This window comes from Triticum aestivum, chromosome 6B (genome assembly GCF_018294505.1).
Source record: "Triticum aestivum cultivar Chinese Spring chromosome 6B, IWGSC CS RefSeq v2.1, whole genome shotgun sequence".
Lineage (NCBI taxonomy): Eukaryota > Viridiplantae > Streptophyta > Magnoliopsida > Poales > Poaceae > Triticum > Triticum aestivum.
In genome coordinates, this window is record NC_057810.1 from 430,195,779 (window position 1) to 430,267,867 (window position 72,089).

Below are 72,089 nucleotides of genomic sequence, written 5' to 3' on the forward strand. Positions count from 1 at the left end.
TGCATAATCCAGATGCAACAAGAAGGATCATGGAATGGGCCCTGGAGCTGTCAAGTTTTGGTCTAAAATTTGAAAGTACCTCGACGGTTCAGAGAAGAGTCTTGGCGGAGTTTGTTGCGGAATGGACCTCGACGCCCGATGAAGAGGTACAGGAGACTGCTCTCCTCAGTGAGGAAACAAGTGGCAACCAGATCATATACTTTGATGGGGCTTTTTCGCTGCAAGGCGCCGGTGCTGGTGTGCTGCTTGTCGCAACCACCGGAGAGCACCTCAAGTATGTCATCCAAATGCACTTTCCCCGAGAGATGTCAACCAATAACATTGCCGAGTACGAGGGTTTGCTTGCCGGTCTCGGGATCGCGGCGGACCTCGGAGTTAAGCAGCTCATCGTCAGGGGCGACTCGCAACTCATCGTCAGGCAGGTCAAGAAAGACTATCAAAGCCCGTTGATGAAAGCTTACGTAGATGAGGTGAGGAAACTGGAGGAGCGCTTTGACGGTATACAAGCGGAGCGTGTCCCTCCGACGGAGAACGACATTGCTGACTACCTGTCAAAGCACGCTGCCCTCAAGCTACCAGTGGAACCAGGTACTTTTGTGCTTCAGTTAACTCAATCATCCGTTGAGCCATCGACCGGGCAGAACAAGCGGGGGAAGCTAGGCCCCGGCAAGTACTTCCCCACCGAGCTCCCTGGAGCCACTGGTGAAGATGTTGCCATGGATGCTGGTCCTGCCGCGGGGCAACCGAGTCCGACAGGACCTCAGGTCATGGCCGTGGAGGCGGCCGCTCCCATGGCAGAAGAGATGCCTTTGGTCCTTGTCATCGAGCCACAGGCTCCGGCATGGGCGCAACACACCATCCGATTCCTTCAAAAAGGAGAGCTTCCTGAGGAGCAGGAAGAGGCAGAAAGAGTAGCCCGCCGGTCTGCTGTGTACCAATTCGTTGATAACATATTGTACAGAAAAAGACCGAATGGGGTGAAATTGAAGTGCATCTCTCGGGAGGAAGGACTAGAGCTGTTGGCAGAGATACATGGAGGCATATGTGGCTCCCACATAGGGTCGAGGGCCCTTGCCGGCAAGGCTTTCCGGCAATGTTTCTTCTGGCCCACCGCCCTCCAAGATGCGACGACACTAGTAACCAAGTGTGAAGCGTGCAAGTTCCATTCGAAGAAGCTCCATCAACCAACTCAAGCCCTTCAAACTATCCCTCTCTCCTGGCCTTCTCGGTCTGGGGGCTCGACATGTTGGGCCCTTTCCCCCATGCTATCGGGGGCTTTGAGTACTTGTACATCGCAATCGACAAGTTCACAAAGTGGCCAGAGGTGGAAGCAGTTAGGAAGGCGACAGCGCAGTCAGCCATCAAGTTCTTCAAGGGACTAGTGTGCCGTTTTGGAGCACCCAACAAGATCATCACCGACAACGGCACACAGTTCACAAGCCATGCCTTCATGCAATACATTGAGGATCTCGGCAGCAGGGTCTGTTTTGCTTCCGTGGCACATCCACGGAGCAACGGCCAAGCGGAGAGAGCAAATGCTGAAGTCCTGCGAGGCTTAAGAATGAAGACTTTTGACAGGCTGCGCAAGAGTGGAAGGCGCTGGATTGATGAGTTGCTGGTGGTTCTTTGGTCGATCGGAACAACGCCAAATCGAGCCACCGGCCAGATGCCCTTTGGCTTGGTTTACGGGGCAGAAGCAGTTCTCCCCACAGAACTCATATACGGGTCACCTCGAGTGCTCGCTTATGATGAGCTTGAGCAAGAGTGATTGCGGCAAGATGAGGCGACGCTCCTTGAGGAAGATCATCTCTGGGTGGATGTGAGAGCAGCACGCTACCAGCAAGCCTTGCGCCGCTACGATAGCTGCATGGTCCGTTGTGGGTGTCAAAACCGGCGAATCTCGGGTAGGGGGTCCCGATATGTGCGTCTAAGGCTAATGGTAACAGGAGTCAAGGGACACGATGTTTTACCCAGGTTCGGGTCCTCTCGATGGAGGTAAAACCCTACTTCCTGCTTGATTGATATTGATGATATGAGTAGTACAAGAGTTGATCTACCACGAGATCGTAGAGGCTAAACCCTAGAAGCTAGCCTATGATGATTATGATTTTGTTTCTAAGGACTAAACCCTCCGGTTTATATAGACACCGGAGGGGGCTAGGGTTTACACAGAGTCGGTTACAAAGAAGGAAATCTATTATCCGGATCGCCAAGCTTGTCTTCCACGCAAAGGAGAGTCCCATCCGGACATGGGACGGAGTCTTGAGTCTTGCATCTTCATGCTCCAATAGTCTGGAAAAGTGTATAGTCCGGCTGTCCGGATACCCCCTAATCCAGGACTCCCTCAGTAGCCCCTGAACCAGGCTTCAATTACGATGAGTCCGATGCGCAGTTTGTCTACGACATTTCAACGCGGGGTCCATCTCCGAATACTCCAAAGTACCCGTCGCAACAAACAGTGTCCGTCTTCCCATCAATGTTATACTCCTCGGCTTGTGTGCTTCAATAAAGGCCATTTCCATGTGCCGAGCGAATACAACAAGACGGGGCATTTTTGCAGTTGCCACCCCGGCCCTGCAAGCAACCCGTCTATTTGAAGGGACAGGGATCCTCAGATCCAAACCTCACCTTCTTCCTCTGAGCAAGCATCCAACATAGCGCTCCGGAAAAAATCATTCCAACATGGCCGCTCGCCGCAGCTCTTCTCCTTGTTCCCTTTGCTCCAAGCCAGGCGACTGTGACGAGTGTTCAGTTCCTCAAAGCCGTTTGATAGATTTATAGAAGCAAGGGTTTCTTCCACCGGCATTCATGGTTCCCGTCCGAGCCGTACTAGCCACCTATAATGGCGGGGAGCAAGCGGAGAGATCTCCTAATCCATCCCCTGGGGAGCAAATATGCCTCATCCAGCATCTGTTAAGAGGCGTCGGGTTTCCAATCCACCCATTCCTTCGCGGGCTCCTGGAGTTCTACGGCCTCCAGCTGCACAACGTCACCCCTGCCTCCGTGCTGCACATAGCGGGATACGTCGCCCTTTGTGAACTATTTCTGGGCTGCGAAGCTCACTTCGGGTTATGGAAGAAGTTTTTCTGCCTTGTAGCTCGCAACTAGGGGGAATCCATATGTCAAATGGGCGGAGCCGAAGTATGAGGCGACGCCGAGACTGGATACATGTCCGATACTCCCAAGAAGGCACCTGAAAACTGGCCCTTGGAGTGGTTTTATGTTGATGACGTCCCCCTTCCGGATCCAGTCCAGACGGGTCTCCCTGAGTTCAGTAATGCTCCACCGAAGGCACGCCAAAGTTGGCGCCCTCAGGGCCCCCAAGAGGAGGATACAAGAGAAATACATTTCCTGATGAGCAGGATAAAGATACTGGCCAAATCAGGGCTGACAATAGTCGAGGTTATAGCAATATGCATAATCCGGGGAGTGCATCCACTTCAATATCGGGGGAAGCCCATGTGGCATTACAACAGGGAAGATGATGCCACCCGCTGCGGTCGTAAAGGTCCGGACTCTGCCACTGCTCCGGCGAGGATATTGTCCGATTTGTATAAAGGAGAAGAAGAAGAATTTCTTCATATTAACCCGCGGGATGGGTTTTCTATGTACAACCCCCCAAGCTGGGTAAGTCGTCACTCTTTCCCCCGCTCCATTTATTTTGGCGTCCTTCATCACGATTATTTACCTCGATATTTCTAAGCAGGAACTGAGGAGGGCCGTAGAGGGATTCAACAGCCCTTCCCTGCAGCCAGAAGGCCCTGAAAGGGCCTTCAATCTAGGACTTGAAGAAGATCCGAATATTACTGTGAAGCTCGTCAACGGGACATTTTATCAGGCCAGCTGCGATGGCGTCTCGGTGGCTATTGTCACCGACTATCCAGGACTGCTACCTGCATCGCGTGTAAGCAAAGCTGAAACCTTGTCCTGTCAGGACCCCGACTCGATGTCACATCGATCTAGCTGGTAACACCTCATATCACTTTGCGGCCTCACGCACGGTATCCCCACGGGTGTCGTCTTACCTTTTCCCGGGACCGTTTGCGCCTTTTGGCTCACGTATATGATAGTGTCGCTAGCATCCATATGATAAAGAGCCCGGGCTGACATGACTAGTCGTAAACCCAAAGTGGCACAGACTTACAGGGACAGGCATCCATGACCCAGCTTCGAACGTGTCGGTCATCAGCAAGTGGGTCCGGGCTGTAGCACTGGGCTAGCAGGACTCCGGTAAACCGGGCTGTAGCGGGCTAACAGGACTCCGGTACTCAAAGCGTGACATTTCCCCGAAGGGACAGACACAGGAACGAAGAAGGACACATGCCGGCCAGCCTAAGTGTTCCAGAGCAGTAGCAAGCTACCATGGCTCAGCGGTAACACTAGGAGACATTTCCCGGTAAGAGAGGCTACTAAAGATAAACAACTAGATAGTCAGATCCCACACATACCAAGCATTTCAATCATACACACAATATGCTCGATATGTGCAAATACAACGAAGCATCACAACATGACTCTACGACACAAGTACTTTATTTAAGGCTCAGTGAGCCATACATAACATACACACAAAGGTACGGGTCTCACGACCCAACATACAAGTCATACAATCATACAAGCCAACAGCGGAAGTAACTTGTCTGAGTACAGACAACTAGTAAAATAAAAGAGGCTTGGAAAGCCTGGCTATACTATGTGGTCCTTCACAAGCTCAGGGTCACCACCTGGGTCTTTAGCCTACTCGTTGATGTCAACGTCTACATAGAACCCATCAGAAGGGGTTGCAGCGTCTTCTGTAAAAATGTAGATTATAGCAACATGAGTACAAAGGTACTCAGCAAGACTTACATCAGATCCTACATACATGCATAGTATCAAGAAGGGTTGGTGGAGTTATTGCAGCAAGCCAGCTTTGACTCTTGGCTAGACTATCCTACGATACTCCATTTTGAGATAGTTTTGCGCACACGAGTCCACTACTCACCACTTCAATACACTACCGAGGATCCACCTCCGTCTTCCTACGGAAGAGCCATCCTCGGCACTCACACTTATCTTGAGGCTTTTAGTAGTTTCCATTTACTTGTCTATGAACTGTATAGGCAACCAAGTAGTCCTTTACCGCGGACGCGGCTATTCGAATAGATCATGTTAACCCTGCAGGGGTGTACTTCTTCATACACGCTCTCACCACTTACCGTCGTTTACACGACATGTACTCGGCAACCTTCAAGCGGAAGCCCAACGTGGGTGTCGGCCACGACCTACCTAATCACCTAAGCCTCCAGTCCAGGTTTATCGCCTATTCAGGTTCCATCCGCAGGGAGTCCGGCCGAGGTTTCCCATACGGCCCCGAACGATGTGAACAGGGTTCCCGAGATACCTAACGGGTATTCGGTACACCGTGCCACGTACCTACCGCATCACAGCCCACCCCTACGGTCAGCGCTGTCCACGGCCTCCAGTAGGCTACAAACACCAGAAACTACTTGCAACTCCTGGACGGAGAACTAGGGTGAATAAGAAGTCGAGAGGGTCCATTGGTTTCGGGCCCAATGCATGGTAGTAGCTGATTCTTAAATCACACATACAGATCTCAGTGCTTAAGGTCGGCTTCAATGAAACAACCCACCATGTACTCCTACATGGCCTCTCATCGATACCTTTACCAAATCGTGTTCACCACACCACTCTCATTACCGACATAATCATTTCACTCTAGCCCATCACCCAGATGAACCAGACCTGACACAACTCTAAGCATAGCAGGCATAGCAAGGTAGGAACAACACATACATATGGCTCAATCAACTCCTACACATGCTAGTGGGTTTCATCTAGTTACTGTGGCAATGACAGGTCATGCAGAGGAAATGGGTTCAACTACCGCAGCACACAACAGTTTGAATCGCGTTGTCTTAATGCAGTAAAAGAGAGCAGGAGCGAGAACATGGGATTGTATCGATATGATCAAATGGTTGGTTGCTTGCCTGATGGTTCGTTGCACGGATACGGTTCTTCGTTAGGGTAATCCCGGTACTCCTCGGGGACAGATCCTGTCGCAAGGGATAACGATACACAGGCATCACCAAACAATGTGCAACAATATGATGCATGCATGAAACATGGCAATATGAGTGTGTTGGGCTAATGCAACTAAAGCCAGAAGTGTTTGAGCAAATTTGAATCAAAGATTCAAATTCCAAATTCAAATATGGCCTTTTAAAGTGCCTTTTCTTGTTCTGATTAAAACATCAATTTAACTTGTTTGATCATGCATGAAAATAGTACAGATGGATAGATTGGATTTTTCTGATCATTTTTCATATATAATTTGTCCAATTTGGAGTTACAGAATAAAAGTTATGAATTTTTTAAGTTTAAATAATATTCTGGAATTTCCTGATTTAATTTAAATCCAGAAATATCATTTACTGCGTCAGCCTGACATCACAGGGACGTCAGCAGGTCAACAGGGCTGGCTCGGGTCAAACCTGACGTGTGGGGTCCACACGTCAGTGACCAGGGGCTAATCCCGCGTTGACCCGGGGCTGGTTAGCTTTGACTAAGCCCTGGGGCCCACTGTCAGCGTCAGTAGGTGGTGGGTTAGTGGCTAATTGACTAGGCCACGTCAGCTCGCCGGAGTTCTGGCCGGCGGCGACCATCAGTGCGGCGGCGATAGTGGTTTTGGTCGTTTCGGCCACCAAATGGAACGTGGCGACCACCGGAGTGAAGCTGAGGACGACCCGCGGCTCTTGGCGGAGTCCGTTGGGGTCGGGGTGGCCGGAGTTGGCGCCGGCGACGACTCTGGCGGCCACCGGGGTTCGGCCGAAGACGAACTCGACGCTGGAGGGTTCGGTGAGGCTCGGGGAGTGGCTGGTTAGGTGCTGTGGGACTCGGTGAGCATGATGGACTCCAGGTTGTGGCCGGAGGGTGACCGGGAGCACGTCGGCGACGAGCTCCACGGCGGTGGGTGCGGTTGAGCTTCGGGAGGTTGCTACACGGCTCGGGAGCAAGAACGGAAGGGAGGGGAAGATGGCTAAGCTCACAGTGAGTGCGGCGGAGTCCTTGGTGCGGCCGGAGATGGACCGGAGCGACGACGGCGTTGAAGGGGATCTCCGGCGACGGCGAGCTCGGGCGAGGTCGTTGCGGTGGTCTCGGGCGTTGCGAGCGCTCGGGGCTCGGCTGCTCGATGAAGTGGACGGCGGCGAAGCTCGTGGACACGGTGGCACGGCGTGGGGTGGTCGGAGGGCGTGGCTACGACGAGGGGGTGGCGGCGATGGCGTCGGCCATGGCTGGGGCGTGCGAAGGGGAGGAGCTGGAGAGGAGAGGGGGTGTCTGGGGGGTTCAGAGGAGAGAGGGAGGCCGATCCACGGCGTTAGCCGGGCGAGGGAGGCGGCGGGGCGGCGAGCAGCTGCGTGGCGAGCTGCGGTGCCGCCGCCGAGCACCTTGGCTGCCTGCCTGGCGAGCCAAGCAGCTCGCTGGAGCGGTAGCCGGGCTGGGCCGGCCAGGTGGGCTGGCTGGTGGGCCTGCGGTGGCGCCAGGTAGGTTTTTCCCTTTTTTTCTGTTTTCTGTTTTATTTAATAAATCTGCAACTTTGTTGAATTAATTAAAATACCTAGGCAACTCCAAAATTCACCAAACTACTCCTGGTTCATAGTTAGATTATTTCCAACATGAAACATTTTAGTTTGGAGATATTTGAGCATTTAAATATTTTATATTATTTTAAATGCCCAAATTCAAATATCTATGATTTAACTCAAAGACCCTATGATGGCCTAGAAAAATGTGCACCACTTTTGTCAGAGGTTCTGAACCAAGGCTAAAATGATGGACATTTTAGAAGGGCATTTCAGGTTCATTGAAAAATTATTTCAGTAACCCTAGTTGGTTTCAGAGGGGACTGGGGGTTCTGTCATCCCCATTTCAAGTTTCTGATGAAAGAGTAAACATGATGCAACACTCTAATGCATGACTAGCTAGGGTGTGACAACTCACCCCCACTCAAAAGAATCTCGTCCCGAGATTTGGGTTCCTCCGAGAAGAAGGCGGGGTACTCGAGTCGAAGACGATCCTCCCTTTCCCAAGTTGCTTCATCTTCAGAATGATGCGACCATTGAACCTTGAGAAACTTGATATTATGACGTCGCGTGGTACGTTCGGCTTGATCGAGGATACGAATGGGGTACTCTCGATATGTAAGATTATCTTGGAGATCAAGCGTTTCGTGGTCCACTTCACGGATAGGATCCGAGAAGCAACGCCTGAGTTGAGAAACGTGGAAGACATCGTGAACTCTGGAGAGGTGCGGAGGTAGTTCCAACTGGTAGGCAACTTCTCCTCGTTTGGCAAGAATGCGAAAAGGTCCAATGTAACGAGGAGCCAATTTGCCTTTGATACCGAAACGATGGGTTCCCTTCAGAGGGGTGACCCGAAGGTAAGCCTTCTCGTCAACCTCGAAAGTCATAGCCTTATGTTTTCGGTCATATTGACTCTTTTGACGGGATTGGGCTGTTTTCAACTTTTCACGAACGATACGAACTTGTTCTTCTGCTTCCTGAATCATATCCGGGCCAAAGAATTGTCTTTCCCCGGTCTCTGACCAGTTAAGGGGTGTTCGACATCGTCGTCCATAGAGAACTTCAAAAGGGGCTTTACCCAAGCTAGATTGATAGCTGTTGTTGTAAGCGAATTCGGCAAATGGAAGGCACTTCTCCCAATCCATTCCGAAAGAGATAACGGAGGCTCGAAGCATGTCTTCTAGAATCTGATTGACGCGTTCCACTTGACCACTTGACTGAGGGTGGAAAGCGGTGCTAAAGGAGAGACGAGTTCCCATAGCATTTTGGAAACTTTCCCAAAATCGAGAGGTGAAAAGACTTCCTCGATCCGAATTGATTTCCAAAGGAACACCATGGAGGGACACTATTCGGGAGATGTACAAATCTGCCAGCTGACTAGCGGTAATACTCTCACGAACAGGTAGGAAATGAGCTACTTTGGAAAGACGATCGACCACGACGAAAATAGCATTATTCCCCCTCTTGGTCCTGGGAAAACCGGTAATGAAATCCATACCAATTTTATCCCATTTCCATTCAGGAATAGCTAAGGGTTGAAGGGTGCCAGCAGGCCGTTGATGCTCTGCTTTTACACGACGGCAGACGTCGCAATTGGCAATATACTGAGCAATTTCTCTCTTCATCCTAGTCCACCAGAACCTCTGGCGTAGATCCTGATACATTTTAGTACTACCGGGATGAATGGTGAGAGGAGATTCATGAGCTTCCTTAAGGATCAAACGCCTCAGGTTTCGCACTTTGGGAACCACTAGTCGATTCCCGAAGTATACGACTCCTTGATCATCAATGGAGAAACAACCCGCAATTCCTTTCTGAATGTTCCTCTTGATGCGGGAGATTCCCGGATCTACCTTCTGTGCTTTGATAATTTGATCCGTAAGGGTAGGTTTTGCCACCAAGGTGGAGAGAAAACCTTGAGGTACAATGTGAAGGTTAAGCTTTCGAAATTCCTCATGGAGAAGCGGTTGACTTTGTTGTAACATCAGGTTGTTACAATAAGATTTACGACTTAGCGCATCAGCCATGACGTTGGCTTTCCCTGGGGTATAGGTTATTCCTAAGTCGAAGTCAGTGATCAATTCAACCCAACGTCTTTGCCTGAGATTCAGATCCGGTTGGGTGAAAATGTACTTCAGACTTTGGTGATCAGTGAATATTTCGCAACGATTACCGAGGAGGTAATGTCGCCAGGTCTTAAGTGCATAGACTACGGCTGCAAGCTCTAGATCATGAGTAGGATAATTCTCCTCATGTGGGTGCAATTGCCGTGAAGCGTAAGCAATTACGTGTCGATCTTGCATGAGAATGCAACCTAGTCCTTGTCGCGAGGCGTCACAGTAGATAACAAAGTCCTTGGAGAAATCTGGCGGTACCAGCACGGGAGCAGAAGTCAGGCGTCTTTTCAGTTCCTGAAAACTGTGCTCACATTGTGGAGTCCATTCGAACTTCTTATCTTTCTTGAGGAGTTCGGTTAGGGGTTTAGCAACTTTGGAGAAGTTCTCGACAAAGCGACGGCAATAGCTCGCTAAGCCTAGAAAACTCCGAACTTGCTTGACCGATTCGGGTGGAGTCCAATCAAGGACGGCTTGAACTCGCTCAGGGTTAACAGCAATACCTTTACCAGATATTACATGACCCAGATAGGTCACTTCTGACAACCAGAATTCACATTTAGAAAATTTGGCATAAAGGCGATGCTCTCGAAGTTTCTGCAACACTAGTCTTAGATGTTCGGCATGTTCTTCCTCGTTCTTGGAGTAGATGAGTATATCATCGAGATAAACTACGACGAATTTATCCAAATACTCCATGAAGATTGAGTTCATTAACCGAGAAAAGGTGGCTGGAGCGTTGGTTAAACCGAAGGACATGACGGTGTACTCGTATTGGCCATAACGAGTAACAAAGGCCGTTTTAGGAATGTCCCCGTTTCTGATTTTGATTTGATGGTATCCCAACCTCAAATCCATCTTGGAGAAGACTGAGGATCCAGCGAGCTGATCATACAGATCGTTGATCCTGGGAAGTGGATATTTGTTCTTGATTGTGACCAGGTTGACAGGTCGGTAATCTACAACCATCCGGTCCGTACCATCCTTCTTCTTGACGAATAGGACGGGACAAGCCCACGGAGATGAACTAGGTCGGATGAAACCCTTTTTCAAGGACTCATCTAGTTGTTTCTTAAGCTCGGCTAGTTCTAGGGGTGCCATCTTATAGGGTCTTCTAGCAATCGGAACGGTACCTGGAATGAGGTCTATTACAAACTCAACATCCCTGTCAGGTGGAACCCCTGGCAATTCTTCTGGAAAGACATCCGGGAAGTCACGGACTACCGGAACGTCCTCAAGGTCTGGCAAAGGGCTGGCGTTAAGAGAAAATAATTGTCGCTTGGCTATTCGAGTCAAAACATTGACTATCTTCCCCGAAGGATGGGTGAGTTGAACAGTCCTAGAGAAGCAATCAATTTGGGCATGATGAGCTGACATCCAGTCCATACCCAAAATGATATTAATATCTGAAGATTTAAGGGCTATCAAAGATGCGAGAAAAACAAGTCTGTCGACTTGGATTTCATTTCCATGGCTTACTCTAGAAGTTTGCCATTTGGATCCCGGAGTTTGAATTACCATAGAGGATGGCAAGTCACAGAATGCAACGTTATGCAAACGAGCATAATTTTCAGATATAAAAGAATGAGAGGCTCCTGTATCGAAAAGAACAGATGCCGGGTGGCAATTAACAAGAAGCGTACCGAGAACGACGTTGGGATCCTCTTGAGCTTCTTCGGCGGAGAGACACAATTGACATGGCCACGTGAAGCGGTGACCGGTTTGGCGTGGAACACTTTCCCTGTCGGCTTGCCACGGCCAACAGCTTTAGCAGATTGATTGGGGTTGGTCTGGGGACACTCACGCATATAGTGACCAGATTCCCCACACTTGAAACAAGTCACGGAACTGGTACGTGGAGGAGCATTATTGGTTGGACCCCCATAGGGCTTAGCTGGAGCAGACTGTTGAGCGGGGCGAGGCGCCTGGAAAGATGGCCTCGGTGTGAACCTGGGTGGCAGGGCGGTGTTGGGTACCCACACGCGGCGCTTCTGAGGACCAGCACCGGATGAGGAACCCATGTCACGTCCATGCTTGCGTGTTGCGTCATAGTCAGTCTGACCAGTTTCAGCACTGATGGCTTTGTTGACAAGTTTCGAAAAGGATGTGCACTCATGCAGACGAAGGTCGCGGCGAAGCTCAGGACTAAGGCCCTTACGGAACCTTGCTTGCTTCTTGGCGTCAGTAGAAACTTCCTCGGTTGCATATCGTGCAAGATTACCAAACTCCCTGCTATAGACATCCACAGAAAGTCGGCCTTGGGTGAAATTGCAAAATTCTTCACGCTTACGGTCCATGAGACCCTCCGGAATGTGATGTTCACGGAATGCCTCACTGAACTCAGCCCAAGTTGTGACATGGCCTGCTGGGCGCATAGCTCCATAATTCTCCCACCATAAACTGGCGGGGCCTTCAAGATGATATGCAGCAAAGGTGACCTTGTCAGCCTCAGCTACCAGCGCGGAACGCAGTTTGTGAGAGATACTGCGAAGCCAGTCATCAGCGTCGAGAGGCTCGACGGAGTGGTGGAACGTGGGTGGATGCAATTTGATAAAATCACTGAGTGACACCACGTTAGCCCTCTGATGGTGTGCTGTATTCTGTTCAATACGCTCCAACAAACGGTTTGTCTCCCGCTTGTTTCTCTCAGCTTCCATCATAACCTCGGCTAGTGAAGGAGGTTGAGGCAGATGTTCATTTCTGGCTTCACTGCCTTCGGCCTGCTCTTGGGAAGCAGGGTTAGCGCGCGTGTTGACCATCCTAGGTAAACAAGACAATGATTTAGTCAGAATGATAAAATTCCGACATAGGATATAGAATGTAAGGAATAACTCGAAATGCAAGATGATCATCCGTATGACATGGTAGATACAGAAACTGCTTCTTTATTCCATCGTCATACACACCATACAGGTTTAGTACAAGACCAAGCAAAGTACTAAAACGGTGAAAAGAGGATTACATCTCATCGGAGGCATCTCAAGCTCCTATACATTATTTTTCTACATCTCCGGAAAGAGTACAAACTAGGTCATATCCCACGAGTCACGCGGGACGATAGACGACACAGCTAGTGCGAACTAGTGATACTACTACTAACTCAGACCGATCCGTAGTAGTCCTCGTAGAAGTCACCTCCATAGCCTGGAAGTTCAACATGATCATCCGGAAACAGACGGTCTCGCGGAGCTTGTGGACCATAGGGGCTAGGATGAGGCCTTGGACCAGCAAACGGTGGCCTGCGGGGACCGCGAGGTGGGGTGATGCCTCCTACATCACGCCAAACCATCACGTCTGGCAGAGCAGATCTCACAGGATAGAGATCGCGCATATCTGAATATCCAGCTTGCACCGCCGGTGCGAACCGAGTCAAAGTGGCCCAGTGGTCAGCACGGGTATTGAAGAGCTCTAACCTTAAGGCCCGATTTTCACGGTCCTTATCCTCGAGCATCTCAGCAGTGGTGCGAGTCCGTGAATCCTCCTGAGTGGAGTCAGCATAGATAGCCTGGAAATACCCTTGTGCTCCCGGAAGTGATCCTGGCATATACCGGAAGTCAGAGTCCCGAAATAACCCAGATCTGACTCGCATAATGGTCATCATAGAGTAGGCGGCATCCTGCACAGCCATCTCGATAGTAACCCCGAGTCCATAGGAGCAGTGAAGAGGCTCAGTGGATCCAGGATAAGATGGAAATATCCTGACAGTGCAGAGATACTGGCTTTGATTAAAGTCTCGGAATTGCTCTTCGACTGTGTACTCAGGATACCAGCGGTATCCAGCCTCAGTCATTACCCTGACCAACTTAGCAGTATGGCCGGGTACATCTAGGCATCGAGTCAGGCGAACCACTTGATTGAGGTCGCGAGTGGCCATCTGAAAGCATAATCATAATGCAGAGGCATTAGAATTTCTAGCAAAATTTCGGCAGCATAACAGCTGTAAATGCTCAAAAAGGATATTGAGACATTTGACAAAGGATTTCGTACACACTCAACATCATCATATCAAGTTCTGAAACCATTCCAACAACATAATGTGGTAGTAGAACTGAACTAGGCTGATAACCATCAAGCTTATAAGGTACTACTGATTAGTAACACGTGATCCTGATAGAGAGAACAGATCCTAATTCCTTAACCCCCGGTGGAAGAATGGACTGACTCAGATCAGAATGTCATAAGGTATAAGGAGTAAAAAGAGCCTTACGTTCCAACCCACAAACAATTCCCCTACATATAACTAAAGAATTTCTAGACTCAACATCGACCAGTTTGGCTTGGAGAACCTACAGGCAGTCCGGCTCTGATGCCAACGCTGTCAGGACCCCGACTCGATGTCACATCGATCTAGCTGGTAACACCTCATATCACTTTGCGGCCTCACGCACGGTATCCCCACGGGTGTCGTCTTACCTTTTTCCCGGGACCGTTTGCGCCTTTTGGCTCACGTATATGATAGTGTCGCTAGCATCCATATGATAAAGAGCCCGGGCTGACATGACTAGTCGTAAACCCAAAGTGGCACAGACTTACAGGGACAGGCATCCATGACCCAGCTTCGAACGTGTCGGTCATCAGCAAGTGGGTCCGGGCTGTAGCACTGGGCTAGCAGGACTCCGGTAAACCGGGCTGTAGCGGGCTAACAGGACTCCGGTACTCAAAGCGTGACATTTCCCCGAAGGGACAGACACAGGAACGAAGAAGGACACATGCCGGCCAGCCTAAGTGTTCCAGAGCAGTAGCAAGCTACCATGGCTCAGCGGTAACACTAGGAGACATTTCCCGGTAAGAGAGGCTACTAAAGATAAACAACTAGATAGTCAGATCCCACACATACCAAGCATTTCAATCATACACACAATATGCTCGATATGTGCAAATACAACGAAGCATCACAACATGACTCTACGACACAAGTACTTTATTTAAGGCTCAGTGAGCCATACATAACATACACACAAAGGTACGGGTCTCACGACCCAACATACAAGTCATACAATCATACAAGCCAACAGCGGAAGTAACTTGTCTGAGTACAGACAACTAGTAAAATAAAAGAGGCTTGGAAAGCCTGGCTATACTATGTGGTCCTTCACAAGCTCAGGGTCACCACCTGGGTCTTTAGCCTACTCGTTGATGTCAACGTCTACATAGAACCCATCAGAAGGGGTTGCAGCGTCTTCTGTAAAAATGTTTAGATTATAGCAACATGAGTACAAAGGTACTCAGCAAGACTTACATCAGATCCTACATACATGCATAGTATCAAGAAGGGTTGGTGGAGTTATTGCAGCAAGCCAGCTTTGACTCTTGGCTAGACTATCCTACGATACTCCATTTGAGATAGTTTTGCGCACACGAGTCCACTACTCACCACTTCAATACACTACCGAGGATCCACCTCCGTCTTCCTACGGAAGAGCCATCCTCGGCACTCACACTTATCTTGAGGCTTTTAGTAGTTTCCATTTACTTGTCTATGAACTGTATAGGCAACCAAGTAGTCCTTTACCGCGGACGCGGCTATTCGAATAGATCATGTTAACCCTGCAGGGGTGTACTTCTTCATACACGCTCTCACCACTTACCGTCGTTTACACGACATGTACTCGGCAACCTTCAAGCGGAAGCCCAACGTGGGTGTCGGCCACGACCTACCTAATCACCTAAGCCTCCAGTCCAGGTTTATCGCCTATTCAGGTTCCATCCGCAGGGAGTCCGGCCGAGGTTTCCCATACGGCCCCGAACGATGTGAACAGGGTTCCCGAGATACCTAACGGGTATTCGGTACACCGTGCCACGTACCTACCGCATCACAGCCCACCCCTACGGTCAGCGCTGTCCACGGCCTCCAGTAGGCTACAAACACCAGAAACTACTTGCAACTCCTGGACGGAGAACTAGGGTGAATAAGAAGTCGAGAGGGTCCATTGGTTTCGGGCCCAATGCATGGTAGTAGCTGATTCTTAAATCACACATACAGATCTCAGTGCTTAAGGTCGGCTTCAATGAAACAACCCACCATGTACTCCTACATGGCCTCTCATCGATACCTTTACCAAATCGTGTTCACCACACCACTCTCATTACCGACATAATCATTTCACTCTAGCCCATCACCCAGATGAACCAGACCTGACACAACTCTAAGCATAGCAGGCATAGCAAGGTAGGAACAACACATACATATGGCTCAATCAACTCCTACACATGCTAGTGGGTTTCATCTAGTTACTGTGGCAATGACAGGTCATGCAGAGGAAATGGGTTCAACTACCGCAGCACACAACAGTTTGAATCGCGTTGTCTTAATGCAGTAAAAGAGAGCAGGAGCGAGAACATGGGATTGTATCGATATGATCAAATGGTTGGTTGCTTGCCTGATGGTTCGTTGCACGGATACGGTTCTTCGTTAGGGTAATCCCGGTACTCCTCGGGGACAGATCCTGTCGCAAGGGATAACGATACACAGGCATCACCAAACAATGTGCAACAATATGATGCATGCATGAAACATGGCAATATGAGTGTGTTGGGCTAATGCAACTAAAGCCAGAAGTGTTTGAGCAAATTTGAATCAAAGATTCAAATTCCAAATTCAAATATGGCCTTTTAAAGTGCCTTTTCTTGTTCTGATTAAAACATCAATTTAACTTGTTTGATCATGCATGAAAATAGTACAGATGGATAGATTGGATTTTTCTGATCATTTTTCATATATAATTTGTCCAATTTGGAGTTACAGAATAAAAGTTATGAATTTTTTAAGTTTAAATAATATTCTGGAATTTCCTGATTTAATTTAAATCCAGAAATATCATTTACTGCGTCAGCCTGACATCACAGGGACGTCAGCAGGTCAACAGGGCTGGCTCGGGTCAAACCTGACGTGTGGGGTCCACACGTCAGTGACCAGGGGCTAATCCCGCGTTGACCCGGGGCTGGTTAGCTTTGACTAAGCCCTGGGGCCCACTGTCAGCGTCAGTAGGTGGTGGGTTAGTGGCTAATTGACTAGGCCACGTCAGCTCGCCGGAGTTCTGGCCGGCGGCGACCATCAGTGCGGCGGCGATAGTGGTTTTGGTCGTTTCGGCCACCAAATGGAACGTGGCGACCACCGGAGTGAAGCTGAGGACGACCCGCGGCTCTTGGCGGAGTCCGTTGGGGTCGGGGTGGCCGGAGTTGGCGCCGGCGACGACTCTGGCGGCCACCGGGGTTCGGCCGAAGACGAACTCGACGCTGGAGGGTTCGGTGAGGCTCGGGGAGTGGCTGGTTAGGTGCTGTGGGACTCGGTGAGCATGATGGACTCCAGGTTGTGGCCGGAGGGTGACCGGGAGCACGTCGGCGACGAGCTCCACGGCGGTGGGTGCGGTTGAGCTTCGGGAGGTTGCTACACGGCTCGGGAGCAAGAACGGAAGGGAGGGGAAGATGGCTAAGCTCACAGTGAGTGCGGCGGAGTCCTTGGTGCGGCCGGAGATGGACCGGAGCGACGACGGCGTTGAAGGGGATCTCCGGCGACGGCGAGCTCGGGCGAGGTCGTTGCGGTGGTCTCGGGCGTTGCGAGCGCTCGGGGCTCGGCTGCTCGATGAAGTGGACGGCGGCGAAGCTCGTGGACACGGTGGCACGGCGTGGGGTGGTCGGAGGGCGTGGCTACGACGAGGGGGTGGCGGCGATGGCGTCGGCCATGGCTGGGGCGTGCGAAGGGGAGGAGCTGGAGAGGAGAGGGGGTGTCTGGGGGGTTCAGAGGAGAGAGGGAGGCCGATCCACGGCGTTAGCCGGGCGAGGGAGGCGGCGGGGCGGCGAGCAGCTGCGTGGCGAGCTGCGGTGCCGCCGCCGAGCACCTTGGCTGCCTGCCTGGCGAGCCAAGCAGCTCGCTGGAGCGGTAGCCGGGCTGGGCCGGCCAGGTGGGCTGGCTGGTGGGCCTGCGGTGGCGCCAGGTAGGTTTTTCCCTTTTTTTCTGTTTTCTGTTTTATTTAATAAATCTGCAACTTTGTTGAATTAATTAAAATACCTAGGCAACTCCAAAATTCACCAAACTACTCCTGGTTCATAGTTAGATTATTTCCAACATGAAACATTTTAGTTTGGAGATATTTGAGCATTTAAATATTTTATATTATTTTAAATGCCCAAATTCAAATATCTATGATTTAACTCAAAGACCCTATGATGGCCTAGAAAAATGTGCACCACTTTTGTCAGAGGTTCTGAACCAAGGCTAAAATGATGGACATTTTAGAAGGGCATTTCAGGTTCATTGAAAAATTATTTCAGTAACCCTAGTTGGTTTCAGAGGGGACTGGGGGTTCTGTCATCCCCATTTCAAGTTTCTGATGAAAGAGTAAACATGATGCAACACTCTAATGCATGACTAGCTAGGGTGTGACATGTCCTCTAAAGAGGACTCCTGTCTGATACCATGCCTTATGCCTAAAGTATCATATTTGTAGAGACGACCATCGGAACGTGGCGCCGAGCCCCTGGGTCTCGTCGGCAAAGGGCGTCCGGATCGGGCAGGCTTAAGAGGAATGCGGTTAGGGCCGAAGCGTCGTTACAGAGGTATGGTAAACCTGCTCTGTGGTTTATCGTGTTTGAAATGTAATAGCATCCTTTGTGTTCTGGCAGAAAGAGGAGTTGCCGGACTATATCTGGAGATCCTGCTGATCACGCCTCTACCAGCCGGGTTCCAGAACCGGCTTCTAGAGAGGAAGCCAATGCGGGGCCGATGCCGGATTGTCCTCCGACAGAGGATGCGGATATGCTTTCCGCCACGAATTCGGAAGTAGAGAGTGCCATGAATCATCGGCGCCGACGGGCCGTACTTTGAATGACATCTTTTCCGAAGAGGCATTTAATGCTTTCAATTCGGCAGAGGCATACATCCGAGCTGCTCAAGGCGGGCTCGCCCTGGCGACGGACCAGTATGCCAAAGATATATGGGTAAGAAAATTTGATATGCATGTATAGCAGTAGCCCCTGAGACTTGAAACGGTTGGAACAACTGTTTTGAGGATCAATGTATGCACAGGTCCTTGTAGATAAGAATGCCCAATTGTCTCAAGAACTGGAGGATTGCAAGGCCCACCTGAGGGCCGCGGTTGCCAAACTAGAGGAATCCCAGAAGGCCTCATCTGGTAACATTCGTCTCAATAGAGAAATTTTATGGAAATGTACTAGTTAGTAATTGTCTTGTTTCATAAGTCTAACAGAAAATTCTGCAGACAATCCCGGGGAGAATCCGGAGATCATAAGAGAGAGCGAGTCACATCTCCAAAGGCAGCTAAAATGTCTGGCTGGGCGTCGAATTAGGAGATGTTCGCGCTCAGCTAGCGGACTCCCTGAAGGAGAACAGAAGGCTTTGTCGCGGCATTTATGGTAAGTGCCTAGGGGAACTGTAGTACAGCTCGGCGAGGAAGCATATTAAAAGCGTTTATATCTATAGGTATGTTGACGGGCCATCCTGAAGAGGAGATGCCCGCGTCCGCAGGTGATTTACTGCAAGACCTCTCACAGCTGCACGAGCAAGCTCGGCAGGTGATGTAGGGTATTGCACAGGCCTTGTGGCCATCCACCTCCCTACCAAAAGACATGGGGGAGCTCGTGGATATGATCGAAGGAGCACGGCGGCGCTTCTGATTGTGGAAGATGTCAGCCTTCCGACAAGGTGCAAGAGAAGCCCGGGCCATGGTGAAGACACGCTACACCAAGCTTGACCCGAACCATATGGCCGAAGTTGGACCGGCGGGGCCAGATGGGCAAGAAATTCCCGTGAGTCTGGTGTATGACCAGGTAGCATTAGCCGCAAAGTATTCCCAACAGGATTGCAAGCTAGATAGCCTGTTGGATGGTATAGATGAAGAATATAGTCAGTCCAAGTGACTATGTAATTGAATGGACATATGTAGTCCCTAGCCGGATTAAACATCATTTGTCATGGCTGACCTTTTCGCTTCAGCCCCCGGATCCGACAGTCCGGGTTGTATCCGAATACCCACTCAGTTGTGCAGAACCCGGGGTATGCGTGGAAACCAGGCGTAGGGGTCATAAGTGCTTGAACAGACAAGTACCCAACTAGTTATGTTATATTACATGGATAGTAAGAAACATCTTCCAGGGAGAATAGTTCTGTTAGGGGTTCCTTTCCCTGGGTACGCATGCATCGATGTACATGTCCGAACTGCAAACAGAGACACATGATATAAAAACTTCTGGGGATTCAGGTTGTAATAAACGAAAAAAAACATCTTTTGTTCACCGACCGAATATTCGCTTAAGAACGCTAGCTTTCGGCTTCACCCAGTCTGAGGTACACATCCGGCTGAAATGGCAGTAACAATCGCAGAGGTGCTCCCCTTATGCCCTAGCCGAATTGACGGGAACGTAGGGCATAAACACAAGAGCCAGGCAACCCAGCATGGCCACACATAAGTCATATCGATGCATATAATGGTTAAGAAAAGGCACAAATGGAAAAAGAACGCATATGTGATAGGCAAGAAGCCATGAAAGTAATTATATTTGGCTTCCGTATAGGAAGCCCCCAGGTATGGTTTACACACATAGTGCGGTCGAAGTGATCCAAGCATCCGCACTGTATTGAGTACTTTGTGTGAAGAAGGAAAAAGGGTGAGAAAGGAAAGAAGGGGAGGAACATAATTAAAAGGGCGGGGTTAAGGAGATGAACATTGAGCTCGGCGCTAGGCGTAGAATCTCCGGAGTCTGGCCGCGTTCCATGGGTTCGGCTCGAGTCTGTTATCGGATGCATTACGTAGGCGGTATGCTCCTCCGGTGAGAACATTATCAATAATGAAGGGACCTTCCCACTTGGGTTTGAGCTTGTCCTTATTCTTCTCTAGTAGGCGTAGAACAAGTTCGCCAATATTATAACTTTTGGCCCGCACTTCTCTGCTTTGGTACCATCTAGTCAGCTGCTGATAGAATACGGAACGGGCTTTTGCGACGTCGCGCTCCTCCTCCAAGGCATCTAAGTTGTATTGCCGATCTAACTCGGCTTCCTTCTATTCGTACATGCGCACGCGACGTGAGTCATGGATTATGTCGCAGGGTAGTACTGCTTCTGCGCCGTATACCATAAAAAATTGTGTGTATCCGGTGGTGCAATTTAGCGTGGTACGCAGCCCCCAGAGTCAAGAGTCGAGCCCCTCGACCTAGTGCGTGTCCGATTCTGTCAAGGACCGCACTAGTCTAGGCTTGATGCCGCTCATGATGAGACTCTTTGCACGTTCGACCTGTCCGTTTGTTTGGGGATGGTAGACGGAGGCGTAGTCGAGCTTAATGCCCATGTTGCCGCACCAAGTTTTCACTTCATCGGCTGTAAAGTTTGAGCCATTGTCAGTGATGATGCTGGGGGACGCCGTAACGGTGTACGACCCTAGATATGAAGTCTATCACTGGTCCGGATTCGGACGTTTTAACTGGTTTGGCCTCTATCCATTTGGTCAACTTGTCCACCATGACCAATAGGTATTTTTTCTTATGGCTTCCCCCTTTAAGAGGTCCGACCATATCCTGCCCCTAGAGCGCAAAGGGCCAAGTAATGGGGATTGTTTGGAGAGCGGTGGGGGGCATATGACTCTGATTGGCAAAGAGCTGGCAACCGACACAGTGTTGGACAAGATCCTCCGGCTGTCTGCCAATAGAACCTGTACGGAAGGCCTTGCTGACAAGTGCTCGAGCCGCAGCGTGGTGCCCACCGAGTCTGGCATGGGTTTCAGCCAAGAGCTGCCTCCCTTCCTCTTCGGAGATGCATCTTTGGAGCACTCCAGTCGCACTTTTCTTATAGAGTTCTCCGTCATGGACTTTGTAGGCCTTAGAACACCGCACAATGCAACGCGCTTCATTTTGGTCCTAGGGGAGCTCCTACCTATTTAGGTAGGCCAGGAGGCTTGGTCCATGAGGCGATTACAGCCATGATTTCTTGGGCCGAAGGTGTTATTTCGGTGGCGGAGCCTCCGACTACGTCCGATGGTTCAGAATCTGGGGCTGCGTTCGGATCCGGTTTAGTGTTGCCGGACTCCCCTTCCCATACCACGGATGGCTTGAACAACCTTTCCAGGAATATATTAGGTGGGACAAGGTCGCTCTTAGCGCCAATGCGGGTGAGGATATCTGCCGCTTGATTGTTTTCTCGAGCCACATGGTGGAATTCGAGCCCCTCGAACCGGCCTGACATTTTGAGGACGGCATTACGGTAGGCTGCCATTTTCGGATCCTTGGCATCAAAGTCTCCGTTTATTTGTGATATTGCGAGGTTTGAATCCCCGCGCACTTCCAGGCGTTGAATGCCCATAGAGACTGCCAACCGAAGACCATGCAACAGAGCCTCGTATTCGGCTGCGTTGTTGGAGTCTATGTATAATATTTGGAGTATGTACTGGACCGTGCCTCCGTTGGGGGAAGTCAGGACTACACCTGCCCCTAATCCGGCAAGCATTTTAGAGCCATCGAAGTGCATGATCCAATTAGAGTACGCGCCGTACTCTTTAGGGAGTTCGGCTTCTGTCCATTCAGCGACGAAGTCAGCCAATACTTGCAAATTAATGGCCCGCCGTGGTTTGTATGTTATGTCGAACGGGAGGAGCTCGATGGCCCATTTAGCGATCCATCCCATAGCGTCGCGGTTGTTTATTATGTCATTGAGTGGTACTTCGGAGGCCACCGTGATCGAATACTCTTGGAAGTAGTGTTGTAGCTTCCGGGATGCCATGAGGACCGCGTATGCTATCTTTTGATAGTGCGGGTATCGGGATTTGCATGGGGTGAGGACCGTGGACACGTAATATACCGGCTTTTGGAGCGGGAATTTGTATCTGTTTGCTTCTTGTTCGACGACGAGTACTGCGCTTACCACTTGATGTGTTGCAGCTATATACAATAGCATAGGTTCGCCGATATTTGGCGCTGTCAGGACTGGATTACTGGCCAATAAGGTCTTTATTTCATCCAGTCCGACCGCGGCTGCATCCGTCCACACGAAATGTTTGGTGCGTCGAAGAAGCCGGTAAAGGGGTACTGCTTTTTCGCCTAATCGGGAGATAAAGCGGCTTAAGGCAGCCACACATCCAGCTAGTTTCTGGATATGCTTGAGGTCTATTGGGATAGTCAACTGCGACAAAGCTCGGATTTTGCTCAGGTTTGCTTCAATTCCTCTAGTGGAAACAATTAAGCCGAGCAACTTCCCGGACGGTACGCCGAAAACACACTTTTCCGGGTTTAGCTTGATGTCGTATGTTCGGAGGTTATCAAACGTAAGCCTCAATTCATCTATTAGGGTTTCGACGTGTCTTGTTTTTATGACCATGTCATCCACATATGCCTCCACTATTTTGCCGATTTGCTTTTCCAGGCATGTTTGAATCATGCGTTGATAGGTTGCGCCGGCATTTTTAAGCCCGAAAGGCATAGTGTTGAAGCAGAAAGGACCGTATGGCGTTATGAAGGCCGTTGCAGCTTGGTCGGTCTCTGCCATCTTTATTTGATGGTATCCGGAGTATGACTCGGGGAAACACAGTTAGTCGTGTCCTGCGGTGGCGTTGATGATTTGGTCGATGCGAGGGAGGGGGAAGGGATCCTTGGGGCAAGCCTTGTTGAGGTCTTTGAAATCGACGCATAGGCGCCAGGATTTGTCCTTCTTCGGTACCATTACCAGATTTGCCAGCCAATCCGGATGCTTGATATCTCTGATGAATCCAGCCTCAAGTAGCATGGCTAGCTCTTCTCCCATGGCTTGTCGTTTAGGCTCTGAAAAGCGCCTAAGAGTCTGTTTGACTGGCTTGTATCCTTTTAGTCTATTGAGACTGTGTTTGGCTAGTCTGTGTGGGATGCCTAGCATGTCCGAAGGATGCCAGGCGAAAATGTCCCAAATCTCGCGTAGGAAGTCTTGTAGTGCGGCGTCTATTGTGGGGCTCAACTATGTCCAGATGGAAGTTGTCTTCATGGGGTCTGTTGGATGGACCTGGAATTTGACTATCTTGTCCACAAGTTTGAATGTGGTGGACTTGGGTCGTTTGTCGAGTATCACGTCGTCCCTATCCACTGTGGTGTGCAGCGTTGTTAATTCTTCGGCCGCTAGGGCTTCGGATAATGCTTCCAGGGCTAGTGTTGCGGTTTTATTTTTGGCGCGGAGTGTGACGTCCTGATCACTGGCTAGAGTGGTGATTCCATTGGGCCTGGGCATTTTGAGCTTCATGTACCCGTAATGGGGTATAGCTGGAAAGCTTGTGAATGCGTCCCACCCTAAAAGGGCGTGGTTTCTGCTGCTGAAAGGGGCCACTTGGAATGTGATTTCTTCGGACCTGTAATTCTCCGGAGTGCCGAATACCACGTCGAGTGTGATTTTTCCCGCACACCGTGCCTCCCGACTAGGGATGATTCCCCTGAAGGTTGTGCCGCTTTGCTCAATGCGGCCTTTATCAATTTCCATCTTGTTGAGTGTTTCTTCATAGATCAAGTTTAATCCGCTTCCACTGTCCATGAGTACTTTTGTGAGCCTAAAGCCGTCCACAATTGGGCTAAGGACCAAAGTGGCTAGCGCCCGGACTGTCTGGAATTGGGGTTCGTCACTGGCACTAAAGGTTATAGCAGTGTCGTTCCATGGGTTTATTTTTTCCACAAGGCAGATTTCAGTGAAATTTCGATGAGCTCGCTTGCGCCTATTATTTGAGGCGAAAGTCTCGAAGACTGTCAGTACCGTATTGTTTTCTTCGGCGGGGTGTTGCTCTGCTTTGTGGCTTACCAGAAGATCCTCGCTGCTTTTTGCCACCTGCCGGAGTATCCAACATGCTCTAAGGCTATGCATTGGCGTAGTATCCGACGTGCTATGAATTTTGCATGGCCCATTGAGCCATTCTTCCAATACGGTTCCATGCCTTGGAGTGGGCTTTGTTTTTTTGGGAATTGGATCAGGAAACTTACAAGAGTTTGCCCTTTTAGTTCGAACAAAGGATTTAGTGAGAGCCGGATTATCCCAGAAGTCTGTTTGGGTTGTGCATGTGCTCTCCATCGCATAGTACTTCTGTACTATGGCTGCTAAGTCGTCAAAGTGTACTATGTCATGGCTACTTATAGCATTAAGGATTCCTTTGTTCGTGCAGTTTTTGCAGAAAAGTGAGATTGCGTCTTCCTCATGACAGTCCTTAACCTTGTTTAGCACAAGGAGGAATCTGGCCCAGTAGCGATGTACTGTCTCTTGGGGCCCTTGTCTGATATGGGAGAGATGGTTTAAGTCTGAGTGGGTGGGCGTAGTTGAATCTGGATTCTGATCCGATCTGACGCACAGGGGCAGAGGAGCTTTCGGGCTTGACAGCTCGGGATCCAGGGTGCTGCCCGATTTTTCTGGCCCGATGCACGATTCTAAGTCCGGGGTCTGGGTCATGTCCTCCAGCGAGCGGGTATCCGGCTCAGAGAGCTCGGTGATCTGGACATAATTCGTCCTCAAAGTAGAGGGGTAATCCATGTGTGGCTCTTCCACTACCGCTATCTCGTGCATGACCGGTGGGGTTTTAATATCCCTCTGGTCGGGTTTAAGCCTGATTCGATCATAGTCTGTAGCGACTTCCAAAGCGGCGATGTGATCCATGAGCTCATTGAGGGAGGAGAGCTCTATTGGATTCATCTGTTCGGCGAGTTCCGAATTGATGTGGAGGCTGTTTTTGATGACCTGAGAGGTCATTGTCGGCGCGAAAGCCGATCGGGCGGCCATGATGAAGCCGCCTAGTCGGAGTGTTTGGCCTACCGCTAGTGCTCCCCTAGAGGTGATGTTGTCCTTGACAATGAGACGGGCCATCGAGCCTTGCAGCGACGACACAGAGGAACTCTCAATGAAAGCACCAATGTCGGTGTCAAAACCGGCAGATCTCAGGTAGGGGGTCCCGATCTGTGCGTCTAAGGCTAAAGGTAATAGGAGGCAAGGGACACGATGTTTTACCCAGGTTCGGGCCCTCTCGATGGAGGTAAAACCCTACTTCCTGCTTGATTGATATTGATGATATGAGTAGTACAAGAGTTGATCTACCACGAGATCGTAGAGGCTAAACCCTAGAAGCTAGCCTATGATGATTATGATTGTGTCTCTAAGGACTAAACCCTCCGGTTTATATAGACACCGGAGGGGGCTAGGGTTTACATAGGGTCGGTTACAAAGAAGGAAATCTATTATCCGGATTGCCAAGTTTGTCTTCCACGCAAAGGAGAGTCCCATCCAGAGACGGGACGGAGTCTTGAGTCTTGGATCTCCATGCTCCAATAGTCCGGACAAAGTGTATAGTACGGCTATCCGGATACCCCCTAATCCAGGACTCCCTCATCCGTGCCCGGAGCTTTGAGGAAGGCGACCTTGTTCTTCGGCATGTTCAGTCGGCCAAGAATTCCAACAAGTTGACGCCAAAGTGGGAAGGCCCTTATCGGGTAACACGAGTCACCAGGCCCGGCGCAGTCCGGTTGGATACTGAAGATGCCGTTCCAGTGAGAAACTCCTGGAACATCGAGCATCTCCGCAAGTTTTACCCATAAGGCGCGGTTGCCGGGCCTCCCCGCAAGCCACCCTTTTGTACAAGCCTTGCCGGCAAGGCATATAACCATTTGTACAAAGCCAGGCGCAGACTCTGAGCATAAATAAACGATGCGCTGGTGCCCTAAGTTATAGCATGCATGCTAGGTTTAGCCTCTTCCTTTGTTAGGGTTGATAGTGCTTAGCGGCGGCTAACCCCTAGCTTAGAGGTCGAGTGCGTGTCTCTCTGTTCTTCTCTGTCTTCTTTGGTTTGCAGGGCACATAAATATCCTTGCCGAGCTATTTTGGAAGAAAGGGGACGGACCGGCGTCCGAGCCCCAGCAAGCCAAAGTTGCCGGGGGCTGCGAGGACAAGGGTTCATCCACGGCAAGGCGAGGTTGCCGGGGGCTGCAGATCCAGATAAGTTCTCTATCCCTTATAATGCATATCATTATGGACTGGGATACGTGAAACCCCATTCTATCTCTGAGCTACCGTGCTCCCCTTTTTCGGCACCCGAGGATTATCCCCAGGGTCCGAATTTGGTCATAGTCGCGGCAGCAAAGAAGAGGAACGAGGAGCCTAAGCCCACCTCATCCCTGTCTTCGCTAAGGGCATGAGAAAGGTCGACCAAAGTGGGGAGATGGCAAGGCCTATTGCCGGGCGAAAAATGTTTGTCCTAAAAAATAACAAGGATTCACTCCTTGTCATGGGTTCCACCCGCGAACAAAAATCCTGGCAAACACCCCTTTTTCATTAAAAAAACATCCCATACAGGTACAGTTCATACGAAATGAAAAACATGAGCAAGGGGGTTACAAGTTCTAAAGTTAACAAAGGCCCGAAGGCTTACATGACTAAAAAGAATAAGGTGCCCATAATCCCTTTCTTGTCCCTCTCCTCAGGAAATGGAACAAGAAAGCAGAAGGGCAAAAGGGGCGCCAAGGCAAGGTACGAGTGGCAGAAGACACCAAGAGAACATCTCGGTGGCCGTCCAAGGGCTGGATGGTGATGGCGGCGCCGGAGGAAGAGCTCGAAGATGAGGTGGCAGGACGTCAATACGCGACGAAGGCGTCGGTTCCCGCGTACTCTGACTTAGCGGCCTTGCCGCCCGCCCTCTTCCTCTTCGGCAGCCTCCCAACGCCAGCCGCCCAAGGAGACGACCCCGAGAAGTTCAAGGAGCCGGCAACACGGATGATGGGGTCGCCGATGCCGCTCGGAGCGGCGCCCGACGCCTAGTTGGACCCGTCATCCTGCCGCCCGCTAGCCTCGTCGTCACTGCCGTTTTCTTCCTCGCCACTCTCGCTCGAGGAGGAATCTTGGTCATCAGAAGAGCTCTCCACGCAGCACCTTACGCGAGTCCCGAAGTGCCCGAAGATCTTGACAGAGAGGAGGCCACCCTCCATTAGTTTGAAATGGAGAGTGAGTCCCTCCGTCAAGCTGTGGAGGCGAGCGAAGGTCTTCCACCCTCGGTGAAGATACATGACGTGAGGGGCGGGGAACTCGATGTTGGCCCATTTGCCACTATTCCCACAACCCCTCATATGCAGCCACAGTGCCTGCTGCGGATCCAGCTCCATCTCCCGTGCAAATGGAGTCGGGAGGAGAAGGCGACGGCGTGGTGACTGGCGTAGCCTCACGTAGAATTTGCAAGGGTTGTCCCTGGTGTGGCCCTCCATCGGAGGAGGGGCTGCTTGCGGAGGCGAGGCTGATCTGCCACCCCGTCCTCTTCTCCCTCGAGCACCACGACGGCCTCGACCTCGGCCCCTCCCCTTCCTCTAGCGGCCGGCTCCACCGCTACGAGCTCTTGAGGAGGAGCGATGCGCTGTCTGGCCGAAACCCTCGCCGGTACCGATGAAGCGTCGCCACGGCCCCTCGCCATGGCAGAAGAAAGGAAGAAGCAGGAATGTGGAAGGACAAATGGCGAAGGATTGAGGGGCACCGTTCCTACCGCTCCCCTCTTTATAAAGAAACGGGGACGAGGCTCGGCCGCCCCCTCTCGGCCAATCCGGCCCGTTGAAGTGACAGCAAGCGTGGCCGTCGACCGCCCTCCCCGCTCCATTGAAGGCGCGTGGGAATCGACCCGCACGCGCACGACTTCGCACATCCCGCCCGCCTGTCATTCGCTCTGCATTATGCATGCAGCGAACATGGCGCAAGGGGCGGGCGTAGTGGGACGCGTGGAGCGACGGTTCCCAAGCGAGGGCAGTAAATGGGAGGTGGCCCTGCGGTCTCGAAGAGACACGCAAGCCACCTCTTTACTGTCCACCACAAGGTGACGCCAGCATGCTTCCGTCATGCGCGCGCGCATGATCCCCACGTCGCGCGTTCAACACGGGTCATGGAGAAGCGCAGCGGACGGAGCAGTTACCGCCGAAAAAATCCACCCCGACTGCCCGCACACCATTCTGGGCCTAGCCCAACAACATGTTGCGCTTATGTGTGGCCCAGGCCCGGGGCTCCTGTCGGTGTACAAAAGTAGGGGCTCTCCTTTTGACCCCTTTACTTGAGCACGGGCAGTCAGAACCACCCGCTGCGGCCACACATAACAGGGCAGGAAAGGGAAGCCAAAGAGAAGCTGAAGGCTCAAGACAAACAAAGCAACGACAAGGACCAAGGCCACAAAGATCAGATGGACTTAGTAGGTTTCCCCAGTAAGGACCCTTGCCGGGGCAGCCTCAGCGGCCGCAGCAAGACCCTTGCCGGGGGGCAGCTCGCCCACACCAGCTGAGTGAGCCACCTTTGAGCCCACCAACGCTAAAACGAATGCATTTGGACAAGGCTCGGGAGGCACCTCCGTGGTGGCATGCAAATCTTTGTGAAGACAAAGAATAGTCAAGATCTAATGAGGATAGGAAGGCAACCATCCTCACCGAAGAAACCCACAAGACCCCGGGCAAGATCCTTGCCGAGGACGCCTGCGCGCTATGGCAAGACCCTTGCCAGGCCACCCGGCAAGGCCCTCACCAAGCGCGCCAGCAGGGCCATTGCCAGGCCCACGCCACCCAAGCCTCCGCCGCCGTTCGCATGCAGCTGCCGACCTAACCAGCTGGGCAAGCACCTGCATGGCAACATGTAGCCCTTCGTGGAGGCTCCACCACCGCGCCACCTCAGCTGCCTGCCTGCCTACATGACACCGCATGCATCGCTGGCCAGGGCGCGTGTCAAAGCAAGGAGGAGCGGCGACGGACGGGATGGGCCTCGCTCCCGTCCCCGATAAAGTGAAGGGACACCTAAGCCTCGCATTAAATGCACTTTGTCCTGTAATACCAACGATAAGCTCACAACACTGTAGCACTTTCCACCTCCTCTGTGCCACTGTGGCAGCCCCTTTTGCCTATAAAAGGAGGCCCATGGCGCACTGGAGAAGGATTCGGCTCTTTCGAACCTAGCAGCACCCAGAGCTAGTTCAAGAGATCAAGAATGCTAAATACATCCACCAAAGCAGGATCGTAGGGTTTTACGCATCTTTGCGGCCCGAACCTGGCTAAATCCCCTTTGTGCTGTCTGCTAGTACCGCTCTTCTCACGATCCCCGCGCCCCGCAACCGTAGTAGCGATTCCATTGATCCCATAGGTGTCGTTTCCCACCGAAAAATTGTCCAATGTTATCCATGGACAACCCGAGTATGTGTAGATTGGGTTCGTTTTCCCATATGCTCTGCTCCGGATCCGATGCAGAATATTGTCAGTGCCTCCCTGTTGTTCTCTGGGTACACATCCTCTCTACTTATTGCCGAGACGTGTATCAGGAGAATAGCAGGGAGGTACTACCGAAATTTTGCGTCGGATCTGGAGCAGAGCATGGGAAAACGAACCCAATCTACACATACTCGGGTGGGAGTAGGACCTATCTTTACCTATTAGCGTGTAGGTTGCATGGACGTAATAAAACTGACAAACTCCATTAACTGATGGATATGGTTTGCTTAATTATTTATATATTTCTTGTGTGTCCAGTAGGAAGTTAATATGAGTGATCGTGCGTGGATGTACACCGGTTACACTAGTTAGAAAGTTTGGACTGAGGAATGGTTAACAAAAACCAAGGGGTTTGTTAGAGCCGCATTTGCAAATGGCCAAAAATTAAGCTGGTGCCCCTGTGTCCGGTGCAACAACTATAATAAGAGGGACAAGCTTGAAATGAGTAAACACCTGTAGAAGTTTGGTTTTATGCCTGGTTACACAGTCTGGAGATTACATGGTGAGTCTGCCCAACGTGCCAGAGCCGAGGTGGTTCGTCGTTGCACCGATAAGCATGGTATCGGGATGGAAGACATGGTGAAAGACTTTGACGATGCTCGGGACTCGGACGAGGAGATGGAGGAATCTGCAAAGGCCTTCACTGAAATGTTGGAGTCCTCAAAACGTCCTCTCCACGAGCACACTGAGCTTTATCAGCTGGATGCCATCTCATAAATAATGGCTTTGAAGGCTCAATTCAACTTGGGCATAGAATGCTACAATGCGATGATGACAGTATTCGGACGATTTCTACCCAAAGGCAATGTTCTACCTGCAAACCTGTACCAGTCAGACAAAATCCTCCATGCTCTTAAGACGCCCTATGAGAAGATACATGCATGTGAGAAAGGATGTGTCTTATTTAGGCGTCAGTATAAGGACTTGAACTATTGTCCCATTTGCAAGTCTTCTAGGTATGTTGTGTTAGCAACGGTATGGGTGAGAAGACACAGACCAAAATACTCGTTAATGTTCTTTGGTATATGCCAATTGTACCAAGACTTCAACGTCTTTTCATGGTCAAAGAGACGGTCAGACAGATGTCAGGGCACAAAACGGGCAAAACAACTGAACTAGATGCAGATGGGAATGTGATGATGGTTCACACATCGGATGGTGAAGCATGGAAGCGCTTCGATGCATCACATAAGGAAAAAATGGCAGATCAAAGGCATCCTCGAGTCGCTGTCAGCATGGATGGGTTCAGTGTGTTTGGTCAGACGGCAGCCCAATACAGTTGTTGGCCCGTGTTTCTCATTCCACTCAATCTCCCCCCCGGGCAGATTATGCAAAGAAAGAACATTTTCCCGATGTTGATAATTCCAGGGTCCAACTATCCGGGAAGAATATGAATGTGTACATGCAGACGCTTAAGGATGAATTGCAAGAAGCTTGGGATAATGGGTTCAAGACATACAACGCCTTTAGCAAACAGAACTTCATAATGTGTGCCTGGTACATGTACTCGACGCATGACTTGCCAGCATATGCACTATTTGTTGGCTGGTGTGTAAATGGAAGGTTCCCGTGCCCCACATGCAAGGGATCTCTTGAGTTTTGTTGGCTGATGGCAGGGCACAAGTATACTTGCTTCGACTTGCATAGGCCATTTCTAGATCCCCGCCATAAGTTCATGAAAGACAAGAAGAACTTCATCAAAGGTAGAGTTGTCAAACACTCTGCACCACCTACCAACACACCCTAGATCAGTTAAACGCTCTAGAGCCAGATCCAGAGCGTCCAGGGTATTTCAAGGGGTATAATAAGGAAGACGCCTGGACTCACAAGACATGCTTCTGGGATCTTCCTTACTTCAAAGACCTCCTTTGCCCACACAACATCAACATGATGCACACTGAAATGAATATCGTCGAACTGGATTCAAAATCTAAAGAGGGGAGCGAGTCTTGAAAAATTGAAAATATTTGGTCTAAAAAGTCATGATTGGCACATATGGATTGAGCGGATAATGCCGGTGATATTGCATGGCTTCATCCCTGAGGATGAATGGCTAGTACTGGCAGAGCTGAGCTATTTCTTCTGTTTTCTTTGTGTGCAAGAACTATTTCCTGGCCTCCTAGAAGAAATGGAACAGTTGGCATCGGAGTTGATCTACAAGTTAGAGATGATCTTTCTGCCAAGCTTCTTTAATCCAATGCAACACTTGATTTTGCATCTCCCGACCGAGGCAAGATTGGGGGGGGGGGCATGCAAAATTGTTGGGGCTACTCAACTGAGAGGATGCAGAAGACGCTTCGAGCAAAATGTAAAAATAAACATAGAATTGAAGCATCGATGGCCGAGGCATTCATCACTGAGGAGGCGGCAAACTTCATGACAGCACAGTACGAAGAATGGCGGACCATTTCACTGTATCTCTTCAACAACCTAACAGAAGTGTAGCCGTACATCGAGTAATATCTCGGTACATTGTTTCGCAACTTCTAGTTCCTTTGAATTGCTCTTATTCCTGGATATTTGATGCAGTGGATACGTCGCCATATTCTCGTATGGAGCGGTGATCCAAAAGGATTCCGTTGAAGAGTATGAGCTTCTGGCAAAGCAAGGAGGCAAATATCCCGGTTTCATCTCTTGGTTCAAAAAAATGGTAATTTCCATTAGACCATTTCATTTCTTTGGCTAATTTGCGACTAATCCAACAATCCTTTCGTATTAAACTTGTAGGCTAATTCAGAGATTATGGATGCTGAATTGAGACAAGTAGCTAATGGTTTTGACTATAAGGTCCGTTCATTTGACAAATACGACATCAACGGGTATCGCTTTCGTACCTATGGCAAAGAGCTATCTATGGCCGACCGAAAGTCTACAAATTGTTGTGTCTCTGCAATCGGCGAAGGAGATATTGAGTATTATGGAAGAGTTGAAGCAATTTATGTACTTCAATTCTATGGTGAAAACCCACCAAACGTCATAGTCTTCAGATGTTATTGGTTCCAGATGTGGGAGACTAGAAGGACTCATGAACATATAGGGCTAGTCGAAATCAAATAAAGCACCCATTTGGATGTTCCCAATGTCTATATTACGGCTCAACAGGCAACCCAAGTTTTCTATCTACCGTGGGCCTATCAAAGTGATCCAAATCTCAGTGGTTGGGATGTCGTTTATGAAGTGTCGCCACGTGTTAGACCACCTCTTCCCAATGAAGAGGATTATGCACCTCACATTAACCAAGACACATATGACGAAGGAGAATTCTTCCAAGAAACATGTCTTTCCAAAAAAAACGTTTCAAGAACCACTCTACTCAACCCCAGAACATTGAAGTAGACAACAATAGTGAATCCGACTTAACCCCTGAGCCGGAACAAGAAGAGCCAAAACAAGAACAAGTTACTGCTACAGATGACCTGTCAATGCTTGAACGATTATGTAAAGGATGCCTTCCACATGTTGATATATTTATTGATGATGATGATGAGCACGTCACTGATAGTGATGATGATGATGCATTTAATGATCCTGGAGCATATATAGACGATTCAGAGTAATATTAGTAATGTGAGGTAATCAATTTTTTTTATTATGTTCATGATGGTGATACACTTATATTATATACATATTATTCATTTTAGGTATTCAAAAAATTTACATTGTACTAATTTCATTTACTTTTTGTCACTACAGGTGTTGACAGGATGGTGGGCAAGGGTCCAGAGCGCCACGAGCCTCCTGTGAGTGCTACTGGGAGGGGTGGTTCCATTATTCCACCCCAGCCCCTCCGGAGAGCACTGCTAGACAGTATGCAGACACCAGCGGCGGGTGAGGGAGTCCCGGATTAAGGGGTCCTCGGACAGCCGGACTATATACGTGGGCCGGACTGTTGGGCTATGAAGATACAGGACAGAAGACTTCTTCCCGTATCCGGATGGGACTCTCCTTTGCATGGAAGGCAAGCTTGGCGATTCGGATATGTAGATTCCTTTTCTCTGTAACCGACTTTGTGTAACCCTAGCCCCTTCTGGTGTCTATATAAACTGGAGGGTTTAGTCCGTAAAGACAACAACAATCATAATCATAGGCTAGACTTCTAGGGTTTAGCCATTATGATCTCGTGGTAGATCAACTCTTGTAATACTCATATTCATCAAGATCAATCAAGCAGGAAGTAGGGTATTACCTCCATAGAGAGGGCCCGAACCTGGGTAAACATTGTGTCCCCCGCCTCCTGTTACCATTAGCATTAGACGCACAGTTCGGGACCGCCTACCCGAGATCCGCTGGTTTTGACACCAACATTGGTGCTTTCATTGAGAGTTCCGCTGCGTCGTCACCAAAAGGCTTGATGGCTCCATCAATCATCTACAATAACGCAGTCCAGGGGGAGATATTCCTCCCCGGACAGATCTTCATATTCGGCGGCTTCACACTGCGGGCCAACTCGCTTGGCCATCTAGAGCAGATCGATAGCTACGCCCTGGCCATCAGGTCAGATTTAGAAGCCTGAATTTTGTGGCCGATATTCATGGAGACTTGATCTTCAACAGATTCGAGCCCATGACGGTTGTCCCCTACTACCACGATGAACATGACCTAAATCTGTCATCTGGCCGCGCTCAGAAGATAGCGCCTGTAACCGCTCTAGCCCTAGATCCGGAGCAGTCCGCGTCGTTCATAGACAGGAAGCTTAACCTCGCCACGGAAGCCGCAGACTCAGCGGCGCTCGAGCCGCACACAGACCCGACATTGAGCTGGGCTTGTGTCATCGGAACCTCGGACTCGTCTCCGGCCATAGGTTTCGTACCACGTGCATTCGCGTCCATCGAACCTCATGGGGCGCCGATCTTGGAGCTCAGCTCCGTGGACATCTTCCAGCACTCACCTTTAGGCGATGTGTTAAAATCATTGAAATCCCTCTCCTTGTCGGGGGACTCTTGGCTGAACTATGTCTGGATCTAATGGGAAGCAGACAACGAAGAACTTCGTTCCCCACCCACCACCCACTTCATTGGCACCGTCGAAGACTTAACCGACATGCTCGATTATGGATCCGAGGACATCGACGGTATGCATGACGATGCCGGAGAAGAGCAGGCACAAAAACCACCACCCTTAGGGAGGTGGACAGCTACATCCTCATACGATATATACATGGTGGACACACCTAAGGAGAAGGAGGCCGACATCGATAATAGCATGCCTGTCGGTGAACCTCCCAAGCACCGGCGTTAGATGCGCCGACCTCGATCCGGCAAAAGGAAAAACATCAACAGTGTCAGAGACGACGATGATAATCTGAACCAAGCCAAGGACCTCGCGGACCCAGCATTGGAGCAGGGCGTGCGAGAGGACGGCGAACACAGTCCAGAGATATTGTCTAACCACAGCGATGCCGAAGATAGCAACTACCAACCTGTCTCTGAAGAGGAGATCAACCTGGGCGACAACGAATTCGTCGTCCCAGAAGAACCATTAGAACAAGAACGTCTCCATCAAAGGCTTATCGCCACTTCAAGGAGCCTAAAGAAGCAGAAGTAGCGGCTTAAAGCTGCACAGGATACGCTCAATGACAGATGGAATGAAGTGCTAGACACTAAGGAAAAATACGGGGGTAATCGCCAAACAAAGAGCTATCCAAAGCGTAAGCTGCTGCCCGAATTCGATGACGAGGCTATTGCGCCCATACCGCCAAAAAACAATATGGCCGACAGGACGGACCGACCACCTCGTGGTCGAGACAGAGCGGCTAGCAATGCCATACACAAGCCCGCTCCCCCTCCTCGTAAAGGAAGGGAGGTTGTGGCCCAGGACCAGAAACATGATCTACGTGAAGACCTGGACAAAAGGCTGGCAAAACCAGGTCCATCTATTGATGCAGGGAACGTGCTCCTACATGGGATCATGATTATCAAACCAAATATACCGATCATTTACCAGCTCAGAACCAATACCGAACATTACAATCGTCGGACCCAATCCACAACACAGCCAGATACAGGGGTGCCGCACATCCCCTGTGCTTCACAGATCAGGTGTTGGAACACGATTTTCCAGAGGGGTTTAAACCCGTAAACATCGAGGCGTATGATGGAACGACGGACCCCGCGGTTTGGATAGAAGACATTATTCTTCACATCCACATGGCTCGTGGAGATGATCTCCACGCCATCGAATACTTACCCCTCAAGCTGAAAGGACCAGCTCGGCACTGGCTGAAAAGCCTCCATAAAAACTCCATCGGAAGATGGGAAGAACTTGAGGATGCTTTTCGGGCCAATTTCCAAGGAACCTATGTTCGGCCCCCGGATGCAGACGACCTAAGTCACATAATACAACAACCCGGAGAATCAGCCCGTAAGCTTTGGAACCGGTTTCTCACTAAGAAGAACCAAATCATCGACTGTTCAGACGCCGAAGTCTTAGCGGCCTTCAAACACAGTGTCCGAGACGAATGCCTAGCCAGACACCTTGGCTAGGAAAAGCCAAGGACAATGGCCACCTTAACTACACTTATGACTCACTTTTGCGTGGGCGAGGACAGCTGGTTAGCCCGTAGCAGCACTAGTGATCCCGGCACATCTGAGGTCAGGGATGGCAATGGAAAACCACGACGCAATAAAAACAAACGTCGGAATCATGAAGAAAGCCCAGACAATACAGCGGTAAACGCTGGATTTAGGGGCTCCAGACCCGGTCAATGGAAGAAGCCATTTAAAGGCAACAAAGACGGTCCATCCAACCTGGATAAAATGCTAGACAGGCCCTGCCAGATCCACGACACTCCTGATAAACCAGCCAATCTACCAACAGAGAATGTTGCGTCTTCAAGAAGGCCGGCAAACTCAACACCGAACACAAAGGGAAGGGTCCTCAGAGCGAAGACGAGGACGAATCTCGTCAGCCGAATACGTGGGGACAGAAGAAATTTCCACTCGAGATCAAAACAGCGAACATGATCTACGTCACTCATATCCCAAAGAGGGAGCGCAAACGCACACTCCGAGATGTCTATGCCGTCGAGCCTGTCGCCCCCAAATTCAACCCATGGCCGGCCTGTCCAATCACCTTTGATCACAGGGATCATCCGATTAGTATCCGTCATGGGGGTTCGGCTGCCCTAGTGCTCGACCCAATAATTGGCGGATACCACCTCACTCGAGTCCTCATGGACGGCGGCAGTAGTCTCAATCTGATATATCAGGACACTGTCTACAAGATGGGGATAGACCCGTCAAGAATCAAGCCAACCAACACTACCTTTAAAGGAGTTATACCGGGCGTGGAAGCCCGTTGCACGGGCTCTCTAACATTGGATGTTGTATTCGGCTCCCCCGACAACTTTTGAAGTGAAGAACTAATCTATAGCTTCGTTCCGAAGTGGCTATCATGCACTACTCGGAAGAACGGCCTTCGCCCGTTTTAATGCAGTCCCGCATTATGCTTATCTAAAACTCAAAATGCCTGGACCACGTGGTGTCATTACGGTCAGCGGAAATACGGAGCGCTCTCTTTGTACAAAAGAATGCATGGCGGCTCTAGCAGTCGGAAGACAAAACGGCCTATTCGAGCCGAGCAGCTCATCAGTTGTTAAGACCGCAGACAAAGATAAACGTGTCCGCCACACACCTCACCGCGGCAACTCAGATAAAACCGAGCTAGATTAGCAGCTACGCCCCCACCAACCGCCCCATAAGGATATAGCACACGTGCCATGTATACACAAATATACACTCAAAATTCCTTGGGTGGCGATGGGGGCACACTGCACACAAAAAGTCCATAGTTTGGCTCGACCCTATTCGGACTCCAGAAGTTATATTTCACGGTTCATTAAAATGAACCAGCTTTACTTACGGCCACACCAGATTCTTCTACCTGTTTTTATTCCTTTTTACAGATGGCCATCACACTATACCCTTCAAGGACACTTCACAATAGATAAAAAGGGCGCAGACGTGCAGCAGGGCCGCGCATTAAGGTTTCTTTTTTAGAATAAGACCCCATGTAAACCTTTTTTATCTCTTTTTGTTATATACTTTCCTAGCATGTAAAATGTCCAAGAAAGATATTGGCATTACCTGTAAATATATGGCTCACCGTACTAAAGTGGATGTTATAAAAGCAGCTTGGTTCGTATTGCGTTTTGAGATTTATGCTCTCACCACCTACGCTATTTCCCCACGTCGGATTGCCATACGTGCCTTGATACCAAGGTCTATCACCAGTGGCTGTATTCATCCCGGTGTATATTGCAAAGTCCCGACACCTGTAGGGAGTGTCAGGTGTCGCTAGTTTGGCCTTATATGCATCAGCTCCGAATCATGTCTTTGGTCAGTAGTTGGGTTGCCCGGCTCCTGTGCTTACCACCTTACGTTCTCCTATATCGGCTAGGGTAGTAAAGGAAGAACTACTGTGATTGTGTCCTGGCTCGTCCGGATGAGCACCTCAGTAGAGAAAGCTGAAAACTGACTGTCATGATGCGGCGAGAGCTGGTCAACCACTCGATGACTCATCGGAATCCTCGTGATTCCCTCTGTATTAAACAAAGGACCGTTATTCTGGTCACGTATGTAAACGCGCCATATTCGGATAAATGCGAACGTACCAGGGGCTATATCGTAGACCCGCCATCAAACTCCTATGGCTAAGTGGAAGTGTTAAAGCCCTATAGTCCGATTCCCTTGTTCGCCGCACTGACACCACCTTAACGGACCAAGATGTTGGGTTAAGTGTGATCAAGTGCTTTTCCAAACACCCCCGCGTTATACGCAAGGGGGCTGAAGTCGACGACTGGCAAACTTTCAGATTATATATATACAAACGGCCGCACAGGAGGCACCAAAACTTTTTAGGCAAAAGTATAAAAAGATAGACTTAAAACATATCATAACATTGTTTTTACAATTTCAGTACACTTCACTCGAACATAACATCTTTGGAGCACTGACCCTCTATCAAGCAAGCACTGACCCTCTATCAAGCAGGCACCTTCTAGGACATCTTCAAAGTAATGTTCTGGAATGTTAAGGTCCTTGCATTCGGGTGGACTCTGCGCTGCAATATCAGTGGCCTTCATCTTTGCCCAATACGTCTTGACACGGGCAAGGGCCATCCGTGCACCTTCTATGCTTGTTGACCGCTTAACAGCATCGATACGCGGCACCGCATTAACAAGTTGCCGCACCAAACCAAAATAACTATTCAAAATGGGCTCGGTTGGCCACAGCCGGGCTATGACGTCCTTCATGGCAGTTCCAGATATCTTGTGGAGCTCGGCCCATTGGGCCATCTGTTGGTTCAACAGTGGACGCTTTGGCGTGTCAAATTGCGACCAAAATAGCTTTTCCTTCCCATGTCCATCTTGCACGTGGAAAAACTGATTCGCATCGGCAGCACTCTTCGGCAGCTCCATAAAGGCGTCTGGAGAACTCCACAGTTGATTAAGCGGAGCATACTTCGGATCGCCAAACTTAGTTTGCAATAAAAAGGGCTTACCAGCCACGATCTCCCCGGCTTGTCGGATCTCCTCCCGATCTGCTCTAGACTCAGACCGGGCTTCCTTCGCCTCTTGTAAGGCCTTGTCAAGATCGACCGCTTTGGCTTTGTTATCTTTCTCAAGAACTCGACATCGGCTAGTGGCATCCTTCAGCTCAAGTGCCATAGTAGATATTCTCTCCTCGCACTGACGCCGAGCAGTCTGCTCGGCCTTTAATTTGGCGGCTACCTTTTTGGCAGTCGCATTACTCATCCTGGCTTGCTCCTTGGCCTGGGCAAGTTCTGCCCAAAGGGTCTCAACTACGGCGGCACTATCTGCAGTTATGCAAGTGCCCCAAAGACATACCTTGCGCCTCGTCGAGCCGCCTGTTAATAAGCATGATGTCATCATCCGCTACATCAACTTTCTGCTTCAGATGTGCTACCTCTGTAGCTTGGGCAGTTGCCACGGATGTAATAGCATGTGTTTCAATTAGTCAGATCATTTCCTGGGCATATATTTTTTATCCTCTGATCGCCTCCCTTTGATGTCAACCAGAGTCTCAGGGTATACTATCTATACACAGGTACAATTTGCACTTATAACTTAAATGAAATTACACTACGTACCTCAAAACCTCTTAGTAGGCTCGTAAATGCTTCATTCAATCCGCTATTCATGGACCGAATTCTTTCAAGCACCTTACCCATCAAGGTACGATGTTCCTCTGGGATGGATGCATGCTGCAACATGTGCATCAATGTATCCGGCGCCTCCGGAACCGGAACAGGTTGCATCATCCCTCGAACATTGGATAGTCCGGGACTCTTGTTGTTCCCTGTAGGGGCCGCACACCCCGGACCCTGGGCGACCGAAATATTACCTTCGGTCCCGGTCTTCACTTCCTCTTGCACCATTCGTTGATCAAGAAAGATCCTTCGGGACGACACCTCGGCACCGTCTGCCTTATCAGGCAGGGAGATCTGTGAAGGTGTCTCGCTCTCCATCATCTCCGGAAGAAGATGTCTCGAAGAGGAGGACTGTTGAGGAGGGCTGCGTACTGGACATCAAACATCTATTTAAAATGTTACCCTTACAGCCAGGAAAGAACGGGATATGTTTAAAAACGCCCTGGTTCACTTACGATTCGGCTAAAGGCCTATCTTCACGGAGTGACTGCGTGTCAGTATGACCCCCTGACTGGGATATCTTCCCCCGCTTAGAATCTTCTCTCTTCAAGTCTTCGGAGGCGGTCCGCTTCTTCCCATGAGGAGAAGGGATGTCGGCTTGCCCTTCCCTTCCATCTCCAGAAGTGGAAGTTCCAATCTCCCCAGACAAATTGCCTGGTGAGCCTCCAGAATGGAGGCCCCCTTGGGCCTCTTTCCTCCCCTCCTTATCTTTCCCCGCCGGCACTTGATATAGTGCCAGAGCTAGCATCCTTGTTAACACCGGATCGGCAGAGTCTCTGGGAAGTGGAGCCGAACACCTAATTCTCTCCGCCTTCTTTAGCCAACCTTGGCCGAGTAGAGTTTTATCAGTACACTATTATGAGTAATTTGACTAAACTGTGTTCGGGAGTCAAGTGCTTACCGGAGTATCCAGATGATTGCAGTCAAGACCGAGGTCCTCTGTAGTATCCGACCACTGTTTTCGTGCGCCGAAGAATAAATTCCACATCCCTCTGAGCATTGTGCGGGAGAAGTGCTGAAGGGTCCGTAGACGTTCCGAATTGAACTCCCACATACGGAGAGGACGCCACTGGCACAGAAGGATCCGGTGGACTAGCATTACTTGGATGACATTGGTGAGACCGATGCCCTTTTTAATGAGGCTTCGAATGCGACTTTCCAATGTCTGCACTTCGTCAATAGATCCCCAGTCCAGCCCCTTGTTAATCCACGATGCAAGCTGTAAAGGAGGGCCAGATCGAAATGCGGGTGTAGCTGCCCACTTTTTACCACGGGGTTCGTAATTTAAAACCACTCCCATTGCCATAAGTCAGAAGATTTTGTGAAAGAGCCCTTTGGCCAAGGAAAAGTGGTAAGTTTGCTTATTTAAGCACCTCTGCACTCCGTTTGTTTCCCATCGATTACCTTCGGTTTCACGTTAAAGGTCTTAAGCCATAAGCCAAAGTGTGGGGAAATACGGAAGAAGGCCGCACATGATGATAAACGCTGAGATGTGGAGGAAGGAGTCTGGAGCTAGAGCACATGATGATAAACGCTGAGATGAAATCTAGTCTGTAATAAAACATGAGCCCTCGGACGAAGGGATGACACTACAAAAAAAGACACATCCATGACATTTTGGGCCGAACAAAAAAAATTATGTCATACATAGGACACTTCTATGACGATAATTGTGACAAAACCCGGTATCATCATTGATGTGGTGGGATCCTACTTCTATGACAAAAAATCATGGCAGGAAATGGGCTTTTCGTCCTGGCCGGGCCGGAGACGCAGTTGCATGACATTCTTTGGGCCGTGCATGACGGAAAAAACCGTGGTAGAAGCGAGGGCGAGGAAAATTTTGGGGAGTTCCCGGTTACGGTGGGTGGTCGGGGGCCAAGCGATGCACGTTTCTCTCATACACGTAGGCGCGTGTGTGCGAGGCGTTGGCTCTAACTGAACCCGAGCGAGGCGTTGGGCTCTAACTGAACCCGAGCGATTGCACTGCAGGCTACACGTTACTGAATCTGAGCGATCGATCGATGGTTGTTAACTGAACCCGGTCGAGCAATTTCTTCGCTACTACTGCTAACTGAAGCCGATCGATGCTGCCTCTGGGATGAACAATGAGAGTTGCGGGGGAGGTTTGGATGAACAGTGAGCGGTGGCGTTGCCTCTGGATGAACAGGACCCCGATTGATCGAGCCGGTTGGGGCTGGATGAACATGACCCCGTGGAGTGGAGGGCTGGATGAACAGGACGACCCCGTTGAGGGCTGGATGAACAGTAGACGGTGGAGGGGTGCCCGCGGAGGGGTGGTTGAATTGTAGCCGGTGGAGTAGCGCGCAGTGGAGGCTGGATGAACAGGAGCCCGTGGAGGCTAGAGGAGGTCAGCGGTAGCCCGTGCAGGCTGGAGGAGGTCGACGGTGAAGATGAACAATATCCCGTGGAGTCCCGTTTTGCGGTACGCCACATCCCTCCCGATGAACAGGACCCCCGTTTCGACCGTAGCGCTCCAACACAAATCCGTTTCGTCCGTTTTGCGGTACGCCACACCCCTCCCGATCAACAGGACCCCCGTTTCGATCGTAGGAGGTCCGTCTCCTCCGTTTTGCGGTATGCCAGACCCCTCCCAATGAACTGGATACCGTTTCGAATATGGCCGGTCGAACACAAGGCCGTTTTCTCCGTTCTGTGGTACGCCAGGCCTCATTTCCATTGCCTGTTCCGTCCAAGCCCTCCCGATGAACACGACGACACATTTCGTTCCGACCCAGCCGGTTGGCTCCCCATGAACACGACGACGATGCTGTTTCTCTGTTCCGACCAAGCCATGTACACGAGCCCTGGCCGTACGTATGCGCGAGTAGGCGTTCGAGACCCCGCCCGTATGTACACATACGTGGCCGTATTTTCTTTCTTGCACACTGACCGATGTACGTACGTGTACATGCTACGTGCGCGCCTCTACTATGACACGTGCGTGCCTCTACATCCACCAGTATGTACGTACACATTCGCGACCAGAATGACAAAGCTATGTACGCTTCGACCAGGTGGGTCCCGACTGTCGGGCACTTCCTTGTGTGCGAAGATGTAGCTGGTGGGTCCCAGTAGTCAGGGGCGAACCATTTTTTTGCCCGGATGCACTTCCTTGCGTCCGAAGGTGTAGCTGGTGGGTCCCAGCAGTCAGGGGGTAAATCGTTTTTTCGGACGCACTTCCTTGCGTGCGAAGATGTAGCTGGTGGGTCTAGCAGTCAGGGCGGTGAATCGTTTTTTTCGGATGCACTTCCTTGCGTGCGAAGATGTCGCTGGTGGGTCCCAGCAGCCAGGGGGCGAATCATTTTTTTTTGTGAAATACGATGGCCCGTCCGGTGGGTCCCCACTGTCAGGTGGAGGAATAATTATTTTGCGTGTAATAAGGAGGCACTTCTGTCAGATTTCGGGTTCCGGCAGACCCTTGAGGTTCGAACACTGGGGTGCGCACGGAGATTTCGCCCTCTACCTACCTGCTCCTCGCCGACTCGCTAGGATCTAAACTACGAAAGGAACAACACAAGAGACACAGAGTTTATACTGGTTCAGACCACCATTGCGGTGTAATACCCTACTCCAGTGTATGGTGTGGTGGATTGCCTCTTGGGCTGTTGATGAACAATACAAGGAAGAACAGCCTCGCGAGGGTCTGTTCTTGGATGGTGCGATGAACTGCTAGGAGGAGTTCAGTCGCTCTCTTTCTCTACTGGTTTCTTGGCGAGGATCTTGTGCATTCCAGATACCTCTACCCTGGGGGTGGCTAGTCCTATTTATAGGCAAAGGCCATGGGCCTCTGCTCAAATATTGAGCGGGAAGGGCGCCAATAATTGGCCATTTTGAAGGGGAACAGCAGGTACACTTATCCTGACTAAAGTTGGTCCTCGCCTGTCAAAGGCTCTGGTGGTGACGCCTGCTTGGGCTCCACCATGACTTCCTTCCTGCCGTTGGGCTGGTCTTGGTCTTGTTGCACCAAAATGGATGCCTTTGCTTGATGCTCTCGCCTGCGCTTGCTCCCTTTGCACCAAAGAGGAAAGGAGGACACTACGCGGGCTGGCGCCCGACTAGCGCCCTTGGTCGTCATGGCTTGCGTCATGGGCACCTCGCGAGGTACCCCGCCTTGATCTCTCCGCCTCCTCGTGAGCCATCCTGATGAGGCCGTGCCTGAGGAAGCTCCTGGTCGTCCGCCCCGCGAGGCTTGGCCCCTCGCGAGGGTCTTGAGCTTGTGTTGATGAAGATGGGTCGTGCTGGGCCCCCCTTTGAACCACGCCGGAGGCAAGCAAGTCTGGGGACCCATGTTCCCAGAATGCCGACAGTAGCCCCTGGGCCCAAGGCGCGCCCAGACTTGGCCAAGCAGAGAGGCGAAAGGGCAAGTGCGAAGCGCCGCGGGCCCTAACAGCCTGCGGCCTTGGGGGCCGCATGGCAGTTGATTGGACGCGGGCGTCTCCACTTCCCCATGACGCCTTGGCAACTGCACGAATTGACAAGTCCCTGCATGCAAAGCGAGCCATGATTACCTGCGATCGTGGAGGTCAGCGGTTGGCCTCCTCTAGCTTTAAGTACGGCACGTCGCGTGACCTTCCAGTTTATCCCCTCTTGGTTCTCCTTCTTCATGGCTCCGTCAAGGAAGTTCTCGGCCGCAGAGAAAGGAAAGGCCCGCCAGGTTGAGCCTGCCTCTCCCCCGCCTAAGCGCGGTCGAGGCCGCCCTCGCAAACACCCTGTGGCCTCCATGGAGGCTCACGCGTCGCGGAGGTGACTTCCTGGGCGGTGACGGGCGGCTGGCCACGGCCGGGGGGCGTGCTTCGGCCGTGCGACCACCTAGGCCGCGCTTCCACACTGCGAAGGTGCAGCCGAAGTTTGTTGTGTGGGCGGCGGAGCCAACTAGCGCCCGGCTTCAGCTCCCTTGCTTCCTCCTAGGTGAGCTCCCGGCTGGCGCCCCGGGCGGCCTCTGGCTCCAGGCAGATGGCTGCTGCAGCCGGGCCTCGTGGGCCTCGCTGGAGGTCTCCGCAACCGGGAGCCTGGACTTGACCTGCTGCTGGCAGACGTTTGCCCGCGCGCGTGGCCTGAGCCGTCGGTGCACCCTGCACTTCAAGTTTGATGGTGATGCCACCCTCTATGTGAGGGTGTTTGGGGAAGATGGTCGCCACGCAGGGTGCTGCCCTGAAGACGACGACAGCGGCCGGGGACCCATCCCCGGCGAGGACGGAGAGGACAGCGCGCGCGTGGTTGGTGGCGCCCAGGGTTCCTCAAGCTTCACTTGTTCTTCTTCGGGCAGCGACTCTTCTAGCAGCGGCCGCGGTCAGCCTCCACGCCGTCGTGCCTACTTGGAGGGTGGTAGCGGATCTGCCCGCCGTCGCGCCTCGGTGAAGTGCGAGAGGGAGTCCGCCTGAGCCCCGGAGGTGGCTTGAGTCTTCCCTGAGGGCCGGTGTAGGGCGAGCCACGCCTGATTTGTTCTTTCTTTTCCTTTTTCCTGCATAAAAAGATAGTAGTGTGGGGCCCCATGGGGGCGTGTTTGGGTTACCATTGTTAATCATCGCACTGTTTCCGTTATTTTGGTATAGTTCCTTCCGGCCGCACGCCCGCGCGTAGGTAATTCCCAGCCTCAACCGTGGGGGTGACCGACCCAGGTCCTGTATTCGTGTCGCGGTGCCCGTGAGGCACGGACTGGAGGGTTTCTCCTGTAGTGGACCCGGGTTGTGAAACCCTTAACGATAAGGACAGAAACACTCATGAGGGCGCTCGGGCTGCCCCCTCGCGAGACCTTGCGCAAGAGAAATCGAGGCAGGAGGGCGAAAAGTCGAAGAGCCATAAGTCAAAAGACGGCGACGGTTTTAATAAAGCTTCAAATGAGAATGAACTAGCCAACTGCAGAAAGCAAATGAAAAAGCCGCGTCCGGCACCTAGTCTAGTCTTCGACGTCTTCTCACCAACGCGGAGCTAAGTGCTACCACTGGGCGTGGGAGGGAGGCCCAGGGCCTGAGGCCGGCGCTCCTGAGACTCCCGGGCGTGTATAGCCCCAACTCATTATTACGTGAGAGTGTCACGGGCGGCGAGCTTCACCGGCGTTGGCCTTCTTCATAGGCTTCGGGCCTTTCTTGGGGGAAGCAAGCTTCACGGGCATTGGCCCTCTTCACAGGCTCCGGGCCTTTTCCAAAAAGATAATCTTCACAGGCATTCAACTTCTTCATAGGCTCTGGGCCTTTTCCAAAAAGATAATCTTCACAGGCATTTGCCTTCTTCACAGGCTCTGGGCCTTTTCCAAAAGGATAATCTTCACAGGCATTCACCTTCTTCACAGGCTCTGGGCCTTTTAAGGGTAAAACCTCCGGAGGAGCTGGATGTTCCACGCATTCCGGACTGGCACCCCCTCCTGAGTCTCCAAGCGCGCGGAGCCGGGCCTGGAAACATGAACAACCTTGAACGGGCCCTCCCACATGGGAGAGAGCTTATGCAGTCCCTCCCTAGAGAGAACCCGCCTGAGCACGAGGTCCCCTACCTCAAGAGTTCTGGGGCGAATGTTGCGGCAGTGGTATCGCCGCAGTGCTTGTTGGTATCTCGCCGCTTGCAACGCGGCTTCTCGGCGACGCTCCTCCCCCAGCACGAGGTCCATCCCCTGCATGGCATCCTGCTGCGCCTCGTCGAACGCCAGGACCCGTGCAGAACGACTTCTGACCTCATGAGGGAGGACCGCTTCGGCTCCATAGACCAGGAAGAACGGGGTTTCTCCAGTCGGCTTGGTCGCCGTCGTGCGGATCGACCATAACACGGACTGAAGCTCATCGTACCAACCTCTGCCGCAGGCTTCCAGCTTCTTCTTGAATGTTCTGGTCTTGAGGCCCCTCAGGACCTCCGCGTTGGCCCGCTTGGCCTGGCGGTTGCTTCGGGGGTGCGCCACCGAAGCGTAGCATATCTACGTTCCAAGGTTAGCACAGTACGTTTTGAAGAGGTTACTGGTGAACTACGAACCGTTGTCGGTGACGATGCGATTCGGCACCCCGAACCGGCTCACGATGCCCTTGATGAACTTGACCGCTGAACCAGCAGGGATGGTGCGGACGGCTTCCACTTTGGCCCACTTGGTGAACTTGTCCACGGCGATGTAGAGGTAGCGATAGCCCCCCGGCGCCCGAGGGAACGGGCCAAGGATATCCAGCCCCCAGATTGCGAATGGCCACGAGAGGGGTATAGTCTGCAGACCTCCTGCCGGCTGATGGATCTGCTTGGCATAGAATTGGCAGGCTTCGCAAGCCTTCACTAGTTCGACAGTGTCACTGAGCGCAGTAGGCCAATAGAAGCCGCTGCGGAATGCCTTGCCCACGAGGGTCCGTGATGACGAGTGGTGCCCACAGTCTCCATAGTGTATATCCGCCAGCAGCTCTTTCCCTTGCTCCCTGGATATGCAGCGTAGGGACACATCATTTGGTCGCTTCCGGTAGAGTTCTCCATCCCTGATACAGTACACTGTGGCTTGCCGCGCCACACGCTCCACTTCCTCCTCCTTCTCCGTCAGGGTCCCTTGCATTAAGTAACCCCGGAGCTCTGTGATCCAGCACCCATCCTGAGGCTCCATCATCAGGAGCAGGCGCGCTCCTGAGGCTGGGCCACAGACCGGAGCTCCCGAGGAAGGTGGCTAGGGGAGCTCCTCCCGAGGCTGCGCCGTGTTTGATAGTGATGGCATGGCCGAAAGCTTGAAGAGCCGCTCCTCGAAGACGCCAGGCTCCTGAGGTAACCGCCTGGATGCTCGTTTGGCGATGTCATCGGCCTCCTGACTGCTGCCACGGGGCACATGCTGCAACTCCAACCCCGAGAACTCCTTTTCCATCCTGCGGACCTCCGCAAGGTAGGCCTCCATGTGCTCATCTTTTGGCTCGTACACTGGGTGCTCGACGAGGCTTGGAGCATCGGTGCTGGTGGCGTCCTCCGAAGGCCGTGGCGTCTCCTGAGGTGGTGGAGCCTCCAAAAGCTGGTTGCCTGGGGGAAGGGCCTCTTCCGTTCCCAGCGCGCTCCCCTGCGGCGGCTGATCCTTCTCAGCCGTGGTAGTGATCTCTGCAAGTCCTTCTTGGTCCTGCTTTGCCTTGACATGGGTAGCTGTTGTGGCCTTGGTACGACGCTCCTCTCTAACCGCCACCAGAGCTGCTTTGGCGGAGTAGGGAGTGGTGGCAAGGTAGAGCACCAAGGGCTCTTGAGGGCGTGGGGCCACCATCACCAGAGGGCTGGTTAGGTATCTCTTGAGATCTTGGAGCGCCTTGTCGGCCTCTTCAGTCCATTCAAAGGGCCCCTTTTTCTTCATCAGCTAGAAGAAAGGCAGCGCTTGCTCCCCTAACCTAGAGATGAAGCGCCTTAGCGCAGTCACGCGCCCAGTGAGCTTCTGCATCTCTCTGAGGGTCTTCGGCGGGGTCATGTCCTTAACTGCCTTGACCTTTTATGGGTTGGCCTCGATGCCTCGGTGGGACACGAGGAAGCCCAAGAGCTTGCCCGAGGGGACTCCAAACACACACTTCTCCGGGTTGAGCCTCAGGTTCACTGTGTTGAGGTTCGCGAAGGTTTCCTCCAGGTCTTGTATCAGGGTCTTGGCCTCGCGAGACTTCACCACAATGTCGTCGACGTAAGCTTCCACACGGGGTCAGGAAGGCCGTCTTCTCCACGTCTTCCACTGCCATCTTGATCTGGTGATACCCGCAGAAGGCATCCAAGAAGCATAACAGGTCGCACTCAGCGGTGGAATCGACGATCTGATCGATGCGAGGGAGCGGGAACGGATCTTGCGGGCATGCTTTGTTGAGGTTGGTGAAGTCGACACACATGTGCTCCTTTCCTCCCTTCTTTGGCACAACCACAGGGTTGGCCCACCAATCTGGATATCGAACCTCGCGAATGACCCCCGCGGCTTCTAGCTTGCGGGTCTCCTGGACGATGAAGGCCTGCTTTTCAGTGGACTGCCGCCTTGCTTTCTGCTTCACGGGGCGCACGTTGGGGCACACGTTGAGGTGGTGCTCGATTACGCTCTGTGGGATCCCTGCCAACTGATCGGGCTCCCAGGCGAATACCTTCTTGTTTGCACGCAGGAACTTGACCAGGGCTTCCTCCTGCTCGGGCCCGAGGTGGGCGCCTATGGTGAAAGTGGCGTTAGTGGACCCGTCTTCGTCGACGGGTATCTGCTTGGTCTCCGCCTTGTCTTGGGTGAAGAACTGTTTCTTATTGGTTGGTGCAGCCCCCTTGGGCTCGGGGGTCCCCGCGTCGGCGGGCTGTGCTGACGCCGCCGTCTTGAAGGCGAGCTTGAGCGCTCGCAGCGCATCCCCGGTGTCCCTAGGCACGGTGAGGACACCGCTACTCCCGGGCATCTTCATAAGGTTGTACGCCGGGTGAGTCGCGGCCATGAATTGGGCCAGTGCTGGATAGCCGAGGATGGCGTTGTAGGGCAGGCCAATGGGGGCGATATTGAAATCGACCAGCTCCGTGCGGAAATTGTCGTAGGTGCCGAAAGTTACTGGGAGCCAGATCTGTCCCAAGGGGCTGGACGACCCGCCCCCGACGCCCGAGAAGGGCCGGCTGGGCTGCAGCCGCTCCCGGGGTATGCAAAGGAGGTTGAAGGCCTCAACTGAGAGCACGTTGAGGCCCGCGTCACCGTCAATAAGGGTCCTGGTGACAGCCACCTGGCAGATGGTGGGGGTGCACAGCATGGGGAGCGCACCCGAGCAGGCCGAGTTGGAGGGGTGGTCCTCCGAGCTGAAGGTCAGTCTGGCCTGTGGCTCCGACCGGTCGGGGGGAGCCCCCTGCCGCATGGAGGCGGCGCCGACCCGGTGGACGAATGGCTTGACATGGTGACCGGAGGGCGGCGCCTGCGAGCTGCCCAGGAGGGCCGCGACGACCGGGGAGGCCGGCGCGGCGTGGTGTGCAAGGAAGAGGCCGCGCAGCTCTTCCCAAGAGGCCACGGAGGGATGGTGGGACGATGCTTGCTGCTCGTTCCCCGGCGGGCCGGTGGCGGCATTGACGGCAGGTGGCGGGGAACGACGAGGGCGCCCGCCGATGGGAGCCATCTGGGCGACATGGGAAGAGAGGGCAGCGTGGCGCCCGGCGCGGGCCCGATGAGCGTCAGACATGGATGCGATGGTCGGAGAAGAACAGGGCGACGGAAGACGAGTTCCGGCGCACCCCCTACCCGGCGCGCCAAATGTCGGATTTCGGGTTCCGGCAGACCCTTGAGGTTCGAACACTGGGGTGAGCACGGAGATTTGCCCTGTACCTACCTGCTCCTCGCCGACTCTCTAGGATCTAAACTACTAAAGGAACAACACAAGAGACACAGAGTTTATACTGGTTTAGGCCACCATTGCGGTGTAATACCCTACTCCGGTGTGTGGTGTGGTGGATTGACTCTTGGGCTGTTGATGAACAATATAAGGAAGAACAGCCTCGCGAGGGTCTGTTCTTGGCTGGTGCGATGAACTGCTAGGAGGAGTTCAATCGCTCTCTCTCTCTACTGGTTTCTCGGCGAGGATCTTGTGCATTCCAGATGCCTCTACCCTGGGGGTGGCTAGTCCTATTTATAGGCAAAGGCCCTGGGCCTCTTCCCAAATATTGAGGGGAAGGGCGCCAACGATTGGCCATTTTGAAGGGGAACAGCGGGTACACTTATCCTGACTAAAGTTGGTCCTCGCCTGTCAAAGGCTCTGGTGTTGACGCCTGCTTGGGCTCCACCATGACTTCCTTCCTGCCGTTGGGCTGGTCTTGGTCTTGTTGCACCGAAATGGATGCCTTTGCTTGATGCTCTCGCCTGCGCTTGCTCCCTTTGCACCAAAGAGGAAAGGAGCACACAGCGCGGGCTGGCGCCCGACTGGCGCCCTTGGTCGTCATGCCTTGTGTCATGGGCACCTGCGAGGTACCCCGCCTTGATCTCTCCGCCTCCTCGTGAGCCAGCCTGATGAGGCCGTGCCTGAGGAAGCTCCTGGTCGTCCGCCCCGTGAGGCTTGGCCCCTCGCGAGGGTCTTGAGCTTGTGTTGATGAAGATGGGCCGTGCTGGGCCCCCCTTTGAGCCACGCCACAGGCCGCAGGCAGGCAAGTCTGGGGACCCCTGTTCCTAGAACGCCGACAACTTCCTTGCGGCTGTTGTGGACCGAGCTGTCAGCCTCTCCACGTACAGTACTCTTCCGATGGAAGTCGGTCGTTGAGCACATTAACCACGCCGCGCCGAGAGCACCATGACAGTGGATGACGGCCAGGCCTGGGAAGGGGATGATGCGGAGCTGGGGAAGACGCAGAAGTGGATGCCCACGCGAAGAGGAGTACGAGGGTTCACTGGTTCGGCTGCGGTGTGAGGCTACCGTCGCCGCAGAATAACAGGGGGTGTGGGTGAGTAGAGGGATGGCCTGGCTAGCGGTGGGAGTAGTAGGGGGCGGTGAGGCCTCCGCGGCATCACAGCCAGCCACGGGAGGCAGGAGCATGCGACACAACCGGCGTCTGCTTTGGGCGGCTGGAGCACGAAGACCAGAGGTTGATGAAGCACTACGGCCGTTGGATGGACATCGTACGGTCACTGGAGCTAGGATCATTCATATTGACTAAATCGACAAAGCCCTCCATCCCCGTCAAATTAGTAGGCCCACAAGTCAGCCTCCCACCAAGGTGGGTCCCAGCTAGCCGGGGGAGTATTCATTTTTTTGTGCGTAATAAGGAGGCACTTCCGGTGGGTCCGAGCTGATAGTGCGGGGAACATTTTTTTTGTGAAATATGGTGCCCATCCGATGGGTCCCTGCTGTCAGGTGGAGGAATAACTATTTTGCACGTAATAAGGAGGCACTTCCTTGTGGCTGCCGTGGACCCAGCTGTCAGCCTCTCCACGTACAGTACTCTTCCGATGGAAGTCATTCCTTGACCACGTTGACCACGCCGCGCCAAGAGCACCAGGGCAGTGGACGACGGCGAGGCCTAGGAAGGAAGGGGATGACACGGAGCCGGGGAAGACGCGGCAGTGGATGCCCACGCGTAGAGGAGTAGGATGGTTCACTGGTTCGGCTACGTTGTGAGGCTGCCGTCCCCGCAGGGCCTCGCTAGCGGTGTGAGTAGTAGGGGCGGTGAGGCCTCAATGGTAGCACAGCCGGCCACTGGAGGCAGGAGCAGGCGGTCTCGCTGGCGCTGGTTTGGGCGGCTGGTGCAAGAAGAGCAGCACTTGAAGAATCAGCAGGACCGTTCGATTCAAATCCAACGGTTACTACTGCTACAATCGTTTACTGACTAAGTTGACAAGCCCCGCGTACGCGTCAACTTAGTAGGCCCACAGGTCAGCCTCCCAACCGGTGCGCCCCAGATGTCAGTGGGAGGAATCATTTTTTTCGTGTAATAAGGAGGCAGTTGATTGCGTGCGGCCAGGCCAGTGGAGGGAGTAGGGTGGGCCGGGGAAGCCTGCACGGCATCACAGCGGGATGCAAGAGGAGGGAGCAGGCTATCCCTGTCGGCGTTCTGGGAACGGGGGTCCCCAGACTTGCCTGCCTGTGGCCTGCGGTGTGGCTCAAGTGGTGGCCCAGTACGGCCCATCTTCATCAGCACAAGACTCAAGACCCTCACGAGGGGCCAAGCCTCGCAGGGCAGACGATCCAAGACTTCTTCAGGAACGTCCTCGCCAGGCAGGCTCACGAGGAGGCGGAGAGATCAAGGCGGGGTACCTCGCAAGGTGCTCGTGACGCAAGCCATGACGATCGAGACTAGGCGGGCGCCAGGCGGGCGCCAGCGTGCGCAGTGTCCTTATTTCCTCTTTGGTGCAAAGGGGGCAAGCACAGGCATGGAGTACCGAGGCATCAGGCAAAGGTTGCCATTTCAGTGCAACGAGACCAAGACCAGCAGAGCGGCAGGATGGAGGTCACCGTGGAGCCCAAGACGACATCATCGCCAGCGCCTTTGGCAGCCGAAGACCAACTTTAGTCAGGATAACCTGTACTAGATGTTCCCCTTCAAAATGGCCATAGTTGGTGCCCTTCTCGCTCAATATTTGGGAAGAGGGCCAGGGCCTCTATAAATAGGACTAGCCACCACGGCAGAAGGGGGGATCCATCGAGTGCTCATTAGACCGAGAGACGATCGAACTCACCAAGCAGTTCATCACACCAGCTCAAGAACACCTCTCGCGAGGCTGTTCATCCTTTTGTACTGTTCATTATCAGCCCCTGAGGCAATCCACCACACCACACACTGTAGTAGGGTATTACACCACAACGGTGGCCCGAACCAGTATAAATCTTGTGTCCCTTGTGTTGTTCATCGTTTAGCCTAGATTCTCACGCGACGATTGGACGTAGATCGGTAGGGTAAAGATCTTCGTGTGCACCCCAGAGTTCGAACCTTAAGGGTCTGCCGGAACCCAACATCCAACATTTGGCGCGCCAGGTAGGGGTGCGCCAGAGCTCTCCCTTCCGCCGGCCCGTTCTCCATCAGCATCGTGCTCTGCCCTCATGGCGGCCAACGCACCGCCTGCTCCGGTTGTCGACGCCGGTGCGGGAACCAGGGGGCTCCGAGCCCTGGCCCCCACCTTGCGACAGGTGCGGTGGCCGAACAAGTTCAAGCCGGACATGCCGCCGCGCTATGACGGTGCGGCCGATCCGCTGGCCTTCCTGCTAGCATATGAAGAAGCCGTCCTCAAGGCCGGAGGCGACGACAAGGTCATGGCTAACTGGCTTCACATGGCCCTCACCGGCGTCCCGCGCATGTGGCTGCTCCACCTGCCAGCGGCTTCTGTGTCCTCCTGGGAGGAGTTGCGCAACCTCTTCCGCGACCATCATGCTGCCCGACACCCCCAATCGTCACAGCCCTCCTAGGCTGATCGCAGGCACCACCTTTGAGCCACCACGTCAAGCCGTTCGTCCGCCAGATCGTCGCCGTTCTCAAGCACCGTGAAGCCCCCCCAGACTGGGTGGCACCCAAGGCTGATTTGACCTTCAGCTCAGACGATCACCCCTCCAACACGGCCTGTTCGGGCGCACTCCCGATGCTATGCACCCCCACCATCTGCCAGGTGGCCGTCACAAGGACCCTCATCGACGATGGTGCCGGCCTCAACGTGCTCTTGGTGGAGGCCTTCAGCCTCCTCCATGTGCCGCTAGAGCGGCTCCAACCCAGCAGGCCCTTCTCGGGCGTTGGAGGCAGTTCCATGGGCTCCCTGGGGCAGATCCGCCTCCCGGTGACCTTCGGCACCCACGACAACTTCCGCACGGAGCTGGTCGAATTCGACATTGCCCCCATCGGCCTCCTGTACAACGCCATCCTCGGCTACCCAGCCTTGGCCCAGTTCATGGCAGCGACTCACCCGGTGTACAACCTCATGAAGATGCTCGGGAGCAACGGCGTCCTTACCGTGTCCGGAGACACAAGGGATGCGCTGCAAGTGCTCAAGCTTGCTTTCAATACGGCCGCGGTGGCGCAGCCCGCCAGCGCAGATACCCTCGAGCCCAAGGGGGTTGCGCCGGCCAAGAAGAAGCAGCTATTCACCCAAGACAAGGCGGAGATCAAGCAATTACCGGTCGACGAGGATGGATCCTCTGGTGCCACCTTCACCATAGGTGCCAACCTTGGTCCTGAGCAGGAGGAGGCCTTGGTGAAATTCATGCGCGCAAACAAGGAGGTGTTTGCATGGGAACCTGATCAGCTAGCAGGGGTCCCAAGGGATGTGATTGAACACCATCTCAACGTGTGCCCCAACATGCGCCCCGTGAAGCAGAAGGCAAGGCGACAGTCCGTTGAGAAGCATGCCTTCATCATCCAAGAAACCCGCAAGTTAGAGGCAGCAGGCGTCATTCGCGAAGTTCGCTATCCTGAATGGCTGGCCAACCCTGTTGTTGTGCTAAAAAAGGGAGGAAAGGAACGCATGTGTGTCGACTTCACCAACCTCAACAAGGCCTGCCCTCAGGATCCATTCCCACTCCCTTGCATCGACCAGATCGTCGATTCTACCGCCGAGTGTGACCTGTTGTGCTTCCTAGATGCCTTCTCGGGCTATCACCAGATCAAGATGGCGGTAGAAGACGTGGAGAAAATGGCCTTCCTGACCCCGTGTGGAGTATACTGCTATACTTGCATGCCATTCGGGTTGCGCAATGCAGGCGCGACCTTTCAGCGACTGATGCACATCACCTTGGGCCGGCAGCTCGGGAGAAACGCCGAGGCCTATGTCGATGACATTGTGGTGAAGTCTTGGGAGGCGAAAACCCTAATACATGACCTGGAAGAAACCTTCGCGAGCCTCCGCGAATTGGATTTGCGGCTCAACCCGGAGAAGTGCATATTCGGAGTCCCCTTGGGCAAGCTCTTGGGCTTCCTCGTATCCCACAGGGGCATCGAGGCTAACCTAGAGAAGGTCAAGGTAGTCGAAGACATGAGTCCGCCGAAGACCCTCAGACAAATGAAGAAGCTCACCGAGCGAGTAACCGCGTTGGGACGCTTCATCTCCAAGCTAGGGGAGCGAGCACTGCCCTTCTTCAAGCTGATGAAGAAGAAGGGACCGCTCGAATGGACTGAAGAGTCCGACAAGGCATTCCAAGATCTCAAGAAGTACCTTACCAGCCCTTCGATGATGGTAGCTCCGCACCCTCGAGAGCCTTTGGTGCTCTACCTTGCAGCCACCCCCTACTCCGCCAGTGCAACCCTGGTGGCAGTTAGGGAGGAGCGCTGGGCCAAGGCCGCACCAGCCGCCGCCCTGACCGAAGTAGAGAAAAGCCAAGAAAGCCTCGCGAAGACCACGATCGCGGTGGATGAGGATCAGCCTCAGGAGGGGGACGCACCCAGAGCAGAGGAGGCCCCGCCAGGCGACCAAGTGCTGGGGGCTCCGTCGTCTCGGGAGGCACCTCAACCTTCGGAAGACGCAGGCTGCGCCAGCACCCTCAACCTCATCGAGCATCCTGTATACTTCGTTAGCACGGTGCTACGGGACGCAAGGGTGCGATACCCCATGCCCCAAAAACTCCTCCTTGCATTGTTACTTGCTTCATGCAAGCTGCGGCACTACTTTCAAGGCCATCCCATCAAGGTCGTCTCAGCATACCCCTTGGAAAGGGTACTCAGGAGCCCCAACTCAGCTGGAAGGGTCGCTGAATGGAACATCGAGTTGCAAGCATTTCAGCTAGAATTCAGCACGACCAGAGTCATCAAGGGAGCCGCACTTGCAGATTTCGTGGTAGAATGGACTGAGGCACCAGGGCTCGAAGCGGGCGAGGACCGGTCGCTTTCCCCAGGAAGTGAAGCGCCGGACGGCTGGGTCATGTACTTCGACGGGGCGTTCTCGCGACATGGCGCGGGGGCTGGCGCAGTGCTCATATCTCCCACTGAGGACAAGCTCTACTATGTTGTGCAACTCTGCTTCCAGCATGGAGAGAAGGTCTCCAACAACATAGCAGAATACGAGGGCCTGATAGCAGGCTTGAAAGCTGTAGCTGCCTTGGGGGTAAAGCACCTCATCATCGAGGGCGATTCACAACTCCTCGTCAATTTCTCCAACAAGGTGTATGAGTCGAAGGACGAACACATGGAAGCATATCTTGCGGAGGTCCGCAGGATGGAGAAACAGTTTTGGGGGCTAGAGTTGCAGCATGTGCCTCACGGCACCAATCAAGAGGCTGATGACATCGCCAAGAGGGCGTCCAGGCGGTTGCCTCAGGAGCCTGGCGTCTTCGAGGAACGACTCTTCAAACCTTCAGCGGCACCATCACTATCAAGCACGGCGCAGCCTCGGGAGGAGCTCCCTCAACCGCCTGCCTCGGGAGCCCCGGCTTGTGGCCCGACCTCAGAAGCGCGCCTGCTACTGGCGCTGGAGCCTTAGGAGGGACGTTGGACCATGAAGTTCAAGGATTACTTGGCGCAAGGGATTCTGCCAGAAAAGGAGCAGGACACGGAGCGCGTGGCGTGGCAGGCCACGGCCTACTGCATCCAAGACGGAGAGCTCTTCCGGAAGCGGCCGAATGACGTTACCCTATGTTGCATCTCCAGGGAGCAAGGGAAAGAGTTACTGGCAGACATTCACGATGGAGACTGCGGGCACCACTCGTCTTCACACACACTTGTCGGCAAGGCGTTTCTTACCGGGTTCTATTGGCTAACAGCACCCAACGACGCAATCGAGCTGGTGAAGGCTTGTGAAGCATGTCAATTCCATGCCAAGCAGATTCATCAGCCAGCTTAGGGCCTTCAGACCATTCCCCTCTCATGGTTGTTCGCTGTTTGGGGACTGGACATCCTTGGCCCATTTCCTCGGGCGCCAGGGGGCTACCGCTACCTCTACGTCGCCATTGACAAGTTCACAAAGTGGGAGAGGTGGAAGCTGTCCGCACCATCCCGGCTGGCTCAATGGTCAAGTTCATCAAGGGCCTCGTGAGCCGGTTTGGGGTACCTATTGCATCATCACCGACAACGGTTCGCAGTTCACCAGCAATCTCTTCAAAAACATATTGTGCTAACCTTGGAATGCAGATATGCTACGCTTCCGTGGCACACCCTCGGAGCAACGGCCAAGCTAAACGCGCCAACGCAGAGGTCCTGAAAGGCCTCAAAACCCGGACCTTCAAGAAGAAGCTGGAGGCCTGTGGCAGGGGCTGGCACGACGAGCTTTAGTCCGTGCTATGGTCCATCCGCACTACCGCTACCAAGTCGACCGGCGAAACCCCGTTCTTCCTCGTCTATGGTGCTGAGGCAGTCCTTCCTCACGAGGTCAGGCATCGCTCTGTGTGGGTCCTGGCTTTCGACAAAGCACAGCAGGACACCATGCGGGGGTGGACCTCATGCTTGGGGAGGAACACCGTCGGGAGGCTGCGCTTTGGGCAGCGAGATACCAACAGGCGCTGTGGTGGTACCACTGCCGCAGCATCCGCCCCAGGACCCTCGAGCTAGGTGACCTCGTGCTCAGATGGGTGCTCTCCAGGGAGGGGCTGCACAAGCTCTCGCCCATGTGAGAGGGCCCGTTCAAGGTTGTTCATGTCTCCAGGCCTGGCGCCGCATGCTTGGAGACTCAGGAGGGGGCGCCCATCCCGAACGCGTGGAACGTCCAGCACCTCCGGAATTTCTACCCTTCAAGAAAGGCCCAGTGCCTGTCAAGAAGGCCCGGCACCTGTGAAGCTTGACGAACCAAGAAAGGCCGAGTGCCTGTGAAGAAGGCCAACACCTGTGAAGCTCATCTCCCCAAGAAAGGCCTGGAGCCTGTGAAGAAGGCCAATGCCTGTGAAGCTCGCCGCCCGTGACACTCTCACGTAATAATGAGCTGGGGCTGTACACGCCCCGGAGTCTCCGAGGAGCCGCCCTCAGGCCTTGGGGCTCCCGCCCATGCCCAGTGGCAGCACTTAGCTCCGCACTGGTGAGAAGACGTCGAAGACTAGATTAGGTGCCGGACGCGGCTTTTTCATTTGCTTTCTGCAGTTGGCTTGTTCGTCCCTATTTGAAGTTTTATTGGAGTTGCTTTCAGAGTTGTTGTCGTCCCTGACCTGTGACTCTTTGTCTTTTTCGCCTACTTAACTCGTTTTCTCTCTCGCAAGTCACACAAGGGGGCTACACGGGTGCCCTCGCGAGTGTTTTCTGACCCAGTCTTCTGAGGCTTTCTATCCAAGTCCACTACGGGAGCACCCCTCTCGGTCCGTGCCCCACGGTCATCGCAACACGAACACAGGACCTGAGTTGGTTGCCCTCGCGACCAAGACCGGAAGTTACCTCTCCTGACCAATTCTTGCAGGCCACAAAGCGCGCGACGAGGCCTCAGCCTCGAGAAGCAAAGACTGCGGCGAGTCCCCTTGAGTTAAGTAATTCCTACACGCAAGCACGCGGCGCCAAAACACAACACGGGAATAACGAAGATATCATAATAGTTAACGGCAACAGTCGAGCACGCCCCTGCGGGGCCATACACTACTCTTTCCTTGCATAGGAAAGGGAGGAAAACAAAATAGATGCGGCTTGCTCGGCATCGACTCGTGGCGAGGGCTCGTACTGCCTCCGGAGCTCAGTTGGACCCCTCTTCATGCTTCACCGAGGCGCGATGGTGCGGAGGCTGGTCGCGGCCACCACTGGAGGAGCTGCCGTCCGAAGGGGAGTCGCCGAGGCTTGGCAAGCTGCGAACGCCGCCGGCCACGCGCCCGCCTTCATCTTCATCCTGACCATCGCCGAGGCTGAGCACCCGGCCGCCGTCGTCGTCTTCGGGGTAGCACCCAACACGGCGGCCATCTTCTCCAAACACCCTCACATAGAGGGTGGCGTCACCATCGAACTTGAAATGCAGGGTGCACCGCCAGCTCTGGCCACGCGCGCGGGCAAATGTTTGCCAGCCGCAGGTTAGGGCCACATTCCCGACGACGGAGATCTCCAGCGAAGCCTAGGAGGCCCTGCTGCAGCAACCGTCCGCTTGAAGCCAGAGGACGCCAGGAGCGCCGGCTAGAAGTTCATCTGCAAAGAAGCGGGGAAGCTGGAGCCAGGTGCCGGTTGGGTCCACTGACCACACGACGTACTCCGGCAGCACCTCCGCCGAGTGGAAGCGCGACCTAGGAGGCCGCGCAGCCATGGCGCGCCTTCCCTCGCCCACCAGGCGCCCATCACTGAGCAGGAGATCACAGCCGCGACCGCGGGGAGCCACTACAGGAGATGCAGGATGCTTGCGGGGACGATCCCGGCCGCGCTTGGGCGGGGGAGAGTTAGCCCTTCCCGGTGAGCCTTTCCCTTCTCTGCGGCCAAGAACCTCTTCGGTGGCGCCATAGGAGATGGCGAGTGGCTGGGATGGGGAGAAAGAAGGAAGCAAGGAGTAGGATGTACAGCGGGGGCTTGCGCTCTCCCGCCTTTGTAGCCGGAGGAAGCCAACCGCCGGCCTCCACGATCGCAGGTAATCGTGACCCATTTCTGCATGCAGGGACTTATCAAGTCGAGCAGTTGTCGAGGCAACGTGGGGAAGCAGAGACGCCCACGTCCAATCAACCGCCACGCGGCGCCCAAGGCCGCAGGCTGATGGGGCCCGCGGCGCTCCGCACTTGCCCCTTCGCTTCTCCGCTAAGCCAAGTCTGAACACGCCTTGGGCCTGGGGGCTACTGTCGGCGTTCTGGGAACGGGGGTCCCCAGACTTGCCTGCCTGCAGCCTGCGGCGTGGCTCAAGTGGTGGCCTAGTACGTCCCACTTTCATCAGCACAAGACTCAAGACCCTCGCGAGGGGCCAAGCCTCGCGGGACGGACGATGCAATACTTCCTCAGGAACGGCCTCGCCAGGCAGGCTCGTGAGGAGGCAGAGAGATCATGGCGGGGTACCTCGCAAGGTGCTCGTGACGCAAGCCATGATGATCGAGACCAGGCGGGCGCCAGGCGGGCGCCGGCCTGCGCAGTGTCCTTGTTTCCTCTTTGGTGCAAAGGGGGCAAGCACAGGTGTGGAGTACCGAGGCATCAGGCAAAGGTTGCCATTTCAGTGCAACGAGACCAAGACCAGCAGAGCATCAGAGCAGAAGGGGGGTCCATCGAGTGCTCATTAGACCGGGAGAAGATTGAACTCACCCTAGCAGTTCATCGCACCAGCTCAAGAACACCTCTCGCGAGGCTATTCATCCTTTGTACTGTTCATCATCAGCCCCTGAGGCAATCCACCACACCACACACTAGAGTAGGGTATGACACCACAACGATGGCCCGAACCAGTATAAATCTTGTGTCCCTCGTGGTGTTCATCGTATAGCCTAGATTCTCGCGCGACGATCGGACGTAGATCGGTTGGAGAAAGATCTTCATGTGCACTCCAGAGTTTGAACCTTAAGGGTCTGCCGGAACCCAACATCCGACAGTCCCACCGGCGCTAGTTTAGGCGGCTGGAGCAGGAAGATCAGAGATTGAAGAAGCACGTTAGCCGTTGGATGGACATCCAACAGTCACTGCTGCTAGAATCGTCTGTTGACTGATGAAGCCTTGCGTAAACAAGTTAGCCTCGAAATCTGTGTCATGTATAGCCCATTTGGTATTATTTTTATAATTTTTACTCATTTTCTAATTCATATGGAAATTATTGCAGCCGTTTTCCATTTTTAGAATTGCTGCCCATTTTCTGGTCAGTACCAGGGTTAAAAAAATTAACTAAATATGTGCGAAATTTTGAAAATTCGCAAATTTTGGCTGGGGAACAAAATATTCTTAATCCAAAAATTAGTAGCCATACTAAAACAAATTTAAAAATAAATTAGTACTATGTCATGTTAAATCCAATGAAATACTATAAAATATCAGTGAAGAACAAAAACAAAAAAAGAAACTAATATCCCATTTGCTATATTTTTTTGGAATTTTCAACCCCTTTGACATTACTTTTAACAGACACTGACCATACTCTTTGGCCAGGCCGGAATGAATCCCTCCTCGTCTTGAAAGATTTGCAGCCCAATAAGTCGAAGAAAACAAATAGGCCTAGCTTGGGTATTCTTTAAAAAGAAATACTGGGCTACCTATTTTCCCAAAGAAAAACCTGTTGGGCTGGTCATGTTGTTAGACGGGCCACAGAGACCGCACAACCCAATTTATAGCTTGCTCCTCTGAATTGCTACTCAAAAAAAGTTGTGCAATTCTGTAGTTAATTGACTATACGTTAAAAATGATGTGGGTCCCGGATATCAGCAGGGTGGATTAGAGTAAAAAAAACGAGGGGTGCATCTGAGTTGTAAAAGAGGCGCTTGCTTGTGTTCGGGAGTGGACCTGGTGGGTCCGTACTATCATACTCACAACTACAGTTCTCTCCCGATTCACTATGTTGATAGGGACCATTTCAAAAAAACTATGTTGATAGGGCCAGACGGCGGCACCGCAGCGAGCGCACAAAGGCGGAGGATAAAGTGCTGTAGCCAATGTGCTGGGGTGGGTTGGACATTCTTATTGAAAAATAAAAATGGACCGGAACTATTTACGATGTTGACTACGATTTGCATGGGTCCGCTGGTTGCAGGAAGAAAATGGTGGGAGAAAGAAGACTGGTCGCTATCTTTGCCTAAGAATAATATCGACTGAATGTAACGACACTATCATTGGAAATAATATCCTCCTATTAAATCATGAATTTAAAGAACTGGTGCATGAGCATTTAGCTCTATTTATTGATTTACTTATGTTTAGGGGACCATGAGCATGTACCTGGGCCGGATTCATGTGAGAGCCTCCTTTCCAGTTAATTATGGGCTCCTCTATTGGGCCTTCATCAATGGGCTGCATGTTATCAACAAGTGGAAAATGTGTTCGGTACGAAAAATAGTATGCATTACGTACAGTACGGGGCACTAAGGATCGAACCGTGCAACGACTTCCAAAACATTGTGTTTGTTATTCTAACAACACATTTATTCAACCAACAGACGAAATATACTACTGATTGTACATTGAAAACAGCAGCAACAACAACCAGGGCTGGGGGTGCAACAGAAGCAGTAAGCAGGCCAGAAGAGTGAAGACGTAGCTCTCTCTTCCAAACCAAACATCAGCCCTTATTACAAAAGGGCTACCAAAAAAGAACAAGTGGCATCAAACTAAATAAAGATCCTACTACACCAAGTGTACGCATCTAACTAGCTGGCTCAGTTAGATGTTACTATTTATTAAGCCGTGGAGATTGGCTGACAGGGGAAACTCCAGCCAGCAGGTCGAAGTCTGATACTTGCGACCCTCTCTCCTACTTTGTGCTGCAGAGCGTGGCGGCACATATCAGGGTACGGTGCATGTAGAGAAGCATGGTACGCTGTGTACACATAGTTTTGACTGATGAACAAAACCGTGCTGCCATCATGATCCTTGCCGTTGGTTATCTCCTGGTTAATCGGACAATTCAGTCCGACAAACAGAGAGCGTGTACCAAGGCTACTTACCAGCCTCCAGTCAAAAATTCCTGAAGGCCTAGAGAAGCTGGGATCCTGCTCAAAGACCTTGCAGTGACTGTGAGTGTATTCCGTGAAACAACACGTCCGGTATGTGCGAACGATCATCAATCGTTCGCCGTCGTCTGATCGAGCCAGGAACCACCTGAACTGACATGCCGCTTTTCTTTGAAAGGTTCTGGGATTAGGAAGGCTAGGGACACCAGGAGGCCTACAACATCAGATCAAGTTGGAGTCAAATAAAAAAGGGCTCTTGATTTAGTCCATCTTAAGAACAACATGTTATGAGCATGAATATTTTTTCAGTAAATATTGACTATAATATAAGCAAGCCATCATGATATCATAGGAAAGTAACATACTGCTGTAACAGCCGATTGTAGAGATGACTGGAGTAGGCCAGCAATACGTCCAGCCATAGAAGGAGTCGACAGCGTAAATGAAGCCCTTGTGTTCAATGGCATCAGAGAACCATGGAGGATGTACGATCCTGCGATGGACATGCAGATTCATCCACTTACCGTAGTGACCTGTCATATAGGCGAGACCGCGGTTGAAGAACGCAATTAGCCTTAAGTCTTTATAATTCGCAGATCTTGTGGGAACTTGGCAGATTACAACCTTGAGCAAATCAAACTTGGTATCATGTTGGCTACTGTAAGATTTCAAGTATTCTGGGCCGCGGTGCCAAAGCAATGCAGTGTTAATCGAAGGAAGGGGATCAATCGACGGGTGTAGACCTCCACGAGCATCCAGCTGCCGCGACCGTCGACGAGCACCATCCAAGACGTGTTCATGCCGACCAAGTACATACCATTAATGTAGTTGAGGCTGACGGGGATTGGATCGCAGTCAAGGGGGTTGATGCTCGCCACTCGACGATCGTTATGCTGCGTGACACACCGTTTCTAAAGATCAGGTGGCATCAGCAAGCAATGAGCTGGCTTAAAAAGCTCCGGCCTGAGGGCTTTGAGTAAATGGTATAGCCCTGACGAGCACGCGGCGAGCGGCATGGTACTGAGATTGTCCACACGCGAAATAATGAGCTTGATTACCTCTGTGGGGAGCTAATTCCAGCCACTCTTTCAGCTGACACTGCTCGGTTCTGCCATTTTTAGTGCTTGGGTTTCGGACGAGGGGGGGAGGCGCCTTAGCGGGGATGGAAGATTGGATGAGATTATGTGCGGACAAAGATGGAGAAGCGAATATGTCCTGCGGGAAGTGGATAGGTGATGATGACTACAACACGCCGCTTGACTTAGAAGACACATACCAGCAGCGTAGGGTCATATCGATGCCAGGCAACTTGCTTGAGTGATCACAGTACTGGTACTCCCTACAGTACCTACTACAGTACTATGCCCTAACTTGCTTGAGTAGAGTAGTAGAGTAGTACTCTGCTCTACTACTAGCACCGGAGGAGTAGTATATTCGAATCTAAAATAGTTACAAACTTCAATGCCCGGGCGTGGAACGACTATGAACCATGCTCAAAGACCGTGTCTACGTGGTGTTTGGAATTATATGCAAAAAAATAGCAAGATTCCCGTGCATTGCACGGCACACCATCATCACCAACTCGGTTTTTTCTCTACTCCTACTCCTATAAAAGACTAAGTTGGTGATGATGGAGGCGAGGAGGCGTGTTCAGCCTGGCGTGCAGCGGACGGTGCAGTACTATTCGATTTGTTATAAAAAACAAAGAAGAGTAGTAGAGATAGAGACTTAGGGAGGAGCACGAGGTTGTGGGAGATAAGGATGAACGAGGCAAGGCCTTATCTGTAAATGTGGAGAGAGGTGCGGGTATCTTTTGTAAAATTGTCATAGTTGGCTTTCTATCCATCAGATATAGATTGGACGGTCCATATTACAAGATGGCAGGCATACCATCATCACCAACTCAGTTTTCTATAAGAGTAGATATAGATAGATAGAGACTAGGGAGTACTAGTAAGGATAGCATCTACTGCTTCGTGTGCTACTCCTGCGCTCCATTCGGCGGCCGCATCGTCCCCTACAGCCACTCCCTCCCGTGCTCCATTCGGTGGGTGCTATTGAAATTTGGGGAGTGCACTCTCGCGACTGCTAGCAGCCACGACTTCACCGACGATGACTTCTTCCCCGACCTCGGCAACCTCTTCCTCAACGACCTGGGCGACAACCTCAACGCCAACGGTGCTGCTCCCATTGCACCGTATGTGTTTCTGTCCTTCCTGTTCGAAATCGTGGTAGAATTCATGTTTCTACTCTGTATCCTACTACTATGCTAGTCCACATGATTAGTTTCACCTCTGTTATAGCCGTCATGATTTATTTTGTGCTTATTCGGATTAAATCTCATAGTAACTTGCTCATATATTCAACTGGCACAATGTCCCCTACAGCCACTCCCGTTTCATGGACGGCCTGGTCGATGCCTCCAAGGAGCCGTGAATGCCCGATGATGTTTTGGGCTCGCCGGCGGACATGGTGCATCACCTCATGGATGCGTGCAGCTGTCACTACTGGCCCTTGGCGGAGAACATCAAGTACGAGACGTGCTACCCGTTCACCATGCCGGAGTCGCTGGAGGATCACCGTGGCCTGCTAGTCTCGGAGGAGGACGGCAGCGTCTTCCTCTTGATCCTGGGCACCGGCAAGGCCCGCGCAGGTCGTCGCCCCGTCTCTATAGTGTGCATCAGGGGCGACGCCGCTGACGCTGACACTGACACGAGGCCGATGTAAGGGTGTGTGGTCAGTGTTACTACCCCTCCGGGTCACGTGGGCGGCGACACCGGCCCCATCGAACGGACATGGACTCTATGGAGCTGGGACTTTCCCGCCGATGTGGACTTGGAAAACCCATGGCATCCTTTACCCGCGAACACGGTGCACGGGGACTCCAAGGAGGTTCACCTGGACATACGCATTATCAAGTTAAATGTTGATCATTAGTCTTCGCTCAATAAAATCCGCTGTCTAAGCATGTGGAGACTTCCATGCATGATCGTGCTCTATTGGAGTATCGCGCATGAATAAAAGTGTATCCTTTTATGGTTTAGTCTAGAATCTTCCATGTATGAATTTTTACTATAGTACTAGTGAAAGACTTACGATGAACCATTTCTTACATCTCCTCTGCCCCCTTGCAAGTCATCCTGATTTAATCCCTCCGTCTAGGTGTATAAGGGCATGGTTAATATTACTTAATAGTATAGCCAACTGTTGACTATAAGAAAGTGCAATGTCATCTGTAGCCAACATGTATAACAATTGATACTCAAAAACTAATTCTTAAAGATAATTTCTTGCAAAGCACAATAAGTGTTATTTTTTCACAAGTTTTGGATGCAGATTGAAGAGTTGAACGTTTTTTATGGCAAAAGATACCTTTTTATCTAATTCACGCGGATGTTTGTGAGCTCTATAGATGAAATAATATCCGAAGAAACCTATAGATACCCGTTACACATGAGATGACCCCCACATCCTATGTCAAAATAAACAACCCCCCGATCAATGCATTTCACTCTTCGGTTCAACGCATGGGCACCTTACTACAATAGATTAGTACGACCAAAAATTGAACTAACATTATATATAGTACGATAAATGCTGATGCATGTCACCTAAAATTATATCATTCAAAACTATGTTCAAATACGAATCCAACGATATAGTTTTTGTTGACATGCACTAACATTTTGTCAGTTAAATCTTTAGTCAAATTCAATGGGGGACTAATGAACCACGACTAATATAGTACAAGTGTAGAGGGCCGCACTGCACGGGTGTCTCACCCCGCTTGGGGCGCGGCAGTAAAGCCGTCATATCACAAAACCCAACCACTGCCAGTAATAAGTGGCCTGGTAAAATAAACAGACAAGCAACCATCACATCCCTCCGTCTTTTTTGCATTTCATCTCTTTGCATTTACTTTCTTCGTTTCATCTCGCACACTCGATCCCTGGATACTACTCCTAGTATCCCTAGCTACTACTCCTAGGGCCAGTTCTTTTTGCGGCTTAAAAAATAAGTCGTCTCTTCCCCAGCTTTTCCATAAGACTAGTCACAATGGAGAGTAACATAGGCGCCTGACTCATTTATTTGGTCTTCTAAACTACTAGTACTACTAGTACTCCCTTCATTTTTATATACAAGGTCACAAACTCAAATTATAGGTACCAAGATAAAAATCAATGTGTGCTTTACAAGTTAGTTTATTTTCTCGTTTACCGGGTTAATTAATAGGGTGCATGCACATTAAAGAAATTGAGTGGTCGTGAGAGAGGAAGTACTAGATGAGTTTGTCATTATCATCCACTACATGCATGCTAGTAATTAAGCCATGGGTTACTAGTACGAGGAAACATCATTAATATTTGTCTAGATTACTGTTGGTGGCCTTGTATAGATGCAAAATGTATTTTTTATAGTGGCCTTGTATATAAAAATGGAGGGAGTACCTTCGTCCTGGTTTATTCGTCACCATTATAATTTGTGGTAAATTTTGACAAAAGATTTAACTGATGAAATGTTAGTGCATGTGGCATCACAAACATTTCATTAGTTAAATTTATGATCAAAATTTGACACAGATTACAATGGGGACCAATAAACTAGGACGGAGCTAGTAGTAAAGGGATTACACTACTAATCTAGAAGCCTAAACAAACTGGCCACTGGTACTCCTACTAGTAGTACTAGTACTCAATTTTGAATTCCAATTGCACGGCACAACTTGTTAGGCAAAAAATTCGATACAGGGTGTAGGAAGCGGTTTGGGAATTTGCATGCCTTTCCGACCAGTGAGATACTTCGTACAAAGTACGACAGAGAAATAACCACAGAGAAGGAAGCTAAAAGTAAACAATCAAACAAGCATTTTTTCCATTTGTTTTGCATTGAATCGTTTGACAAGCTTGACTAGTGCTATTTTTCTACTTTTACAAAAACCGCATCATAATGTTAAAACGTGCATTTGCCCGTACATAAGTAATATTAGTACTCCCTACGTCTAGGTGTATAAAGTCTTCCCTCCTACTTGGTCACGGTGCACAACCAAAGATGACTTATTCACCTGGACAGAGGGAGTAGCACAGTCTGCAAGCATATAGAGAGACAGAGACGTGCAGTACTAAAGTTTGTGCTGTATGCACCTACTTACAAAATGCATACGGATACACAAGGTTTCCAAACTTTCCCTCTTACATACTTAATTAAGGATGCTAATAATTCCTGAACGTTCGGGATTTATCATTTGCGTCCCAAAACTAATGAGATCACCTTACGAAACTAATTATACTCCCTACTAAAAGCCACGACGCTCGTAGGAGCGCTTGCGGCGCGCCACGAGTGCCCTGGTACGCGGCCGTTTCCCAGCGCGCCGACACAATGCCTCTTCCTTGGCCTCGCAACTCGCGAGGTGCTGATTGGCGGCTTGCCGGTGGGCGAGCGCGATCTCACCGGTGTGGTGATCCGGCGCCAACAGGTACTCCTCCTCGCTAGAAGCATGCACCCGGTCCACGTACCGCCAAGTGTAGATGAGGCGCTTGGGCCCGACTGCACTCAAGGCTTTGGCATGGGCGTCCTCGGCCACCCTCACGGCCCTTGCACGAGCCTTCTGCCAAAGAGCCAATTACCTAACTCTCTCGGACGCGACATAGAGCTTCCGGGAAGCTTGCCCCGCAGCGCGCTTCTCTTCCTCAACCTTCTTCTCCTCCTCTATTTTGGCATGCTCTACCGGCGGCAAAGCCTCCCACATGGCGACATCCATTTCTTTCCAAAGCTCCTCAAGGCTGGGGGGGGGGGGCTCGGCGTTCTCCTTGTAGCGGGGAGTCGATGCGCGTGCTGGCGAGATTGGGAACGCCGAGGTGTCCACCTCGACGCGTCGCGGCGAGGAACGGAACGCCGACGCGTGACCGTCCGGGCGGTGCATCGAGGGGCGCTTAGGGCTTGGGAGGGGCGATGCCATGGTGGTCGACGTGACAGGGAGGGGGAGGATATAACGATGAACATGAGCGTTCTTCCGAATGCCGTGGGAGGCACAGTATTTATAGCGAGCAATGGCACACCTACATAAGATATGGACTGAGCTGCACTTACTTAACTACAGGTCCAGTTGCGTCACTGACATGTGGGACAGACCCTTGTTTCACACTGGGTGGAGTGGTGGGACCGCTGGAGGGAGAAGGAGAGTTTGGCAGGCATATTGTTTCCACACATGGAGAGGAAAAGATTGGAGACGAACGGGCTTCCTGCAGGTATGGGGAATGATGCACAATAAGTCATCTTGCATGCCGGGCTATGTATAGTCTCAACTCATTAAAAACATACACGCCCCACACATGTTCATATTTCAAGGTGCACTAAATTATTGCACGCAATGATTAAGGCTGGCCATAATTGTGGTATCTTAGCTGGTATCATGCACACGGGAATAACAAACATGCTGATGTGGCAAAGAATTAAAGAAGAGAGGGGGGTTAGAGTAACTAGTTTTCATGCATGCATTGGTAAACACATTTTTTGTGAGGAACGACAGCATTAGTTGAGTACTTTTGCAGACTTCAAAAACTATTCCACCGCATCTACTATCTTCCTAAGAGTAGGTGAAATTTTTGAATCGATCCCTTAAAACTAGAAGGGAGGTAGTAGTACTCTAATAGCTAACCTTGTTGTGATGAAAAGATAGGACATGGCATGCACCTGGACGGAGGAACTAGTCTGCATTGTGCATTTAAGTTTTGTCTGAAGTCAATGTACCTCTTCTTTCACCAGACTTATAGAAAAATGTATCAACATTCACAATGTCAAATCAATATTTTTACACTCATTATAAAATGTAGTTCTTATACTCATTATAATCAGTATTCTAGATATTGATATTTTTAGTATAAATTTGGTCAAACACTTTGCAAATGGTTGACAGGAGTAAAAAGGACCAGAGGGAGTATCATGCATGCGGAGTAGCACAAAAAATTGCTCATTTATAGTTGGTCGAAGTCTCAAAGGGCGCGACCGTGCGAGGGAGGCAAAGGTCATGGGAGGCGCGATGGTTGAAGGAATTAAGTGAAGTTACATCCACGCGCCGGCATGGCGTGCGAACAGGCAGAAGCTATAACGTCAGGCCTATGATATGGGCGTAGTAGACATGACATCTAGTGGGTCCCGCATAGTTCTCGAGAAATCTTTGGGGGCTTGCAGCCGTTTATCCATCGGGCAAGCCAGCAACCCCACGCCGTTCGCACGCCCTACTCGTCCCCGTCTTCTACCTTACAACAGTTTGCTCCCAGTCGTCCCGTCCTTTCACATTAGTTTGCTCCCAGTTTTTTTGCGGGGTACAACAATTCAACTTCTCCTAACCCTCCTCCCAAATCTCCATGGTCGCCGCTGAGTACCAGGTTAGAGCCATCATCGGCGATGAGTTCATTGTCATCTACACACGTGGATCCGCGATGGTGAAAGCGTGGCTTGCTCGTTTCGTACGCATGTTCAACGGATGAGTGGGTCGCTGGGCTAAATGTTGAGTACACCACAGTCCTGGGATGAGAGAAGGATCTAAAGGACGAAGAGAGGAAGAAGCCCGCCGTGATCTAGGTTTGCCTACATAATGTTTGCTTGGTCTACCACATATGCCATGCCGATTTTGAGTGCCAGGATTTTAAGAACTTCCTCAAGGACAAAAGAGTGAAATTCGTTACTATAGACTTTAAGAACGACAGGGATGTCCTGCATCGGATAGGTCTTGTTATAGGCCAGCCCTTCGATCTCCAGAAGGCAAGCCAGGTGTCCTCCTCCCAACCTTCAATGCTGACCCTGGCAGCAGCCATGATTGATCCTTCGTACGCTAAACTGAAGAAACCTCATCACGAGTTTCATCATGCATGGGAGTCGAAGACATTAGATGAAGATCACATCCTGTACACAGCAATGGGTGCCTACCTTTGTTTAAATATCTACAAGGGTTGGATGAAGAAGCAGAGCCTAGTGTCTGGCTCAAGCAAAGAAGCATCGGAGAAGAGGAAGAGGAAGAGGGACGAGAACAAAGTCGAGGACGTGGACTTGGACTCCGAGTAGGTGGCAGTGCCGTCGCACATGCTGGTTCTACTGTAGTGTCAAGCGGACTAGTTTCTTAGTTTATTTTCAAGGGTGTGTTGTGCTGAGGCCCCAGCAGAACTATGTTTGTGTTCTTTCTCGTTATTTGAACTCTTTAGTACGTACAGTAGTACTAGTACTATGTCTTACTACTGTTCTTCTTGCAGTTGGTACTACTGCTTGTATCTTCGTGTTCCTACTGTACTTAATACGTTCATACTAGTAGTATAATTTGGGTCAGTCGATTTGTGAAAGAAGTTCGACGGAGCGAAGGAAGAAGACGGCAGAAGAGGTGGAAGAAGCCCTTCTAGCCATCCATGTTGCATCAAACGGCTCACAAGAGTCGACTGACCCAAATTGCTCCTTTAGATTGCAGGATCCATGTGGCATTCAAGGTCTCGAAGGTAGATTCCGCATCCACACCCAGTTTGCGGGCTCGACGCGCGTGCGAACGGCTTCCGCCGCGACAGCCACCACGTGCGCCTCCTCTGCGCGGGCAGAGACGACAATGGCACACTAGTTCCTCCTCGCCGGTGTGATGGAGCACGCGCTCGTCCTCCCCTTCGTACGCTGCATGCATAGACGCGGCTCCACCAGCTGCTCGCGTGCTTGCCAGCGCGGCGGCATCGCGAGGAGGGATTATAGACGACGTGAGAGGGCGAGCCTTCGGCTTCATGGCACAGGGATGGCGGTGACATGGCGGTGATGGGCGAGAAATTGTTGGCGGGAGCAGGTGGGCGTCGGCATGCGCAACGGCGGCGGCATATTTATGAGTGCGCGTGTGGGAGCTTACTTTAGGTTTATATAACGTTGGTCAAACTTAAAATAAAACCGTACTAGTACACGTAAACATTAGACTTAGGCAACGCTTTTATTAGTTAGTACCACAGCCACGATATGGAATCCTGTGCAAGTGCGTGAACCGCGGCCGCGCGGTCGATCGAACGGTGCGTCACCATGTCACGCTCGAAGGACATCCACTGAACCTTTTTGTGTGTGCGAAAACAATCCCCGAATATTCCTCAACTTTTTTTTTCCTGGAAAAGTTCTTGACGATGGAATATTTCCATATATTTGCATTTAGCTCCAAT